We start from the raw sequence: 72,089 nt of genomic DNA on the forward strand, positions 1-72,089 counted from the left end.
CTACAAAAGCAAACATCCCTCTGACACATCTGCTAACCCCAGCCTGCCCTCACCTCCCAATCCCCCACACTCCCACCACCCAGCGGGCTTCTGTACTCCAAGGGTCAGCAGTGACCTCTCCTTGGGAAGAAGGCCCAGCTCACTCCAGCAGTGACAGCAGGTGGGAGAAGGTTCCCTTGGAGTGTCACTGGGGCTGATTAAACATCACCAAAATTCATCAGCCTTGTGCAGGGGCAGATGCAGCAAAGCTCTGGACCATCACAGGGTGAGCTGGGTCACTCTGGTGGAGAGCACCCAGGCACCAGCTGGGGATCACACAACAGGCAGAGACACAGTGGCCTTTCCCACTTCCACACCTGACAGGATGCAGGATCCCAGGAAGGTCTCAAGTTAAAAAAACCCACACCAACTCTCCCCCAAACACAGGCCAAACCTCAAACAAGCTCTCAAAGAAATGTGGAAAGCAATTCACATTGGCAATTGGCATGGAGGTGCAAGTTGTATCTCCAGGATGCTTTCTGAAGTTTATCCAGTGTCCTTCTCACCTGGATGCCAGGGGACCCCCACACACATAGACCAGGCAAAGGCCAAGTGATGTGAGACAAAACCCATAATACAATTTTATTTTTTGGTTCATACAAACAGTACCCTCCCCACATTTTACGGAGTTTAACAGCATTATCTAGTGACAGAGAAGGTGATGCTTGTGGCTGCTCCTGCAAGCCTCACAACAGGAACAGGGTGGCCTGAAGCCTGGAAACCATGTGGCCTGGGATGGGCCTGTGTGAGGCAGCTCCAAGCTCTGCAGGGGGATCAGGTGAACTGATTACTCCTAAGAAAGGGTATCATGAGATGCCATGTGGAAATATTGATCATTAGGGATCATCAGAAGAACAGCTCCATGCCCAGCATTCCCGCTGGTGTGGCAGCTGGGCAAGACCACCAAGGGTGCCCTGGCAGCAGCCTGCTCAGCTGGGTGTTTAAAATGAGGGCAATGAACCAACTTATGAACTTCTTGGTGCTCCCTGTGTCAGGCCCGCAGATCCCTGGCATCCTGCAGGACACCGCCACCATGCAGGTAGAGTCAAACGGGGACAAGAGCCCCAGGGAGTGACAAACAGCACCTCTGGCAGCTCCAGCTGTCTGCCTGGAAAACAGGGAAGAGCATCCTGTGCCATTCGTGTTGGGAGTCTTCCATCATGCAGCTGGGCTGTATTCAGCCCTGGATTTCAGTGAAACCTGGACTCTCAAGCTACAGGGACCAGAGCTCAAACCAGCAATGTATAAAGATAACAGAGGAATTCAGAATAAATGTTTCTGACAAGGGCACCCCAAGGAGCCCCAAGCAGAGCCCTGCAAACCAGGGCAGTAATGCTGCCCCCCTGATTACCATGTGTCCTTCTTTACACTTATCCCAAACATTCCCCCCTTCAGAGGGTCCAACTGACCAAGCAAGGCCATGAAAATGCAAGAAAAATGTGGTTCAGCACTGTGATAAAAATTTCCATGTTTCTTGTACTTTAATAATTAAAAATTCCTGATGGCAGAAGGGAGGGGGAGGTGGATGTCCCCTGCTAGCAGGAATGCACACAGCCAGCATCTCTGGGGTACCCAGCTGGAGGGAGCCCAGGGCTGCTGGGTCCCTGTAAGGCATTGCATGAAGAGGTCTAGATGGAGACCAGTAACACCCTAAAATCCCTTCTGGGGTGCAGAACCTGTAGGAAGAAATTACCTGCTCAGCCCCAACTAGGATCATGCTCCCAACCCTCCTCCAATCCCCAATTTTCCCTCTTATGGAGAGCCAGGAGGGAAAGGGGTCTTTTGCCCATCACTACATTTCTTATTTTCCTTTTCCATGGAAGGAAAGCAAGCACAAGCATTTCTTTTTCTCCCCCACATCCCTCTCTCAAAATGAGGAGGAAGAAGACTGAGGCTGTTGTACCCAGCAGCTGAGCAAGTCAACTCTCTCCTTCCTTTAAGTACTAACATGAAAAAAAACCACATTTCTCTAACAAAGAAACATTTCAAGAGCCACAAAATACTTTCCCTGTCAAATAAAGTGGATGATGGACCTGGCTGAAAGCACAGCCTTGGGAGATGGGTATAAACACAATCCTGCTGCCTTAGGACCTGGGGCTCACCCAAGCTCTGGTTATTCCCTAAATGCCTGGAGGGATTTTATTACCCGCTCCCAGCTGGGAGGCAGACCCAGATAGCAGCAATCCGAGGATCTAGAAATAAAGGACTGCAAAATTATAGCAAAAACTAGGGAATTGTCACAATGGCCACAGCAAAGGCAGCTGTGGGCAGAAATGCAGGAGGTGGGGATAATCAAAGGGTGCTCCAGACTGCTGCAGTGTCCTTTTAAGGTGTGCTTGAGTCATTGGATGACAGAATAATCAAATTAGGAGTAGAAGGAGGAAGAAAAAGGCCTCATCACACACTCAGTGTGGAGATCTCTTGGGAACTCGAATCAGTCCTTGTCAGCCTCAAAATGCAATGCCCTGGTCCAGAGAGTTTCACTGTAATTACTGTTTTAAGAGACCACCCTTCCTTGGCACATCTGCTGGGATGCAGCTGAGTGAGGCACCCACTGGTATTGTCCTGACTCTCAGGGGTTGGTTTTGAAGCACTGGGGCAGCCACAGGACAGGAGATTAAGGTCAGGACAGAAGAGACAGCTTCTTTTGTTAAAGTGCCTTATTTTCTTTGAGCTTTTAAAACATCTTCTAAAACATCTTCAGTAGAAGGAGGGCACAAAAAAAAAAAAAGAAAAAAAAAGGAATACAGGTTTTATATGAAAGAGAGTAGAGAATTAATCAATATTTACACAGATCTTGGATAAGATTACAGCACAGACTACTAACCCAACACAGCAAAAAGCAGAGTGTCAAAAAGAAGGGCAAAACCTGTTTGAATGCTTTCAACACCATTCCCCGGAGATCCCAAGTGTAAACGGTTTTATCTAGGAAAAGGCATTTGAACTTGGGCTTTGGTCATGGGGGTCGATTACAGCCCCAGTGCTTGCAGCTGGCAGGAGGACGTGGGTGGGCCACCCCAGCTCTCCAGAGCACAGGCCAGCCTTAGACGAGTTCAACTTTAGCGTTTGGATAAACAGCCACCACATCATATCCCTCGGGGGGCTTAACCCTCTCCTTGGCGTGCGTCTCGCAGTACAGCTGCTCCTCGATGAAGAAATACCCTCTCTGCTTCAGGTTGAGGCCACAGTCGTCACACATGAAGCACTCGGGGTGGTAGAGCTTGTCCCGAGCCTTGACGATGGTGCCCCTGGGAGAGACAGGGAGAGCTCAAGTGAGGTGGAGAAACAAGGAGCAGGAACAGCTTTTCCTGCTGCCTCAAGTGAAACAGTAAATGGAGGAAAGCAGCGTGCAGGGACATGTAAGGGTGTTATCAGGGGTTCTCAGCCCACCCAAAGCTGCCACCTCACTACAGGTGTGGCTTCACTATGCTTCTGCAGGGAGAGATGTTCCACACCCAGCAGCACTGCTCCACGGCCTGACGCAAAACAGAGCCTTAAATATCTACACTCAGCCTGGATCTGAAAATCAGGAGCCAGCATCCTGCAAGGACTGGGGCTCAGCATCTGCAGGCACTATGACCTGTGGAGCAGAGACGCTCACACAGCACCAGCAAGAATACCATTGCAGGCATTTGCACAGCTCCCACTCAGCCAGCAAATTTGGCTTGAGCAGGATGTAAATTACAGCAGAACATAAATTACAACAGGTCATAAATTAAAACAAACAAAGCCTAAAACCACCTATACTTACTGAAATAAACATCCATCTGTCAGAGAGTAACTCTTCAACAAACAAACAAAACAGCTGTCTTCTTCTCAACACTCAAGGTGTTTCTCCCGCCAGCCCTTGTAAGGCAGTGAAGGAGTGCTTGGTGCCGTGGTGCTATTCATAGTCCCTGGGCAGCTACTATGATAAGCAGGGCACAAACCATCCCATAAATCATCCCTTGCGAGATTCCCTTAAAAGGGGCAATCCAAACTGTATTGCTCAGGTTTAGATATGGTTTGAAAAAAACAGAAAGGGTTTCAAGGTATTCTGCTGTAAATTCTAACCCACATGCTGGGCGGGACCCAACCCAGCCATGTCCCAGTGCCACTGTCCCCAGTGCACCGGGGACTCCGGTGAGGCACGACACTTACACGATGCCATTCCTGCAACGGGTGCACTCGGGGAGCATCTGCAGCCCGGACATGGGGCCACCAAGCTTTGGCACTGGGGACTTGATGTTCCGCGGGTTGCTCAGTTTGTCAAGTTTTTCACCTGCCAAGAATGATAAAGACAGATTAAAAACTCAGCCTCTTGTGGCTGTTTTTTTCCCCCTCTTCTTTCTTCTTCTTCCCTTTTTTTTTTTTTTTTTCTCCTTTTCCCTTATGGAGTCAGATGAGCCTGGCTGTCATAACAGGATCTGCATCTCCCTTGGAAGTTCCAGGACAGCACCAGCTCAACAGGCATGGACCTTGTCAAAATGCAAAGCAGCTGTGATCTAGAAGGAGAGGTTAATTTGACTGTAATACTACTTGGTTAAAAGTCATAAAGTGAAGAGCTCAGAAAAGCCACAAAGCCACCCCTCCCCATCCCCCCCCAACAGAAAAAAAAAGGTTCCATTACAGCAACATTTCAGGTACACTTGGTAGACCCACCATCTGTCAAGGAGATGTAGATGAAAGAATTTCAAAGAATGAGGCAAATTGAACCAAACAATAATAGGATCACATGCACTTTTCTTCCTAGAGCATGCATTTAAGCTCAAATAATCTAAACCAGAATACTGTGATAGAAGGTAAGGTCTTCTGAGGCACCAAGCCTCCTTTCATGAAGGTCCAACAATGGGAAAGGAAGCAATGAAGATTTTGTGCATATGAAAAATATCATAGCAGAATTTGCAGTGTTGCTGCTCCCACTCCCTACAGACCCTCTACCTTCTGCCCTCCAATTCTGGACAACACCAACATGCTTGTTGCCAACTCCTGGGATACTTAAAAGCTTCTAGTATTGACTGCATGGTTTTCCACAGCTGACAACTGACTGGTCTGTTTGGCATATATTGATCTACGGTTCCTCTGTGATTGCCTAAGGTTGTAGAAAGGAAAAGCTCATGAAGAAGGACCCGTTGGCTCAGAGTTTGGAAAAGCAGCAGAGGAGCTCTTGGATGAACAAGTCATTCTCCAGAGTTCTAACCTGCCACACTCCCTGAGCTTCCAAGGTGTTTCAGTCCAGGTTCCATTGTAAACATGTGCTTCAAGCCCTGATGCCCAGAAGGTCTCGGTAGGCCACAAGCACTTTCTGACAGAGGTATCTGCACGTAACTCTGTGCCAGATTTGGCAGCTTCAGAGCAAAATCCAGTATAAGTGCTTCCCACGGCTCCAGGAGCATCTCTGCCTTTCCTAAAGGGAACTTTGGGTACCTGGAGCCTGATCCATCATCACTATGGCTGCTCACAGACCCAGGGCAGGGTCACACCACAGATACATTTTGAAGGGCATTACTCAGAAAAGAGACCACTGCTCCCCCATCTAGTGTGTCTCAGGAGTGCTTATTGTCCTGGGCCCAGATGGGAAGGAGCGTGCACACCTCACTCATCCCCTGGGGTGCACAGGCATCTTCCCACCACAGCCCCCCTCTCCAGCCATAGCTCTGACACAGAGGCCAACGCTGCCAGCAGTTCCAGCCAAGTGGGTAAAACCAAAAGGACCAACTTCCCACCAGACCCCACCTCCCCAAAACACAACACAGTGTTTGGCAGTGCCAAGAGCTTTCATACATGCAAGAGTGCCTGCCCAAGAGCGGAGCAGGGCTACTCCACCCCAGGAGTTTCCCCAGTACTTGGCTGGCTCCAGCCAAGCCCCTTGTTGAATCCTTCCGCTGCCTTGCTGGGAATAAACTGAAGCAACTGCTCAAGCTGTTGGCTTCCCCCAGCATGAGACACAGCGTGCTTGGACTAGACAGGCTCATCTGCCAACATTTAACAGTTAAGTTGTCACTGCCTCTCATGCAGAGTGCTTGGATAAGCTGCTTAAAAAAGGAAAGAAGAAAAAAAAAAAAGGGATTTTACAGCAAAATGAACCCTGCAGGGAAGGCTGCTTCCCATCTTCTTGAACTGTGTATCATTTCCTTCTATTTACCAGCCCAGTCTCATGGTGATTTATGGTCTTCAGCAAGGCAGCATAATGCTTTAACTCCACAGCCTCAACCATGCCATCCCGTTATGGCTGGAGTTTTTTGTCCTTTCTGGGTTATGGGCGCAGATGAGGGTGGGCATTGCTCCCTAAGGGTGTGGGATAGAGCTAAAATGCTTCCAGTAGGAACACATTCCATATAAAACAGGTCGTTGTCCAAGACACTCAGCTCCTTGGGAGAGGAGAGCTTGACTTTAAAAGGACAATGCAGAGCAGGCTCAGGTCAAAATGTGTAATTTTAGGCTTAAGGAAAAAGGAGCAGGGGTGGCAGCTGTAAAACAAACCCAGCAGGAACACTTGGGATTGAAAACGTGCTGGAACATCACAGAGCTTCATGCCAAGCAGGGATGCTTTTCACCTAATTTCTCATCCCTTGTGAAATAAACAGCATTGGAATGACCAAGGCATAAGTGAGGCTGTGCCTGCAGGCAGTCACACATCTGAGAGGGACACTACTGAGAGGGACAATGGTAGAAGCCAGGTGACAGTGACTGCTCCAGCCTGTCCCATACTAGCTGGTACCCGAAAGCAGCCTGTCAGGCTCCAGTCAAACACAGAGTGTTGCACTGGTGATGGGCTAGAGGCAAGAGAATGCTGATGAGCACACATCCAGGACTGGCTGCACAGTCCCAGGATGTGGGGGCTTGTCCTGGCACCTCTTTGTTCCCCAGCCTTTTCTTTCTCCCTTCCTCCTAGCTCTGGGTTTCTGCCAGCCCAAGGTTGCAGGATGCAAGGGGAGCCAGGAGCAAAACAGCAAAGCTTGAATTTTGTTCCCTTTCCCTGGCACAGAGAAGGGAGGAAGTTAGTGTTGCTAACTGGGATTAACACAATCACTTCCCATTTACTTCTTCTAACAAGGAGACTGGAGATTTGTCCTTGCTCTTGGAGGTCTTGAAGCACCTGAAGGTCCAACTGGGGCTTGTATTTTACATCAGTTTTTCTGCCAATCCAGGGGTTGTAATACTAATATAAAATACAATAATATACCCAGTGCTTCTGAGGTTGATCCTATCTCATGCTTTGCAACTATGGCTCAGTCCTACTAAGAAAACCAATGGAATTCCATGGTGTAATTCCATGATGATCAGAAGTTACCTGCAATTGTGCTTCTTGTGAAGCAAGAACCAACATCCTTCTAGTAAAAGAGCAGACTTCTCCAACATTTTAGACAAACAGAAACTGAAATGCAACAGCCCAACTCACTACCTCTCACGGCTCCATAATGAGATTTACAGCAGTTGGTATTTTCTCATAAAAGATATGTTCCTGGATTCATATGATTGCAGTATGGGGCCCTTGGAAGGAAACAGAAAGAGGAGTCTTGCCCTGTAAGACTGTAAAGCAAAGCCTAAAAATTTGAACATAAAAGCCCCAGTAGACTTAACGGTGAAAGGCAAATAAAATAAAAAAGAAGCTGAAATGTATAGATTGGGGATCTTGTTATTTAATGTGTTAACAACACGGGCAGGAAGCTGTGACAGACCTGAGAAGTGAGCCAAGAGCTCCTGATCTCTATCCCTGCCTTGCTGAGGACCATCCCACGTCCTTATGCAAATGCCATTTACTTAACCAGACCAGGTTCTCCAGCAGTGATCTTACACAACCGCTTAAGGCCTTCACATCTCAGAAACCATCTCAGAAAACAGCTGCCACGCTGGCTACAAATCCAGCTTTCACACAGTGCTCAAGTCAGCAACAAAATCTGGCAAGCAGGAGTATGTGAAACACTGATTTGAAACCTGCCATCCTGGTGGTCTCCTCACAGGAGGGTGCTTGGGTGCCAACCTCCTTACCATTCTCACTGGCCTCCAACATGCCCTGTAGGTACCGGAAGGATCCAGACTGCTTTGGCTCTGAAATGGGCTTTTCATAATCCTGAAGCATCTTGTAGACATCGGACTCCACATCAATCCCATTTCTATTCCGTGGAAGAGACTTCACAGGGTCAATGCTGGTTTAAAGCAAAGAAAGAAAGGCTCGAGTCAAAAAGAAACAGCTACTGTCAGCTCATCAGGGAGGTACTAAAATCTCCACATTCCCACAGATTCAATTAAGCACCTCTGTTCTCATGTGTTTCCCTGCCTCGAGGTATGTCTGGCACAGGAACAGTTGCTGAACCAAGGAGGTTAAACTTGTTCCCTGTTGGGCTCCAATTGAGCAACACAGCAAGGGCTGGCCCAGTTACCAGATGCCTTCAGGAAAGAGGGCAGCTGCTTGCAAATGCTGTAAATTGCTTTGCTACCTATGGAATTTATTGATAAAATGGGAAAAAACATGCATTTCATTAACTGTGTAGGGCCAGGGCATGCACCCACCCCATGTAAGGGCATCTGGAGAGTGTGTGCCAGGCAGGACAGCAAAATCCCTCACCACCCACAAGTGCTTCCTGTGAAGCTGGTGTTACTGTAGGTACATCACAAACAAGAGCACAGCTTAACTGAGAAAACCACCTCACCAGGGAGGGGGACTTGGGGGCTGCTCTGTAACCCCCTCCTCCAGCCTTCAGCCTGGAGCTGCTCCTGGTCTCTATGAGGAGCATTTGGGATGCACAGACAACAAATAGCAATTTAAACCATTATTTCAGTTTGATTCATCAAAAAATGAAAAGCATGGTCTGGAATCAAATATATTTCAGGTATATGCTTAAATATCCTGCTGAGAAAAGCTGAATCCAAGTGCTGTTGTGCTCCAGAGGCCCCAAGACACAGCACAGCTCCAGAGGAAGGGGCTCCTCTTCCTTTTTATAGAGCAGGTCATCAAGGTCATTATAAAACCAGTAAAAACAGCAGGAGCCCTGAACTCCATCAGCTTCACATACTTCAGCTACCATCTGGATCATTTTCTCCACCAATGCTATAGTCATGTCTGCTTAAACAAATAAACAAAAGAAATAACATTCACTTTCAAAGAAAGAAAGAAAGAGAAAAACCTCCAGCAAAAGTAACTTTCACAGAATGGCTAGAGCTCTATATTCTGGTAGTGACTGCCCAGCAGCTCTGCTCCCCATTGGGAGGTGAGGGTGAGCCACGCTGGTGCAGAGCCACGGACCCATCCCCGTGACTCCCAGCCAGTCCAAACCCCGCAGGTGTGCTCCAAGTGCTTCTCTACCCTGCTACAGTTCACTCCTACATCAATTCACACATTTTCAATGGTAAAGGGCAGGTTTTGGCCAGCTGTGTTGATTTGGCACAGCCTGGTTTGTTTGTAGCAGCAGGGGCGGGGAGGGGGCCCGCAAGGGTAGCTTCTGTGAGAAGCTGCTAGAAGTTTCCACCATGACAAAACCAATCTCTACTGGCTCTGAAGCTGGACATACTGGTGGCCGAGTTAGAGAGGTTGGTAACACCTCTGTGATGACATATTTAAGTAGAAAATCAAAGCAATGTGGGGCAGATTTTCAAGGGATGGCGAGGCACTGCTGCCGGAGGCCATCCCTGGCACGGCCTGTGGCCATACACGGCTGCGGCTGCCGCCACCTCAGCACGGCCCGTGGCGAGCCTTGCCTTGCCTGCCCAGCCACGCCTGCCCAGCCACGCTGCGGGCAGAGGGGCAGGGGGCAGCAGCTTCTCCTTCCCCGTGCCCTGCAGGGAAGAGAGGCGTTAAACAGCGCCGGCACCGCGGCTACCACTGCTGGAAACAGGGCAGCAGGGCCTGGCCTGTGCTGGAAACATGGCCAGAGACTCCCCAGTGCAGAACCTAGACAAAATTGACCTCTCAGTGCTGTGGGATCCTGCAGGAATCTTTGAATTAGTGGAACTTGTTGGCAATAGTATCTATGAGCAGCAGCATTTCTTCTAGTCAGAGAGGAAGAAGTGAGGACATGTGAGGGAAAACAACATGGTGGCACCAAGGTCAGTGGAAAAACAAAGAGGGGGAGGAGGTGCTCCAGGTGTTGGAGCCAAGATTCCTCTGCAGGCCATGGTGGAGACTGTGGTGAAACAAACTGTCCCCCTGTAATGCAGGAAGTCCACAGAGGATACAAATATAAACTCACAGCCCATGGGAAAAGTGCTCACGGCAGACCAGGTGGATGGCAGAGAAAGCTGTGAACAGTGGGAGACCCCAATGGACAGAGGGCTCCTGCTCCAGAGATGGAGAGAGCGGCCTGGCTTCCAAACTAGAGCAGCCTATCCTTACAGGACTGCACCCCATGGACAAGTGACCCACACCAAAACAGTTTTGGGAACACTTGTTTGCCCGTGGGAGGGACTCACAGCACAGCAGAGATCAGATTCCTCTCCCTGAGCAAACAGAAGATCTTGAGTGACAAACGGACCAAAACCCCCACACCCTGTCTCCCTGCACTGTCACTGGGAAGGAGGAAGGGGCGGGAGGGGGGGGGGGAAAGGTGTTTTAAAGGCTTATTTTACTTCTCATTAGCCTCCTCTTACTCTGTTAATAATAAATTTACTTTATATCTTTAAATTTGAACCTGTTTTGCCCTTAGAGCGTTTTCTCCCAGTCCTCATCTCAACTCATGAGCCCTTTGATATTTCTTTTTCCCTGTCCTCTACCCAGCTGAAAGCAAGAGAGGGTTAGCAAGTGACTTTAGTGGTGCCTGGCATTTGGCCAGTGTCAAACTATGACACCAGCCCAGCCTCATCAGAGAAAATGTACTGCAAAGAAAATGCACTCCTGCCCCAATTCTACTCAAAGACCCAAGTGAATGTCCTTGCTTTAGGTTCATTTGCAGGAAACACCAGACTTTGTTCTCTATTTTTTGTGCAGTTCTCCTCTTTCCAACTTCAATAACTTTCCCGGAGCAGCACAGGCAATGAGCTGGCTTGCTGCATCACTGAAATACAGATTCATGCAGACACAGAGTTCCCAAGCTGAAAAGAAACTCTCTTTGCATGTGATACAGACATTACTTTCTTGCAGGACATTTTGCCAGTTTGGAAGAGCATAAATCAAGATCCTCATAAGCCATGTGAAAGCATCCCAGTCCACAACCTGGCTTGTCTCAAAGTCTGAGTTATTCACCCAAACCATTCTTGGCTACACAAAAGCCTTTTCTTTCCTAGGAGCATTATTTATTTCTCAGCCTCCTGGAGAGCTGCACTGAGCAGATCTTACACTTATAAGCATCCCAGTTGCTGGAGTTCATCCTTTCAGCCAATATCTCCAGCTTCCAGGGCAAGTAACGGCTCCTGGGTCTGTGGGTCTGATCCCCACTCCTAGGAGGGCAGCACCCTCCATCCTGCCTTGGAGATACACTTTGAAAAAACAAAATATTATTGTCTGTGACACTCACAGAGCCATGGAATTGTTTAAGTTAGAAAAGCCCTCTAAGATCATCAAGCCAAACCATTCCCCCAGTACTACCAAGGCCACCACTAAACCATGTCCCCAAGAGAAACATCCACATATCTGTTTAGTCCCTGCAAGCATGGCGACTCCACCATTGCCCCAGGCAGCCTGTGCCAGGGCTTGACAACCTAGTTGGTGAAGAAATTTTTGCTAATATCCAATTTAAACGTCTCCTCCTCTTGTCTTCCTTGGCATTAATCCCAGATGGGGGACCGTGCCTAGGGGCCACTAATCTAGCTACTCACATTAGCAACAGAAGGATCTTAACAGAGACCTGGAGAGTGAGCACCTTCACCAAGATGCATACCTGAGCATTGCTTCAGCATCACAAGCTTCAATTTAATGTTGCAGTTGCTACCTATGTAGATGTGGCCATTTTGTTCAGAAATTGCTGTCTCCAAGCCTTTTTATTTCTACTTTGTTTTGTTTATTTGGTTAGTCTCTTTTCTCCTCCCACCTACACTTGACCAACAGAGCAGGGGTCCAGCCCAGTGTCTTGATGGACTTGGCAGAGTTAGGTCAGTGGTTGGAGAGGATGATCTTGAAGGTCTTTCCAACTGAAGTGAGTCTAAAATTCCATGACCTCAGGAGCTTCAGGAGCACAACAGCCTCTGTGCACTCGCTGAACCCTAGTTTGCAGGAGCAGCAGCAGATGCAGAACCAAGCCCTGCCCTGGTCCTACCTGTGCGCAGGAGTGATGTGGAGTCCACTCAGCTGGCCTGGCAGGGCTGACTCGGAGCTGTTGTTCGCGTAGAGCCGGGTTGGTTGGTGATGCTGCACGTTCAGCTTGCTGTCCACGGGGCTGCCCCCAGCTCCATGGGACATCGACCTCCTGCTCTGGGCAGGGCCACTGTCCTGGAAGAGAAAGCAAGCAGAAAACCTGAGATTTATAGTGTGTGATGTACATGGAAGAGCTGTGTTGGGACATGCAGTTTGCAGTAATAACATTTTATGTGTGCTATGGAAAAACAGGGATGTGCAGCAGGAAAAGGAAAATTCGGGCTTGACCTGCAGTTAAATTGTGCTGCATCTACACAGCTCCCCTTGGTCCCCAACCAAATGAATTTGCTGTTTCTCCATGGTGAGCCACTGCCAAATATTCTGCATTTATTTCTCCTGCATTTATTTATTTATTTAAAAGCATATGTGCTGTTTCTTTAAAAGAAAGGCTGTGAGTCTACTTCTTATTCCACATTCCATCACTCTGAGCACACTTGCTGTGCTCCTGACTTCAGGGCCATCCCTTCCATTTCTATCAGCAAAACAGGATAAACCCATGCTAGGCAGCTCCACGGGCAGGATGGGCAACACCTGAGGCCAAGGGACCAGTCCTGGGATTTTCACTTGCAGCCACCCTTGTCCACACAGATCTACATTCATTTAGGAAGGTTTTCTTCCCAAATAAGATTAGTCATTTACAGTACGAGAAACATCAGTCAAGGGTTTAGCTTGATATTCATATTTCCATTTGCTTTTTAAGTCCCAAGGCAAACTGTGGAAATCTTTTTGTCATATGACCTCAAGTCAGGAACTCACATGCCATTAAATGACAAATTTTCCACATTATTTTACCATTTTACCAATGTCAAACATTACCTATGTGTTATTCCACACACATGGAATTCCACATACATGGGTGTGCTATTAGTCAGTCCCATCCACACCCACAAACCAAGCAATACCTACTGCTAATGTCACCTGAGCCAGGCTTTGCCTGCAAAAACTCAGTATGGGGAGAGGAGCTAACCCCGGCAACTCGGAAAAGCAGCAGGAAGCTGGACACAGCCCATGGACACACATTGGCTGCTATTTCCAGCCATGTGAGTCACAAACATGCCTGGACTGATGAAAGACATAGATGCTGTAAGAGGCTGGAATCTGTTTAACCTGGTTTAATTTGTTCTGGGGCAGCTCCTCAACACAGCTGCTCTCCACCAGCTTTTCAGTAGATTGAAGCTGATAAAAAGCCAAGCTGGGAAATAAAACACCATCCTGTGAACAAATAACAAAGTGTATATTGTGGGGCTCTGATACAAAGCTTTTTTTTGACTAAAATAATCCAATAAATATTAATTAGAAACAAGTGTCTATCCCTGGTGCACAGGAGAATGCACTGGCACTCACAAACATTGTAAAAACAAACAACTAAGAGAAGTAAAAAACAGATCCTGCTAGAAAAAGATCTTGAAAGTCCAATTCTTCAGTTCTTCCTAAGGCAAAATGTCCATTGATAAATTCAAGCTTAAGAACTGAAAGATGGTGTCGTTGAGGTTTTTCCCCTATCATCAGCTGAAAACCTGCAGCCTTCAGCAAGCTCCCAGCAACTTCTCCTGCCTCAGAAGCTGCCTGGAGCCCTCTTGGCACAGTTCCCTCCACACCACACATGCACAAACACGTGGGGAAAACTGCTTCCAACATAATAACTTCAAATTGTCTATTAAAAAAGGAATTTTGCTGCCAGGAATAATATAATTTTAACTGTTCCCCAATTTATAGTCTTAAAAAAAAAACCATATATATATATACACACCAGCAGGCAATGTGTTCCCAGTTCCCAGATTTAGATTATTATTTCAAGGGAAATAAAGAAAACACTCAACCATGACGCAGAGAGGAAAAGGATCACAAAAATTTTTTTGGGATAAAAGCAATGGCCCATATGGGTGACAGCACTGACAGCAATGCTTTTAGAAAGTCATTACCTTTAATTATCTGGGCCAGATTCACACTCAGTCCCAGGGTGATTGGAGGAGAAGGCTGGGTCCTCTCCTCTGACCTCATGCGCTCCTGCACACTGGTGCCATCCAGACCTTTGCTGGGGAGCAGCAGCTGTTTCCAGAATGGAAACCTCCTCCAGCAAAGCACCTCCAGACCATCATCTCCATGGACTTGCTTAAATCCAGGGTAGTTTGTAAAGCGTGGCCCCTTTGTCCCTGTTAAGCTCAGCAATTTGTACATCAGGACCAAATGTTGCTATAAAGCTAAAACTTATTGCTTGGGCACTCTCCAAAAAGGAGGCCCGTGATGGAAGGGAGGAAACAGAGTCCTTCCTGCACTGCCTGGCATCCCCAGTTGCCACCAGCTCCCTGTCTCTGTGGGCGGAGGATGTTCATGGTGGTGGCAGCTCACCTTTCCTCTGCTCAGCCATGTTATGAAGCCACAGCGACCCAGCAGCATCCAGAGGGATCAAGAGGCTCCTCCTGCAGCACAAAATGCTGCTCCCATGCTCCCAGGCCAGAGCTCAGTCTCCTCTTCCTCAAAGGCTGAGAGACCTCTGCAAGGCTTCACGTTGTGCAAAACACTCACATTCACCCTCAGAAACCCAGAACCGGATGGATTTCTTTCCAGTTGTCAAATTCAAGATCAGCTCAAATTTCCCCTGCTTCGAGGCCTAATTTGCTTTTCTTTGCTGGATTTTCTTCCTGCTTTTTATGGCCTTTCTTAAACTGAGTTTGCAAACCCTTCTTAAGAGTTGGCCTGTGAACTCTCACCAAGGAGAACTCTTTCAGCCTACAAACCAGAAACTCCCAATTTGTTTTCTCATGCTTGGCTGTTTTTCTAATGCATATTGCAAAATGTCCTATTTGTCCTCCCACCCTTTTTCAACTGCAAGTCCTTAGCTCTAGAGACCACAGAGATTCAGAGAACATCAGACTTCATATTCTGATCCAAAGCATTTCAAGTTCATTTACTTCAGCATGTTATAAATTAGACTTTTAAAAGACCAGAAGTACAAACAAAATAACTAATCTCCTTTTTCCAGACTACTTGAGATCAAAACTGAAGATTTATAATTTGATAGGTCAACATTGGCTCCTAGAACCTCCAAGCAAGCCCCTTCACCCATGACAGGATTTGAAGGGGCTTTGAGCAATGATAGCTTCGGCGTATCTAAGAAATCTTCCTTGGGAGCAAACTCCAGAGGCAGAGCTGGAAATATCTCCTAAATTGCACCTCCAAGCCCCAAGTCCACCCTCCTTCTGCCCACTTGTGCAATGGTGGTGGCAGATTTGCCCAGACAGGACCAGCAGCAGCTCTGTCCCTGCAATGTGGGTGCCCATCCCCACAGGAATTGCCTGCACCTTGTTTATTTTCCTAATCCTGGGGCTGCCGGTTCTGTTCTCACACACCACACAAGACTCAAACAGAGCTGAAGGCCATGCTTGGCTCAGCCCATTCTGTTTGATGTTCTTCAGATTCAGCCTCTTCTCAAAACCAGACCCTGATGGGCCGGTGCCAGCTGAACGTTTGCTGCCAAAGTGCTGAATTACAGACACGAGCATTGCTCTTGATGCACCAGGAGGTAAAGCATCCCTCAGCCATAGAGCCACCTGGAAGAGGCGCCTCTTGTGACCGTGTTTGGTTATCTGCATTCATCATCCAGCAACAGCAGGACAAGCCTGTCTGCTTCAGCTCCTCCTCTGGCTTCTTTCTCCCTTGCTCCAAGCTTGGGTAATTGAGTGCCAGCTGATTCTGGCCTCTCCTAGCAGAGGGCTTTCTGTGGATGAAGTTCATTACTGCAAGTCCTCTATCATGCAAATGTGCCAAGCAATTAAGCCTGAAGACATATCCCAGTACAACCTCACACCCTCAAGCCAAGACTCAGCCTCTGCACAGAAGACAATGCAATGCTGCAGTTCCCTCTTCTCCTTCCCCCCAGGTTTAAAAAGTAAAGATACTGCTTCATCTCTGATGAACCAGTTCAGATGTCCCAGAAATGGAAATCTTATTATTACCTCCCAGTGGGGGGTGTATGGGACAGACATACAATGCAATTGTATGTCAATGCAAAATTATTTTCAATGCAAATAAGTGATTTACACTGTGCCCAACAGCTGAAGGAACAGGATTGATTCTCCAAAAAAAGCCTCAGAAGAAGTCCCAGGGGAACCCTTGTGACAAAGGCTGCTCCCAAAGCTTGGAGAAAAGGATGAATTTTAAAAGCTACACTCATTTTAACATATATGTCCCTATAAGCACAGTTCAGATGTTCTGTGTATATGCTGCTTTTACAGACTAAGCAGCCTTCAGTCTAACTTTCAAAAGCTCTAGTAAGTATGATTCCATTACTTTGCTCAGCTCAAAAGATTAAGGAAAAACGGTCAGGTCTAATTTGCTGAGGCTGGATAAACTGAGTGTGTGGGTTCTTTTACAAGACAGATTTTAAATACTCTGCCAAGCTCCCCTTTCAACATTGTCAGAGCCTGAAATATTACAGTTTTTGACTTAAACATTTTCATGAAGGACTTTTAGAACTGTATTACAAAAGCTGCACAGAATATCACCACACGCCTTTGGAGTGAGGCCCTGGACTGTTCACTGATGAAGATAAGATGAAACTCAGGAACTGGGGACATTCACAAAGTACAAGCTTAGCACGTTGGGGAGGAGACCACAGCCCCAGGGCTAACAGCTGCCAGGCTCACAAAGACCCTCACACCCGAGGGTGGGGAGGAGAGAGATGTGTTATAGATGGGTTATATGATGATTGGCTCTCACAACTAAGGGATGAATATTGTGTGCATGTTAGGAGAAGTCTTGCTGATGTATGTTATGTTACTGTAGTTTGTTGTTTGCACACCCTCTGTTCTCCCCATAGTCCCCTTTTCCCCCCACTGCATTGATGCCACAGACAGCCTGGGTTGTCAGGGACATGTGGAGGGAGGACGTGCACATGTGTCCCTTGCATGGGCCAGCTGGGCATGGGGAAAGCCTGTTGCTGGGGGGGCTTGGCATGACAACACCTCACCTCCAGTCAAACTGCAAGAAGGTCTCCAGCAAGGGACAGCAAAGAACAGTTGACTGATGGACTTCAGGAGGGGCCAGGTTTGGCTGAGGCAACCCCAAGGGTATAAAAGGCACAGCAGCCACTTTGTGGATGAGCCTCTGTCAATCAGCCCACTCCCACTGCTGTCCCTTCTTCCTTATTCAGTCCTTTGTTGTGTTGAGGTTTAATAAACCTTTGACCCCAAAGGGGTCCCCAGACCCTACACCAGAGATGATGCAACAGACTCTCAGTGTTAAAAGGGACAGTGGCAAACAGGCCCCTCAAGGGAGGCAGGTGGGCATTCCCACCTGGCCCAAAGTGTAAAATCCATGGAATTCTGCACTCTTTGGCATGTGGCAGTGTGATGTGGGACCCACAGCACCAAGAAGACGACACAAAACGAGACCAGACGTTGTTGGGACCCTCAGATGGGTGATACACTTCCACCTAACCCATCACACACCCTCTCTCTCTCCCTCCACCCCCCATGCACACTTCTTTTTCTTTCTTTCTCTTTGTCTCTTTTACTATGAAATAAAAAATACATCCTTTTTTGGCACCAATATCTAGCCTCATTTGGTTTTAATCTAGTTTTTGGGTATATTTTGAACCTTCAAAGTTCTTTGCGGTTTATACACAGAGACTTAGCTTTCCTCACTTTTCTGGGTTTAAACTGGATCATAGCAAATGTGTACCACAGTCTGCTGGAAAGCCTTATCCATCACATCCTTCTCACTACACTCCTTTCACAGCTGTCAGCTAAGTATCAAATTAGTTTTTCAGATCTCTCTAAGTAAGAGACCAAACTCTTAAAAAATCAGATGATCTTTTTGAAAAAGGCTGCAGACAATGTTCACATGAAACATGACTCAAGCTGGAGCCTGGTGGAGCCCCAGCCTGCCCATATTCCCAGGACAGGCTGTACTGCACAAGGGCATGTAGTGACAGGACAAGGGGGAACAGCTTCACACTGACAGAGGGCAGGTTTAGATGGGATATTGGGAAGAAATTCTTTCCTGTGAGGGTGGTGAGGCCCTGGCACAGGCTGCCCAGAGAAGCTGTGGCTGCCCCATCCCTGGAAGTGTTCAAGGCTATATTGGACGGGGTTTGGAGCAACCTGGGATAGGGGAAGGTGACCCTGGCCAGGGAAGGGGTGTGGAACTAGATGAGCTTTAAGGCCCCTTTCAACCCAAACCATTCTGTGATTCTGTATAGCACAAGGTATAGCACAAGGCCAGCACACATTCAACCCAGGGACAAATCTCTCAAAGAGCAGAAACATTTCTCCACCTTGGAGCAGCCATGTGGATGCCATCAGCAAGGCTCCAATGGATGTTTCCTCCCACAGCTCCAGGGAGAAGCTGCACCCTCGTGCAAATTAAAGAGCTCAGGAGAGACTTGAGCTGCAATGCCAGGACTTCATCCCTTAACCTACCTGGCTCACCAGCAGTCTCTTAAAAATCCACAGCAATGGAAAAAAGGTACCTAAGATTGTCAAGATTAAAATGTGTTTGCATTTATCTTGCCTGCACAGCGCAGAGAGCACATTTCTAACATCAAGTGTGCGAGGGGCTTTTACCCAGCAGACAGACGAGAGCTCTGTATGAATATCTTGGTAGAAGAGCCTTGAAATTTCCTCCTTTGCCCAGCAGCAGCAGCAAGCTCCTGCCAGGTGACCACCTCACTAGAGGTAGGCTCAACACCAGTCTAAGCCCTAGAGAGGACTGTCCTAGATCCCAGTGTTCAGGGTCACCTTCCAAGCTCAGAACAGGAGGGCATTGCTCATTGCAGGTTGGACTGATGCCCCCACCATGCACAGGCTGCTGTTGGATTAACTTTCCCACTGACAGAAAATAATATCCACTACAGATGGGAAAAAAACCTGAAACCATCATAGCAAGTGTCCACTGCCCTCCTGACTGCCCCCTTTCTCCCAGGGAAGATGCTGCTGCTCCCATTTCAGTCCATGCTTCCACTGAATCACTTGATTCACCATCTGCTGTTTGGTTTATAGGACAAACCTGGTGAGCTTAACACTAACAGACTATGCCCTGATATAATGTTTTCCAGCTTACTGTCACTCTCTCAGTTGGGAAATTGTTGCATTTTCAGGTGTTACCATATCACACTTTCTGATTTTCTTTCCATAATCATTATCAGCAGCTAATTAAAACTAAAAGTTTCACCGGCAAGCTAAGATTCAGGCTACAAAAATATGCTTCAAACCAAAGGTGCCTACTTCACCAGCATGGCTTATCTGAACCTCCTGTAAAAGCCACGGTAAGGTGCACCAGGAAAACACAGCAAAAGCAACAGGATGATACATTGATTCATTTTAGACTGTCCCAACTTTTTGTTTTTCCTCATTAATAAAAAAGATAAATTCAGGTAGATTCGAAAACACGTCTCAGCCTTTCCCAGCCCTCTGTGGCACGAGCTGCTTTAGGGGATGGAAGCAGCTGCTTCAGCCTGATCATCCTGAGGGACCACAGTGAGCATGCCTCTTTGCAGCACTGGGGATGGCTACCTCCACTCAAGTGACCTCCAAGAGCAGTTAATTCCTCTTAAGTGAGACAGAAGGAAAAGTGAAAGGGGATAAGCTGTTTTTCCTGATGGACAAGAACAGAAACACTGAGCTACACCTGTGCTTCCTAACACTTGGCACTTCTGAGTACACAAGCAGCAGTTTCCTTACCTGTGTTAATGGAGTCATCACTGAAACTGATGTTATCAAGTAAAATAACACAGTATATGTCTGTGTTAGCACTTAATCCAACAGCATTTTGTTTTGTCCCAAACCAACCCCCTCTGTTATCATTTCAGTATAATTCCTATGTACCTTCAATGAGAACAAATTGTTCAAGTTACCTGGACAGGAGAAAACACTATTTTGAAGTTTCCATTCCCATTTTTTCCCTCCTTTATCCTAATATTGTTTTTGCCTCTTTCATATACCAGGACTATCAAAACTCAAAGATGCTTTACCTAAGACATACACATAGACATACCAAAGATTTACCTAAGACATACACAGAGAATTTCACATAAAAGGTTACAGCTTCAAGATGTTACAGCGGTACTCAGAAAACTCCTTTGTTTTCAAATGATGCAGTATTATATCACAGGCAAAAGTAAACACAAGTGCACATGCTATGTGTGTGTAACCTCTTCACCCAGTAAATTAGATTAGTGTTTTTTGTAGTGTAAAACCCCAATATCTGGGTGTGAAATGCTGCCTGAGCACCCGGAGCTCACGGCTGATGCACCCACAGTGGCTGTCAGCATTCAGCATGCTTCTGCTATTAAATCAGTCCTCAAACAACGAGCTGTGAGTTCCCATGGAAGGGAGCCCGGGTTTGTGCCAGGGCATGAGCTCATCCTTTGTTTTCCCCAAGGCAGACATTTTCCCTCCTTCCTCAGGAGAGTGCTGGTTGGTGTCCTGCTGGCTGGGACTGGGGGTCACAGCAGGAGCTTTCCCAGAAGCAGGCATGGCCCGTCCTGACCCAAGAGCAGGGGAGGAAGGATGGTCAGGCTCCCTGAGAAAGGAAATTCCATCTCTCGAGCGAGGAGGCTTTAACCCCCAGCTCACAGAACTCAGCATGGCCGATGCCAGGCTTTTGCAAAGAAGCACATAGAAGTTTCCTGCTTGGCAGCAACCCACAGAGAACTTAAAACAAATACTCCATCTAATTAAAGTTAACTTAAATCCATTACTCAGTTAATTACATAAGGAGACATTCACCCTTAGTAAAAAAATAAATAAATTATATATATATTTATATAATCTAGCAAAAGGTAAATATGAGCATATTTAACACATTTTTAAAGGTATTAAAATCAGTTCTAAGGGACAGGTTAGCAGCCAACTATCCTCCCTGCTCGGCTGTGGGACCCCACTGCTGTCCCTGGGTGCCCAGAGCTGGGGCACCAGAGGCTCACGCTGCCCTGAAGCCCACATATGATTTCATTTATGTAATTAGGAGCAAGCACAATCAGCAGTGATACTATTTGTGAAGTCAGGGCAAGTATGAAAAGCTCCCAGGAATGATGCTGCAGAGCCCATGCTGGGTGGTTGCCATGTGCAAAGAGAGGCGGCAGATCCTCAGTCCTGCAACCAGACACACCTGAGCCCCTCTGCCAAGAGCAAACGAAGGTGTGTTCACATTTCCACTGGGCTGGCTCACACCCTGCACTGCCTGGATTAGGCTGCTCAAACAGTTACAGCAGATCCAAGTTTGTCCCAGTCCCTCCTCTTCACCCCATTCTGGCTGGCATTTTCACATAGCAAGCCACACTCTTGGCACCTGAGCAAACTAACAACAAATCTCTGTGGACTGAGACCTGGGTGTCAAAAACAGAGTAACACACAGGAAAAATAATTAATAAGTGATGAGCAGAAACAGCCTTCCCATTGTTCCTGTGCAACTCCCCTGGTGCTGTGGCTCCTCCACTGCCCAGAGCTCACCCTCCCAATGAGGGTCAGGCTGGGAAAGCCACTGCTCAGGACACAGCACAAGAGAGGAGCACGAGTGCTGATGCACCTCCCTCATCCATCCCCTGAGAATGACATGGGGCTGCTCTGCTAGCTCAGTAGCACCAGGACATCATTCCCCATGGACAACTGTGGGAAGTGCCTCTGCTGTCTGCACTGCCAGAGGAAACCCAGCCTTTCACCCCACGTAGCTATTTCAGCCAAGCATCCAGGTTTGGGAGGACTTGCATCCTACTCCAGCTCTGGCTACGTGATGACAATTTTAATTTCTGCTGCAATTATTCTCCCACCCACACACTCAATCTGTTATCAGTCAGCACTGACAGGGTCCCCAAAGCCCACGTTTCCAGCCCCCCTGGGCCAGAGAGCTGCCAATTCTGGCAGTTTGGGAATGAACAATAAAACAAACATCCTCTCTTTTTATTAGCCCTGCATGGCAGTGTTTTGACTAGCAAGCTCATGCTACAGGAAGCCAATAACAGTGGGATCCCCAGAAAGTGATGGATGGGTGCTCCCACTCCCCCTGTCTGCTGGGGAGGAGTGGCTGGGACCAGTGCCCACAAGGACACCAGCACCATGCCAAGTGAGACTGGGGATCCCAACAGGTCAGCAAGGATGTCATGTCTGCATGATGGAAATCTTGGCTGCTGGCTGGAAAGCTTTGAGCTGTCCCCAGTATCCCGGTAGGTCCCACCTCCACCCATCTCTGGGCCATCAGACAGGCAGCCCTTCTTTAGGTTGCAAGTCTGAACATCACTGCATTTGTGGCCTCCTCTGTAGGTCCTTCCTGTTAAGGACAGACTCATCTAGCAAAACCAACTGATAACCAAAGTCTGCTTTAAAAAAATAAAGTTATTTTTCTTAGAAGTTACTCACTCATCCTGTTCAGTGCTGCTCCTGCTAATTGTGAAAAAGCAGCTCTCCAGTTCCAGCTTCTTCAGTTTGAGGGCAGCTATTCCCCACAGTCATGGCAATAATCAAAGTTTTAATGAGGAGGATTGATCACATTTTTGGACTCTGAGTAGGGGTTTACCAGAAAGCTCAACTGAGAAACCACAACAGATTTAGAAAAAGGGGAGAGGAAAACTCAGCAGCTACTCCACACCTTCCAAGTTCCCCTGCACAGAAGGTAACTACAAATTTCACAGCCTTCAAGGCAAAGATTACATCTAAAAACCTAAATTGTAATAACAGAAATACAGACTTTCCTACAAATCACTCAGACTGAGGTATTCTGCTTACACTCACACGTTTCAGGCAAGAGTTACTGTAGTCATAAGTCAAGATTTTCAACAGATCTTTGTCCAGTATGATGAAAAAGCATATAGAAGAAAACCTGGAGGAAGAAAGAATATGTGCTCCACATTACTGCAAAGGCCACTTGGGGTAAAACTCTCAAAATCTTTTTCAGGGACAAACCCCCAGCCTCTTTTTGTGATTTGAGGGCAGAATTCCAGCAGAAATTTTTCCCTGTGTTTCGAAGCAGATTGCTTTTTTCCAGATGCAAGGAAGTGCACCTAAAGGTTGCACATATTGAGCCAAGTTATTACTTTACAATGAGATTTTTCCTTCTCACAATCTAGTACGTGCCTTTGCCAGGGGGGCTGAATGAACACAGCACAGGACAGCCCTGGGTCACCTGGCATCGCTCCACAGGGACCCCAGCCATGCCTGGGGGCTCTGCTCCCAGGGGATTGGTACCTGCAGCAAAGATTGGCTCTCTCTGGGTGCTGATGGTCACCCTCAGCCTCACGCAGGTCAGAGGACATCAGTGATAACACTTGGGTTAACACAGCTGCTGGCCTGTGCTCCAGGCTGTCAGCATGAACCACACTGGAGGCACAGGTGGTCTGGGGAGAAGAATCAACCAACACACCTTGGGTGCAAGCACAGCAACCTGGAGGTGTGCGTGGAACCACCTTCACCTCCTCTCTGGGAAACCCAAAAAGCCACTAAGGAAGACAACACATGGATAGAGGCACAAAAAAAAAAAAAAAAAAAAAAGCAAGAGCATGAATCTGCTGCCTGTACTTGTGTACCCTTGTTCACACACCTCTCTCAGTGCCCTACCACAAACACATCTGCTTTACATACCTACTCCCCAGATTTACATATTTGCAGTGTAGGTCTGGATTCAGAATAGTACATCCCTACCCCCTTCATTATATTCTATAAAACTGTCTAATTTTTAAAAAGATCCATATGTAACATATATTAATAGTCAGATTCAAATCCAATCTGCATTAAACCTCAGGAAGTTATATCTGGCAGTGGAACTGCTGCACATTTGTTCCTCATTTAATATTATTCATAGGTAAAGTCTAGTAAGAAAAAATATCTGTCAGAAAAGATGGCTGTAATTGATAAATTTAGCAAACATGGCCAGAATGCAAAGGCCCAAGCTCACACCTCAGCCTGTGCTGTGAGTCAGGGCAGGAAAGACAAACAGCCCCACGTGTTGCTGGTGTGTGGTACCGAGGCAGCTCTGCCATTGCTGCTGTTGTGCTGTGCCTCTGCCCGCTTCCTGGGCAGGAATGCAGAATATCTGCAAATTCCACACTGCTGGAACGGCCAACAGACCCAATGGCCTCACACTCTGGTCCATTTCTCATGGGGTTTGGGGGATCTCACCCTCGTCCTGAGCACTCAGTACAGTACATGGGGAGTACTTTCTCCCCATTCCCCACTGAAGGAGACTCCATTCCTTACAGCATCATCCCCTCTCTTCCACCCTTGAAGCTCTTGTAATCCTTCTGAACTGAGCCAAGGGAGGGCTGAGGGGCACCCTGGAGCCCTCATCACGACACTCTAAAAGCCTCTCTGGAAAGGAGCAGCTGAGCTAAGCCAGCAGACCCTGCACACAAGCATTTTGTAAGGGTTGGAGAAAAAGCACGGAAAAGCATATGACAAAAACCACCTCTGTGGAGGAGACAACCATCTGTGCAATATTTGAACACTCAGCATCAGCCAAAGGGAGCTCACGTGCATTGGGGGCAAGCACAGGGGATTCTGTCAGCCTGAACTGACATACTCTGATGTTGTGAAGGCTGTAGGCAGCCCCAGGGCCTCCACCTCTGCCCTGGGAGGGGTGACCAACCTACAGCAGTGAGAAGCCTCAGCAGGCTCGAGCCCTGCCATCCATGACCTCGGGTGCCCTGGGAAAGCTGGCAGCATGTGCACCAGCTCAGCACACATTCCAGGAGGAGCCAGACAGCATGAGCAGCCCTCTGCCCATCTATCCTCCTGGTCTCCTCCTTGTCCCCAGAGAGCTACACAACACGGACCAGAACATGCAAACATCGACAATCCAGTACCTTCTAAGCAGAGAGGGAGAAGAGAAACCCGATTCCACTTTCCATCAAGAAGCCAAAGGAGAATTAGAGTCACCTCTAACAAGCCATCAGAGATGGGCAGGAAAGATGGGGAGACCTGCTCAGCTCCATCCATCACCTGGCTGCTGCAGGAGACAGGGTAGTAAGGCAGGGCAGGATACAGCAGAAGGCTCCAGAGAACAGAGCTGAGGACAGAGGGAAGAGAGAAGCTGCAAAACAGAGAGAAGGAGTGAGAGAGAAAAAACCAACCAACCAAAAAACAAAACAAAACACGCAAAGGAAAAAGATGAGAACATTACAAAAAAAAAAAAAGAAAAGAAAAAGAAATCCACCATCATGGGAGGTGAATCACTGTCACGGGACTGGGAGGGTGCAGCAGATTTTGGAAGCAGCCAAGGCAGAGGCACACCAGCTGAAGCAGATGCAGACAGACCCTGGACATGCTGTACCTTGGGAAGGGCAGGTCCTGGACAGTCAGAGGAGTCTGCAGAGCTCCATCCAAAATAACACTAACTCTGAGCTTGGTCACAGCCTCACAGGGGTCAGGGCTGGATGTCACCCTCCATGTGCTGCCCAGCCATCCTGTGTCCCCCCAGCAGGCTGATCCAGCAAAGCCTGGCATGGCTGGAAGGCAATGACACAGATGGGATTGTGCCAGATCTGCTCAAGATGTGGCTCACCATGGGAACCAGCCCAAGAAAAGCACAGATAGACCTGCAGAGAACTTTACAACCACACATGGAAACTCCTTCACTTCTGGAAGGGGCACAGGCAGAGCACAGGGCTTTACAGCCTCCAGACATGGATGTCCTCTCCTCAAAACAAGCTGGGAGAGCAGCAGATGTGGGGCAGGGCTGCAGCTGCCATACCTGTGGGTCCGGCTCGATGTTGATCCGGTATGCTTGAGCCTTGCCATCTTCCAGGACAGGGGGGGACCAGGTCTTCCCTTCAGATCTGCAGTGGGAAATAAGGTAAACTCTACTTAAATTGCTTTTAAGAAAGCGCAAATGAAAGCACTCCCACCCAAACAAACAAAACCCACAAAAATCCCAAAGAAAGAAACAAGCTCCTTCAACAAAACAAAAAAGCAATTGAACAAATTTTAAAAAAAGCTAAAACAAACAAGCAAAAAAAAAGAAAAAAACAAATAGATATATAGCATCTATTAATTCTCTGGCAGGTTTATATTGTATTTCCAATTGTCCAAAATTATCCTCAGAAACATTACAATGACAAATACAGAAGACAGTTTCAGCCTATTAAAACCATGAAGCTCAAAACCATCCTTGAACTACAAGTTTCTGTCTCAGTTTGGGGTTAAAGAGACAAACTTATTTTGGTTCAAGAAATCAGAATAGAGGCTCTTAGTGGCTCCTGCTTTGCATATTCCTGTCTTTGTCCCTTTATTCTGGCTGTGAATCCAGAAAGTATTCTGATTGTACATGTGTACAGATATATGTATACATATACACATGCAACCCCTGGCAGGCCTGTGTACTAGACCACATCAGGAATTCTATAAACACCTTTCAGGGAGAAGGCTTTCACCACCCTGTATGAATCATCCTGACCCTTTCAACAGTTGCCAGATAGAAAAAGCCCTAAAAATACAGTTTCCATTCCCAAATGCATCTTCAGTCCTGCCAAGGCAGAGCAGAATACTGTCACTGTCCAAAGATTTTCCATGTGCCTGATCATTTTTTCCCCACAAAGGCATGTGGGGACATGGGAGGAATGTGATCTCTAGCACTTAGGGTATGAGGGAGTCACAGGGGCCTGGGCAAGGTCCAGCAGGTACATCCACAGGCTTCTCAGGATGCAAGAAGGTTAAGTTGGAAGATGGAAACTCCAGTAAGTTCAAGATAAAGCTTTCAACATGCAAACTATTCTGTTTATCATCACACTCTGCATATGCAACACTTCACAAAAATAGGTGCTGTTCCATGGGCACAGATGCATCCAAGCATCCTTTGTGGACTCTCACCCCTGCCACATACCACGTTCACTGTCAGTTAAATTATCTGCAGAGTCCAAGTTTGAAAAATAAGGAGCACAATTTTAACCCAGGAATTCTCTTGGAGATTTTTACCTTTGGTATTTTGCAGCTACACAAGTCAACATATAAAGCTGCCTTTACAAATCTAGGGTCTGACCCAAAACCTACCAAATGCAGGGACTCCCACTGACTTGAACACACTTTGGATCCAGCCCCTGAGGATTTCAGCTTTTTTTTCTCATTATTGCCATTACAGCTTTTCCAACAGGGAGTGATTACTCTCATAGCTAGGTACCTTGTTCTGGTAATTTATCTTTACTGTTATTATTTGATTTTAGGCTGGAGCAATTCACTTATAAATTGGTCTTTCCAACTGGGACAAAGTCCCTCCCTGGAACATCAGCATTCCCAGCAACCCCCACTTGCTGCTTGCCATGATCTGGTGCTGTGTACATTGCTTCCACACTGAAAATCAAATCTGGAGGCGCAGAACAATGGAATGCCTAATTAATTACATTGGCAGGGATCACCATTATTATTTCTGTGCTTTCCCCTGCACTGAGCTAGCCTGAGGAGAGCTCGCAGTGCCCCAAGAAGGGTCCATGATGACTTCCCCCACTCAGCTCTGGAGTCCACATGCCAAACACAGCTTAAAGCATCCCCAAAGACTTCAAGCTGCCAGTAAATAAGAACAGAGCTTCAGCAAGGGATTCTGATTGCAGAAGATAAGAGCAATAGCAGTAAATTCATTCTGTGTGAAGGTATGGCATTCAGTCACCAGCACTGCCAGCACTCCCAGTTCTCCATACCCCTGGCAGAGATCACTGTCTGACCAGAAAGCAGATAAACCTGAGCTTTCCAAAATTCATCATGGGTATGTTTACACTTAATGACAGACATGGACAGACTTCAGTTTACATGGGGAACCCCATTCATGGTTAATGCTTTAATGATTAAACACAAGGCTTCACTATCAGTTCTGCAGAATGACAAGAAGTTCTTGGTATGACTGAAACCAACTCTGACAGCTTCCAGGAACAGTCTGAACAAAGCCAGGCTCACATCAGCCCCAGCTTCCACCTGAACTACACTGAAACAAGCTGATCCAGCACAATCTGGGCTCCACCGGGCACTTTGAAAGGCAAAGCTAAGGTGAATGGGAGAACCACCAGCCTCACCAAAAAGAAAGTCAAGTTGTAAGTTGCTTACACAGGGAGACCACCTCTTTTCCCTGGAAACAGCAAAATACCATGTAATCTGAAATAATCCAAAATAATTAAGAGATTACTCTGCCTGAGAGAGCAATGCTACAGGCAGCTACTGCAGGAGGGGCTGATGCTTGGAGCTCACACCCCAACCCCAGCTGCCAGGAACATCCCATGCCCACATCGCCAGCAGGACCAGCACCGAGGGGTCCTCTGTACCCCTAGAACAAGCTCCAGAGCAGTGGGGACCCAGGGCCAGCAGAGATTCCCCACCCCAGGAGCAGGTTCACCCTACCAACAGTCAGAGGTTTGTGTTTAGGCAACAGCAAAAACTCAACACATTTCTCATACGTCACAGGCAACAGATCAGGCATCACTCAAATGTTCCGAGTTGTTTAATTTACAGCTCAAGGACAGGAAAAGTGTTCTCAGATGTGCTATAGGGGATTAAAGGCAGCTATGTGGAAATCATTACCCTGCACTTACACCACTCTGCTCTCTTAATGGCATCCAGGACAATCCCAAGAAAAATAACTTGACCCATGTTAGTGCAAGGCCTTCCACACAGGGCTTCGTAGGAAATGGACCTATAAACAGGACATCACTAAGGAAACCCAAAGTTGCAGACACCTTTTATCCCACCATTTGCTTTCTAAAAGTCTCAGTCATTCCCAAAAGATTACTTGCATATGCTCACATATTTTACCAGAATGTTTTTTCACCTGGTAGTGATCTGCATCTCTCAAGTTTGTCGAGCTGCTTTTAAGTTGCAAGAATTCCTGTGTCTTCCCAAATTTCTTATTTCTCCATCCCCTAAAAACTAACATTTATCACTTGGGTAAGTGCCAACCTGGATCCAGGTCACTGCTGTCACCGTGCAGCCGCAAACCACCAGAATAATTATGTTGCTATATTTCACCCCCCTCCTTTTTGGGGTGACTCCTGGGTCCTGCCCATCTCCTGACTGCTCTTCACCTCCCACCATGGCGCATCACTGTGCTCACAGCTGATTGTTATCACTGATATGGCCATCAGCCTTCTAGAAGCTGAGCTCGGTCTAGAAGTAGCTACAGCCAATGCTTCAAACTTCCCAGGCTTGTGAATCTCACCCCAGTGAGGTGTTGGATCCATCCTCTGCAGGGCAGCTGAGCAGCACGGGAGCTGAGCTCTCAGCACCCCAAAGGACACAGCTCGTTCAGTCAATGGGAAGAAGCTGCAGGATTTCTCCTCCTTCATTCCTCTCAGCTGAAACCATTGTGTATTGCTCTGGAAAGCTGCCGGGTTTCCTCTCTATTCCTCTTCAAGGAGCTCCAGAGGGGAAGCTGTGATTCACTTTTTCAGTTGTACTTTTACTGGAAACTTGAGAACATATATTGTCATCCTTCCCATCTTCCAGCAGCTTGCCTGTGCTGCTTACAGCTAACAGACCCCAATAAAATCCCCAGGAACTGGGGCAGATGGGAGGAACATCAACTACGTGAGGTTCCAGGTACTTTTGGAGCTACATGTCCAGCATATTCCTCACTGGGCTTTCTTACAGAAACTTCCAGAGAAACTCCTTCTTTTTACATAGGGCAGGAATAGACAGAGAATCTTCTTAGTCAATTCTCCAAGCAGACTCAGCAGTGGCACACACACCAAACCAAGGGGGAAGAAACTGCTTCCAGGACATAGTTTAGATAGAAGGAATCAAAGCTGAACCTTTGAGGATTTATTCTTTGACACCACAGTCAGGAAATAAATTCAACTCAAGCACCCTGGGGTTCTTGGCTGCACCTGGGGCCAGGCAGATGCTCCCAGTTGTCCAGCACCCACCTGGCCCTGTGCACAATAGCCCCAGGGCTGTCACCAACAGACAGGGCTGGAATCAGATTGGACTGGAAATCATAAAAGTGTGAAAGTTGAAAAAAGCCTCTTAGACCATCAAGCCCCAGTGCTACCCCAGCATTGCCAAGCCCACCACCAAACCATGTCCCCAAGTGCCACATCCACATGTCTTTTAAATCCCTCCAGGGATATGAGGTCCCTGGGCTTGAAAACCCTTTCAGCAAAGAAATTTTCCCTGACAGCCAATTGGAACCTCCCCTGGCACAACACACTAACACACTTCTTGCCTCTTAAGGAATTTGTTGTGTAACTTGGAAGTAACTTCACAGTGAGCAAAAAGAACAAGTTTTATACCAGGTGTTTGTGAGTAATGGTTCATGGGCTGCTCAACACCCCGGATCTTTCTCCAACCAGCTGCCACGTAACTGGCCTGACCCTTCCTGCACTAAGGCAGGCAAAGTACATGTCGTGCTACCTTGGCTTGAGATTCAACAGCTGGGAAGATGATGATGGAACAGCTGCCTAATTTATCACCAGAGCAGCCTGAACCATCCTGCTGAATCTTAATCAGCACCATCACTGCCTTCCCCACAGCCCCACTAAGCCTATGTGAACTCCTGGCCTCCCATTCTGGAGCCATTAACCACAGCCTGAATATCCAGCCCTTGTTCCAGGAGTGCCCACACCAAGTAATTCCTCACATCTTACATCAGTGCCCACATAGGCATCAGTTACATAAATCAACTCCTTTCGTAAACCAATGAGGATTTTCAATCACTCTGTTTCAGAACAGTAAGGCCACTGTGCTGCTTTGCCTTTCACTGCCCAAAGACAGACTTGCACATGGTGGGGAAAAGCAGGACTCAAAAAATCCAGGGACAAAGCACCCACTAACTTCAGGGAGGTCAGGGGTCTGGCCAAGAAAGGAGGTAGAAAATGGAGAGTATGAAGAAGGAAGAAAAATCCCCTCAGGAGATTTGTCCTCCATAAAGAACAAAGAGATCCGAAAAAAAGGAAATATCTGCTAGTTTAGCCTGAGAGCAGGGGCAGCTTCGCAGATGCCAACACTGACTGTGGGCTCCAGGGGCACAGGAGAGCCATGGAGCCCAACACGCTCAAAAACATGTGACATCCCCTTGCCAGCAGTTTTCCCAATGTGGGCACAGGGCCAGTTTCTTCAGGAAAGCTGCAGTGCAAGCCTTCATCCTCCCTGGCAGACAACAAAAGGTTTAGAAAAAGCTGTATGGCTCGCCCTGGCCCTCTGGCACAGATGGGCAGGTCTGGACAGCGCTGCCAAGGGTTTCCTGGCAGTCTGTGTCAGCAGGAACAGGGATGCCATGAGGTCTCCCATCCCACACCCAAGGTCCTTTCAAGCAGTGATTTCAGCAAAACACAGCTCCAACCCCATTTTATGGCTGCCTTTATTTGATGCATGATACTTGGTCTTGGTCAGGCCATTCAGTAACTCCCCCTTCTTGTTTTCCCCACATTCTGACTTTCCTACTAGGAACTGAAGTTCCTAGTCCAAGGGCATTTACTGACCAGTCTGAAAACAAAACCCATCTTGTTCTCTAGCTCAGTAACACATAATGTCAAGGGTTGATGGAGAAAGGGCACGGAATGCAGCAGTCCAGAGGGCACCAGGGGGATGGAAGCACTGCACAGCTCCCTGCCCTCCCCTTCCCACTCACGCCTAGATGGAGGAAGCCTGCTGTGACAAAAGAGTTCTTCACCAAAGACACGCAACAAACAGGCTTCTTAATTCAAATGTATTTCAGACAAACACATTTAAAAATAAATCTGTTGTGTTGGCTTGCAAACTGTATTTTGTTGAAGGCAGTGTACAGAAAAGATGCTGCTTGAAGAGCAACTCTGCCCAAAGGAAAAGATACTAACTCACACCATCACAGGCTGGGCTTTCTTGAAGCTCAGCCTCAGAGCAGGGTCCAGGGTGTTGATCCAGAGCTGGGACAAACAGCAGTGGCTGGACATGCACACAAACCAACAAAACCCCTCATTATTGCCCCAGGACGTGGCTCTTGAGCAGGATCAAGTCACCCCATGTTCTAGGAGGCAGATCCTGGAGCAGGGATCCACTCACACCTAGGAAGGAATGGCAGATGTGCTTCCAGCAATGACTAACAACTGGGCAACAGGATCCAGCAGGTCACTTGGGAGACAGGAGAGAAATCCAAGAACCAAGTCACTGTGCACTCACTTTGGGCCAAACTAAAAATAGATCTAATAGCTCATCACTGGAGCTGCTGTCCCTTCTGCAGAAAAAAACAAACTACTCAGTTTTTCCTGTCAAGGGAAACACCACTCCCATGGACATCTCTGGGCACAGCCAAGGTGAGTTCTGCCCTTGGAGAAGCCACCAAACCAATCCAACAGTGTGATCTCCAAGAGGAGCCACCCCAAGATGAACAGCTCCTCACCTCACCATCTGTTCCTGCCTTGCAGAGCCCTAAGCATTTCTTTTTGCCTATGAGATACAAAAGTCATTAAAACCTGTGTTTATGAAGACTTTAAGGCCTAAGAAAACCGTTGCAATCCTACTGCTTAGCAAAGACCAACCATGTCACCCACAAGCCCTGCACCACTGAAAGGCTGTGGGCCACCACCAGCAACATCTCTTAGAAAATTCACCTCTTCTGGACACACCACAAGGTCTCACTGTTAAAAATATTCACACACTGTTAAAAATATTCACACCTAGGTACAGTTGGGAAAAAACAACCTGAAGCCACAGACCGTCCACACAGCATCTTCCATATCACTCTAAAGTCATGAATGATCATGGAAATGGAAACCAAGCAGGCAGATCATCCCTAACCCTAGCAAGGCACATACCAATGCTGCTGTGAGACCTCCGTGACCACAACCTCTGCCCTGTGCAGGAATCACCTCTTAGGAGAGGAGATGTACCTGCACAGAGATATTCAAGGGTCCAATCTGAGTCAAGAAACAAACATCAGTTGATATCGGGGCTACAATGAAGTGTAAAGGTGGGAATTCAGTCCATCAATTCACACAGCAGAAACCCTCATCCACGAGAATAAACACTGCCATGCTGCAGGTGAAAGCTGCTTTCAGCAGAACGTGGCTCTAACTCCCAGTGAAGCTGCTCTGCTGCCAGACCACCCCAGCAGCTGGTGGCTCACCAAAACCTCCTGTCACTACACAAGGATTTTCACCTCTTCCAAGGAGAGGTCCAGCAGCCTGCAGACAGTCAGGAAGGGAAGGACAGACAGTCAGGAGGTCCTGCCCTGCTCACAGGTCCTCTTGGGCATAGAAAATCACCTAGTCTCCCTAAAACTGCTCCAGATGGAAAGCAAAGCAACTGCCCTCCCTGGCTATGGGAAACCCCACCTGTGTAAAGGGGTTTTCTTTGCTGTCCTTATTTTCTTTCTTTTGTAATACTGAAGCCACACATCATCTGTACACCATGGGCTGAGCTCAGGGGACTTTGCTTCAGCCCAGCAGCTCAGAGATGCCTGTCTGAGGAACCATGAGGAATCACTGAGGGTTTGCTCCATTTATGGCAGCACTCCTTCCCCACTGCCCAGAACTACATGGCTTTCCAAGAAAAGTATAAACAGTAAATGATAGCTCTTTATATCAGGAAATGCCTCTTTAATCTGAAGTGGAAAACTATATTCACTTATTTAAACTTATGCCAAATAGTATTAGCCATTTGTGAACCTTATAAGGAGTGCTAATTTTGCTGGGGTAATTTGTGATTTTGCTATAAAGTGAATTCCAACAGAAATCAAAAAAAAAGACTAAGAAAACGAAACTAACCAAACAAACCCCCCCACAAATAAACAAAAAATCCACAACACACACACAAAAAACACCCCAACTAAAAAAAAAAAAAAGAAAAAAACAACCCAATACCAAACTCATGCTCTCATGCCTTCATTTTGCTTTGAAATACCCTAAAAAGTGAATTTGGCAGGACCTTCAAATGGTTTTTTTATTGAACAGATGCTTAAAATGATGGGTGAATGTCAATGAAGTGGAAGGGTTTGTCCAAAAGACATTTTGATTCCCATGCTACTCTTGCTTGAGTTGACACAACCACAAAGACTCAACTCAGGCCACAGCCTGGACAAGCCTTACAAAGTACAAATAATAATCCACATGTAAAAATGAACTGAACCCACTTTTTCTACCAGTGAACCATTAAAACTCATTTTGTTTTACTGTTTTTGAAAACAAAGGACAATTACCCAGACCACGGGGACGCTCCAAGAACCCAGCCTGAGAGCACATCTGCTCCAGGGCCAGCCAAAAGGGCTCTGAGCAAAACTGACACAGGAGCACACCAGAGAGAACCAACCTGTTCACAGAGAGCAGCAGCTGGTCCACACATGCTTTGATCTTGTTTTGAGCTTCTAGATGTGTCATGTTGTCCGTGTTCTCTCCGTTAATTGCCAGAATAATGTCTCCTGGGCACAGGTCTGCCATGGCTGCTTTACTGCCAGGGTTAATCTGGGGAAAAAAAAACAAACAAACAAACAAAAAAAACTTAAAAGAATGCTGGGTTTTTTTAAAAGAAGTCCACTTTCTTGGAGTAAGATGCAGGTAAAGGGAACAGTTATTTCTGGAGAATAAGTGTTTTCTCTACACCAACGTCATCCATCTGAGGCTGGATGTCAGAGCTCTCAGGTAAGCCCCAGGTCTCCAAGGGCCATCCCCTACAACAATATTCTTTTAAATAAGGAATTTCAGTCAACTGCAGACACTGTGTGACCAGGTCTCACCTTCACATTTGTCTCGTGCTTGAAATAAATGTAATATGTTCTTTCCAGAGAGATGCTTCACACTCCTTTGGCTTGCAGACCTTTCATGGTGCTGCAAGAGTCAGTCCCTAAGCAGCACATGAAACCCTCCTCTGGTTAACCACCCTCCCCCTGACTGGGGGAGAGGTCACCTTTGACATCACTTCTTCTGGACTGACACCCAAATGACTTGTCTCTTTCTAGCCCTGCATGGTCACCAACCCCAGAGGGGTTTAGCAAATATGGCACTTGGGAACATGGTTTAGTGGTAGCCTTGGCAGTGGTAACAGCTGGAATTGAGGATCTTTAAGGTCATTTCCATCCTAAACGATTCCATGGTTTTATTCTATAAATATCACACAGCTCTTTAAGCCTCCACAATTCTTTCCTTCTGGTTTTGTCAGAGTGCCAGAACCTTATAAAAGTTTTAACTTCTTTCCTGAGGAACAAATGACAGGTCCAGGTACAGTTTGTGGTCAGCAACAAGACCAATCCTATAGCCCATAAAAGAGGTTCTTGAGAAATTACCATTTCATTTACATCATCCTAAATGTGGTTTTAATTTTTACAGTAATATAGAATGACGCAAGGCATATTCAGAACAGGTAAACATGTCTGGTTAAACTCTATGCTGTGTTTTCCCTCTAATTTCCTCTTCAGTTTATTCACAGCATCTGCTAACCAAACACATTTTATCAACCGAGAAGTTACGGCAAGCCTGACTTTTGGTTATTCATGTGTCACTGCACTAAAGCAAGCTGGTGCTTTGGTTCTGTTTACTCTTGATTTACACAGATGGAATTCCCTGTCTTAGGTGGGAGTCTCTGCCCCACCCTCCTTGAGAAATCCAGACAACAGGAGCACTGCTGTACCTACCACCTCCCCTTGGCTTACAGCAGTGCCTGACAGCAACCAGGCAGACCAGGCATGGTTTTTCAGACAGTAAGACCAAGGGGGGCACTTCCCCAGTGCCCAGAAGCCCCCCAACCACAGGCCATCATGAAACAGGTGGTTTTTTTCAGAAAGGGGGCATGCACATGCCAGCTTTCATCTTGATTTCATACAATGCTACAATGGCTTGTAGGATTAAAGATCACCTTAAAGATCATCTTGTTCCAACACAGTAGCACATTCCACCCAGGTTGCTCCAAGCCCCATCCAGCCTGGCCTTCAACACTTCCAGGGACAATTAGTTCGGTTTTTGTAGGGAATTAGAAGAGGATTTAGTCTTACCACAACAGCCCCTGTGGATTGCACTAGAGCTATCCCTGGTGAGAAGCAGACAGCCCCAGTGCAACAGGGCCTGCTGCACTGCTCCCGGCAGGTCCACAGCCACTGGCACTGCTGAAACACAAACCTGGAGGTGTTTGACAAGCTCCAAACCACTTCTGACAGTTAAGTAGAACTGGCAGCCCAAGTTACAGCTTTTGTTGCATTGTCAGAGTAAATCAGTATTTGCCATTTGCCCTTCAATAGTTTCAGCTGGGCTGTTTAGCTCCAACAAACCTGCCCAGACCAAGTGCTCAGGGGCTGCCCCATGACTCAGCTCAGAGCAAACAACAGGAGACGGCTTTCAGTTCCACACACATTAGCTCTGACACAGGACATTTCAAGCCAGGACAGGATTATTTTTCCCCTGGCATTGTTAGGGGTTTTTTGACCCCTGTATCCATTCACAGGGCATTAGGGTCCTTTTACAGCCACAGAGGCTGCCAGACTCATCAGAAAGTCAACCTAAAGCTCAACCAGCAACTCCAAGGAAGCACCTCTATGCTCTTGCCTGCTGTTATCTGCTTCCCTCAGTGTTCATCCCACAGCCCTGGCTGCCAGCACGCTTTTAGACTAACAGACCTTCAGCTTGACCCAGGACAGCTGTATTTTGTTCTTGTCTATTCACTGCTGTCTAGATGTCTGATGGATTTTTTTCCCCGTACTGATCTTAACCGTGTTGTAGCTTCCTTGAAGAATAAGCTGTTCACAAATGGGACTTTAAGCTGTTTCCTATTTTAAGCTTCTGCTTTATTTCAAATTATTTTGGCAGTATTTTCATATTAGCATTTTATGCTAGCTGTGGAGATGACTGAGGGCTTGAAATGGAGCTTCACTCCAAGAATTCATCTGAGATACAGCATCAGTGTCTCAACAGCTTGGGAATCATTACTGTAATGTCTGTCAGGCCCAAAGTTTGTATTTTACTGAATAATATTTAAAATACGGTAGACTAAATTCTCCTAACCCACAGCTGTGCAAAGCCATTGACACCAAACACTCCACAGAAAGCCTGACAAGTCTGGTTATGGGTCAGTGCTGTGCCTGAATCCTAGTGCAGAGGTTCTACCTGCTTTGGACATGGCTTAGTGGTGACCTCAGCAGTGCTGGGTTAACAGCTGGACTCAATGGTCCTAAAAATCTTGTCCTACAAAGCATTCTGTGATTGTATGACATGGGGGAGTGGCAGTGCACAGAGGTCTTGGGATGGAGCTTGTATCAGAGGCACTCACTTGTGCCTCTCTCCAGAGAGCTCTCAGGTCTGCCCTGAGCCAGAACCACAGCCTGTGTGTGACTTCAAGGAATCAGAGTAATCAGACAGGTTGTGAAGTTAAAAACACTGCAAAGAAAACCTGCACCAAGTCACTGCAGCCTGAAAGGGGCCTCCAAAGGAGTTGATGTTTGAGAACAGGAGAAGATTAAGAAAAACAGTGGTAAGATTTTATTTGGTCTTGAAGTTCTCCATCTGTGCCAAAACCAAACCATTTCAAAACTCAATGCTAAATGAGCACAGACCAAGCCCAGACCGATGGATACGTAACTCGGGGTGGTGTGAGCTGTCTACCCACCACAGGCAGCAGAGAGTGCCCTGAAGCCAAGTCCCAGCTCATGCACCAGGGCCTAATGTGGCTTATGTGCCAGGGCACCTGCTGCACCCTGCGTGTGCCACACCTCATCTTGCCTGGGCTAGGTGCCTGCCAGAATTTGGGCTGTTTGTGTCCTTTTCTGCAGTGAAGAGCTCGGGCAGGGCAGTTACACACCAGCAAGGAGCCAGCCCAGTCCCTCACACCCTGCTAAGCCCCAGGGCAGCAGGGCCCCACCAAGTGTTGGTGTCTCAGGTGGGGAATGCTAAGTGTCCATGGGGTGGTCTAAGCCCTCATGCCATCAGCAGCTCAGCTGGGTCTTGCTCCCTGTGAGGCCACGTAGCTCCCAAAGACCCCTGCTTGTGCCATGGGGTGACAGCAACCTCAATATACCTTCAGAGCAGTCAAGTGTACAGCACCAAGAGCCAAAACCACAGCAAACACCACGGGCTTAAAGAAACATTAGTATTTGTATTACTATTTCCTTAAAGGTTATTATTTTTCAATCAGACAAGACTCCTGCCACCTGTGGAAGCTCTGAGCTCCCAAAGTCATCATGAAGCACTGAGAGGAACCCACAGCCATCAGCTAACTCACACCTGATTACTGCTGTCTTGCATGCAAAAGTATTTTCCCAACAACATAAATCCAAAGCCAACTAATGGAGACTTGGGGTGAAGTTGCCCAACACAGACATGCCAGTCCTGCAGAAAGGGAAGAGGACCATCTCTCCGGATCTTCCTGCTCCAGGAGTACCATCCAGCCTCTTCCTGTGTGCCATCCCTGGTGCTCAGCAGGTTCTGAGGCACAGCCTGGGATGCAGTCCAGAAGAGCTGAATGTTTTATAGAATCATAGAATGGTTTGGGCTGAAAGGGACCCTAAAGGGATCACCTCAATCCAACATCCTGCCATGGGTAGGGACACCTTCCACTAGACCAGGCTGCTCCAAGCCCCATCCCACCTGGTCTTGAACACTTCCAGGGATGGAGCAGCCACAGCTTCTCTGGGCAACCTTTGCCAATGCCTCATCATGCTCACAGAAATAATTTCTTCCTCATATCTAATCTAAACCTTTCTTACTTCAACTTAAGGCCAATTCCCCCAAGTTTTCTGCGAGTGAATCACAGCAACTCAGAGGAGCAGGTGCAGTGCAGTGGACCTGTCACCAGGGACCATGGCAGGGCTGGGTGAGCTCTTCATGAGATGGTTAAGCAGATCCCACTGCTACCCCCCACCTAATCACTGCTACATTTTCAGCAGGAAGGAACCAAGCATGAAATATGTGCAGAACCAGTTCATGTGCTGGGGAGGTCACTGGCACTTGTGCTTTCACAGCTCCTTTTATGCCCATAGAAGCTCTGGTGTGTTCTCTGCCCAAGGCAGCCGTGCACGCACAGCACGGCCGCCGCGCTGAGAATGCGGCGTGCACGCCTGCCAGCTTTACTGCTCTCCCAAAATTAAATAAAGAACAACCCTCTGAGTTTAACCCCTCCACAAAAACAAGCAGCTGCTTCCTTGCTTCTCTCTCTCAAAAAATGAAGATGCTTCAGAAAGCTTATAAACAGAAAAGACTAAAAGAAACAAACCACTTGCCCAGCAATGATATGGTAGAGCAGAGCACGGGGGTGTTTGCAGAGCACTTGCCCCAGGTAAGCAGCTCCAGGCTCTCCAGATCCCAGAGAACAGCCCCATCCCACACAGCATGCCTGTGGAGGGTGCATCCTGCAGGGATTTGTTCCCCTAGGGAGCCAGAATGTACTTTTCCCCTATTTTCTAACAAGAATATTATTCTTCCTAATCCCCTCAGGATATGTCTCATTTGTGACATCTTTCCATGTCCTCCACGTACAATTGTGCTTCAAAAAATAGCAGAGGTCCAATATTGGTGTCTGTCTCAACCCCCTCTATTGTTTCCAAGAAAAACACAAATTTATTTAACAAAAAGTTTTTTTCAATCATATTCTCCACTGCTTTTCCAGGATTATCATCCACCTCTCCACTCTCCTCTAAGGCAATTACCCTCCAGCAGCCCCCTTCCCCAGCCAAGTGCATAGTCTGATACTATGAGACTGGGATAGTCCCAAAGCCAGCAGCAGCTCTCTTATCTGGCCACTGGAGCATCACTAGGATTTACTGAGTGCTGTCATCTGACAATGACAGGCCATTAAAATAAAGTACATTGGGGCAACTGTCTTGTGCTTAACCTAAATTGGTTGGTGTTGGAGCCGTGCAGTCTAATTTAGTAAGCAAGATTATTTGCACCAAGAGAAGTTTGCTCTTGAAACACAGTGTTCTACCATCTGCCCTGGAGCTTGGCCCAGAAGGGAGCCAGGGCTGGGAGAGCATTCAAACCAGGGCAAAGTCCCCATGCCTGCATCCCCTGCCCTCACAGGGATGGGAGCCCTGCCCACCACAAGGATGGCTCTACTCGGAAACAGCTTTGCTTAAGCCAACTTTAGAATTGGGCAAACACCACAAGCTGAAACAATCAATAGCTCAGTAAAAGGTTAATTTGTCATATTCACTTAATCCCTTTTCAGTTCTACTCATTCCCCCAGAAACCTGCATCTAAGGTCACTTGTGTCAGGACTGAAGGATGAGGGATGCAGCTCCTCACTTCCTGCAAGGCCTCAGCACAGCCAAGGGAAAGATTAGGTTAGTCTTTATTCTCACAGAATTTTTTTTATCCAAATCAACAAAAGGTGTTTATTCAGGCCATTCCCAGCTACATAATGATCTCTGCCACACCTTCACTTTTTATTAAAAGTGCTACTCTAATGCATGCCATCGGTGAACAAAGCCAGGATTCAATGGGTTAAAAGGTGCAATCCCAAACAAGCCTACACAGACCACACCACTCTTCTCTTAAACCAGGGGTAGTTTGTTGTAGGCAAGGCTGGGGGAATTTTCTGTTCTGCAACTGTGATCAAAAGGACCTGATTAAAGTCTTTGAGAGACTTTCAAGATAGTGTGACAAAATTCTCAGCTTTTAAACAAAGCCTGTCTGTTCCATGCTGTGGGGTGGGGAATTATCTTACATAGCTACATCTTTTTTTTTCTAACAAGAAGAACCAAGAGTCAAATAATTTACTAATGAAAATAAATTCCCTAAACCCTTTAAACATTCTTTCCAGGGATTCTCTTCAGCTTTTCAAATCATCCTGCCTTGAATTCCTTGCCAATTCATTTGCATTCTTCTAGTTGCTTATATAAAGTCTGATGTATCAAGACATTATTTAGATAAGCTCACAGCCCAGTACGTGTAGAACACTGTTCATGCAATCTAAATTCATTTAACTACTGAAGAAAACGAGCTTAAAACAATAGAAGGGAAAGAATCAGAGTACAAGTATTATAAAAGGCAAGACAGTAAAAAATCCTTTTGAATGCAAGTACTAATGGATCCAAATCCAAATTTAGAAACAGTTTCATAGAGCAGATCCTAACCCAGCCCAAAGTATGAGGTCTCTGTACAAAGAAGAGGCTGAGAATCAGTGAAACTGGTCATGTGTTTTACAGCAACCAGCCACTAACCCATGTGCAGACCTCAAAACATGGATTGAGAAAAAAAAAGGAAGGGATCCACAAGGATCACCTGGTGTATCTTGTCAACAGCTCTCTCGCTCAGCCCAAGGGCACACAGCTCTGGCAGCGCTCCCCATGGTCACAGCCACCAGGAGCCCCTTACTCCCTCCTCCAAAGAGAAGTCAAAGATTCTGTGCTGCCTTACTGCACAGAACAGCCCCATTCAGCAATACAGCTGCTACTACACTTAAATCTGCTCTGTGTTTACTTTCCCTGGTTAGGGAACAAGGCCGGGGAGGGACAGCTGCCCCGGGGACACCAGTGAGCCCTTGGTGCGGGTGTGCTTGGAGCACCACGGCAGTCCCTCAGGTACCACACCACTGCACAGACAGACTGAGCAGCATCACAGAAAGTGCTTACAGCCAGAATCACATCATCTCCTCCAGGAGTTTAGGACCCAGCTCTCCAGTGAAGTTTTCCCCCCTTGGACACCCCTCAACAAGCAGCAGGGCTTCTCAAGCCCTTCTCAGGAGCAAGCCTAAAGCGCTGTGCAGAAGACACAGAGGAACTGCTTAGAGTTTGCCTTCCAAGCCATCTGCCTCTTGGTCAGGAAGGCAGGCTGACATTTTCCTTCCTATCAAAAGGAAAATGTACACAGAGTGATCTCCAAAGAGAAAAAATTTTTCAGCATAAAAAGTTTAATCCAGTTGGTGAGCATACCTGAAGTTTCAGTCCTGCAGCACACTCAGGTGGTAATCACAGAGTGCAGGGATTTGTGCCTTTGCTACACAGCTGCTTTAATGGTGAATGTCAAGTATTTTGCAGGGTTTGGTCTTTTGGGCCAGAACCTTTACATATGCTAAAGATTTCTGAAGTGTTTTGTTGCTCATGGTAAACAACAGCATTCAGAGCAGTGTCAGCATCCTGCAAACCTCCCCTCTCACAATCTCCTCTGTTGCTGTTGACCAGTCCTAGAGTCAACTGCTCAAGACAACTTCTCTTTTAGCCGTGCACTGCCCATATCTAATAATTAAGAATAATGACTTCAAATAATCTTCTTTTTTCTGGTATATTTTGTTTTCTGAAGCTTGGCCTGTAAAATGTCCTTGCCACATAATCTGCTATCAGTGCACACAATATGTAAAACTACTTAAGGCTTAACGGGTGTGAATGCAAGTTGCTCTGGTTGTCAAGAAGGATTGAGTGTGGCTGTGAGGCATCTTTATGGTGTTTGGAAAACTCATTGGCTGAAATCCTCTTGAGCAGCACTTTTTATTTTTTTAAAATACAGCTGTGTTCTCTGTGGAGAGAAAGCAAGGTTTGTTTTGGGCTTCTCCTGGCTGTAAATGTTCCTCAAAAGCCACACCGTGGCTTGACATCTTAGCTGTTGCTCAAGTAACATAGTGAAACCTGTGTTTGCTTGAAGTTTTTGTGTAAATTCTGAAGTAGAAACCAAACACAACCTTATCTACCAGGGCCTGGGGCAAGTGGGGTGTTAGGGGCTGTGTACAAACCCACTACACGAACAAGCTCGGTGAGATACAGCGTTTGCTCTGGCACACATCTGGCACTGATAACAAATCAAGCAGAGTATTTTTCTGTGAACTTGTTTGTTTTAACCTTTTCTATCAACACTGCTAGATCTTGAGAGAGCTACTGTTTTCTTTCACACTTTAAAACCTGTGGTTACAGATGACTTAAAAAATAAAAATGTTTCTACTAAGTGTTTGGGCATCTGAGAACCACAAGACAAGGCATTTTGAGAGCTCAGAAACTGGAAAACAAATTCAGTTGGAAATACTATATTGTTCCTTGTAGGATTTCCTGTGACATGTATTTCATCCCCAAGCTATCAAAAATGAAATTAAATTGCATTGGTCTGCATTAATGCCACACAATTCATAATGACATATTTGCATTAAAATTAAATGACTTACCCATTTTAAGGAGGACCAGGATTATAACCATCTGTTGTCTAACACAGCAAAAAAAGTTTAGGAAAAAAAGAACAATTGCACATAATTCTCCCTGTATGTTTCTTACACCAACAGGGCTGTTCTAGTAAGCCTGTTATCTAACTAGTCTCTTTAACCTACTTTATCAAGTGGGATTTAAGTGCACACTTCTACAAAATAATTTTGAATACGTGTCCCAACAGGTAATCTTTCAATCTTCAAGGAAAACTGACATCACCACCATTCAAAACAAAAAGAAGGGGGAAGTAAGAAAAACCCCAAACCCACAAATCTCTAATCCCAAATATCCAGGGACACTGAACCTATGGTGCTTTGTCCAGCCTGGCAGAGGCCTGGTGTTTTCATGGGTGTGCTGAGTTTATTTTGTTAACTTGCCCCAAGGTCAGCCCTTGCCTAAATGGATCTACATGAATCATTCTTTCCACCTGCTTTCCCACTCGGGATTATCAGGGTGCTTAATTACGGTAATTAGTATTAGGTTTTCATTCCGGTATGTTCCACCATTACTGTCTCCTGAACCAGCATAAGCATTTATTCTTCTCTTTCAGTCATTAAACAAAGCCTCAGCGATAGAAACACTTCAGCAGCAAATATATTTGTGACATACTTCTGTTAGTTCTTATCTGTAGCTCAGATTAACTGTTCTGTCCCAGCACAGCTTCACACTTAAACACCCAGACCTCTCGGCGCTGAGTTTATAGGAATGATGAGAAAAACAAAAACTGACGAGCAAAAGTATTTCCTTCCACTTGAAATAATCATCCCACTTGAAATACTGTAACAACTTTACTATGCAACCAAGTGAGGGGACAGCTTTCATCACTCAGCTCTACACAGGCAGCAAACCCAACAAAGTCAGCAGAAATCAGGCAGGGCTGTAGTTTTGAGATTCAGCAACACAGGCTTCTTCTGTGCATTTGGGAGCTCTGAACAGAGAGCGCATCATTTCCATCTAATAAACTATCAAATGCATAAGAACAATGTGAAACAAAAAAACCCACCTTATGGGAATTGAAATCCTCCTAACTTGTCTCAAACAGAGACAAAATTCCTGTTCCTTTTGCTGCTGTCTCTGATCCTTGCCTTCTACACCAACATATGTGGAGTTCCTGGGGTAACCAAACCAGTTACTGCCAGCCCTAGCTCTGGGGAGCCCCTTCTGCTCAGCCATCCCCACCCACACAAGAACAAGCCTCCCAGGCCTCCCCAGGTATTACACCAGGAGTGGGTTCTCTCTGCATTCACACAGGATCACAGCACAGACTTGGGTATTTGCTGGATGCCCTGACAGAGTCAACAAATTCACTTTTACTGGAATTCCTTCCTCAGCAGAATTCTTTCTTGAGTATCCTAACCTTTAACAGGACACGTCTCTGCTCAAATGTGAAAGCTGCTTGAGTTTAAAAGTCAACTTTAACTCAAACAATACCTGGATAATGGATTGCAGACCAATTATTTCTCATCTTTCTTGTGTTACAGTTCCAAGCCAAAGCTGAAACTTGCATTTTTGCTGCTCCACTAGAGACCAGTGGGTAAACTAATGTTGAAGCCAGCAGATAAAGGAAAAATTGCATTAAAATCTCATTCAAAAAATACTGGAATTGGTCCATTTGTCAACTATCTGTTTAGCCAAGTAATTTATCTATGATTTCAAAAACAGCAAGTGCATGGATTAACAGTGGCAGGAATGGGCAGATGATGACATCAGCTGCTCCAGGAGCAGGACAAGCAAGTTCAAATGATTAAATGCGTTCAGCTCCTCTAGTTACGCTAATGACTGATTATCTTTTAATCCCAGGCAAGGGGTAGATCAACTGTGATCCCACACAGAACCACAGCTCTCACTGATGTGGTTACAAGTACAACACTGAGAACAGCCAAGTGAGTTATTCCATTCCTGTTCCTGAGCCATGGCTGCTGGTCAAAATGAATGCTGTCACTGGAGTAAGAGCCACAGGGAACCCCCTTTCCCACAGAGGGCAAACACAGCACCCAGTATGAGCCTGCTCAACCAAGGAAAAGCAGCTACCAGAAACTTAATTAAATCTTAAAACAACTTTCTATCAAGTCATTAAGGTCAACTCCAAGCAGAGCTTTTGGATAATTTCCTACCCCCATAAATATCATGAGGAGGAGTAACCATTAATGATGTGATGTCCTACAGCTAGTGTTAGCCCACTGTAACAGTGGGTATAAAACAAACTGAGCCCTGTGCTGACAACACACCAGTAGCACCCTCCAAGGCTGCATGCCCCCAAACCAGCCCAGTGACTCCAGCCCTGCTAGTATGGGTCCTCCCGAATATACAAGAAGAAACAGGATAAAAGGGTAGCGATAGCACACCTAACCTTTCATGTGACTGCATCAGAGAGATGCCCTAAGCATGCCCTTCTGGATCTGCATTTATCTTTAACAGCAAGGAGCTCAACAGCCCACCTGGAGCCCTGGCCTCTCCAGGGCAGAGTTCAGCATCAGCTGCTCAGCAGAGCAATCAGATCCTTACCCCTTGTCACTTAAGACTTAACAAATCACAGAGAGAAGTGACCTGTTTTCAAGAAAAAAGGACCATTGCCTAATGTCATGAGCCTGTTTGAGACTGCTGCAAGGGACAGACCGAATACCATCAGCACCTGCACAGACACAGCCACCTCACAGGGGCTAAAGGCCAAAGTAAACCCTTGTGAACGAGGCAAGTTCCATCCCAAAGCAGGACAGGGTCATTGTCATGTTCCATGCTAGCAAATCCACATATTGCCATTTATCTCTTGACAATAGTATCACAAGACACTTTTGTGAACCACCTTCAGCTTTGTCCCCTGCCCTGCACCACCGTGGCTCTTCCCCAGCTCACCCTGGCAGCTCCTTTCATTATTTCCAGCCTCCAGCATCCAGAGCTGAATGTGGGTGGCCTCAAATCCCAAAGTGCAACCTGATTTCCCAACACAACCAGTCCAGGTAGGATACCTGCAGAGCTGTACAGCCCGAACACCTTGTGACACGCTGATCCTCAGCTCCCTTTGGGCCAAGCAGTGGGACACAGCACTCCCACATCCCTCAGGCAGCCCAGCACACCCAGAACATGTTGGCATCTTGGGCCCACAGCTGGATGTGGGAATCCGAGAGTGTGGTCCTGCCTCCCGGCAGGATTTCTGCTTTCCCAAAGATGTTTGTGATTTAATGGCATTTTAGTATAAAACAAATAAAACTGAAATTAAAGAAGAAAGGCACTTTGAAGGGAAGCAGAAGTCAGCCAAAAGCCTCCACAATTAGCAAGAGTCTCCTGCCGTGAGCCAGGCTGGGCAAAGGGGATGGAGGCTTCTCATTCCTGCAGACGGGAAGCCCCTAGACCCCTTGCCAAGATTTAAAGCCAGAAAGAACAGATTTCCTGGACAATTACAGAATAAAAGGGAATATGGCACCACACCAGCCATGATCAGTCCTCAGCACAGTAGCAGGGTTGCACAGACCCACCCCCAGGCAAAGCCCAGGCTCCCCAGGGAGCCCTCCAGCAGCCCCTTCCTGCATCCCCATGGTCAGGAGCTGCAGCAGAAGATAATTCTTCCCCAGTTTTAACATTTTCAGATATTTGCAAAGCAAGTGAGTTCTTTTCTTGTGTTTAGAGACTAGAGCCCAAGCAGAGCACTCTACATCTCTATTTACATCTTAGTGATTTGTTTCCCACCCTCCGGGAGCAGCAGTTAGAGTACAGCACATCAGAGCATCAGCTCACTCCTCAGTGGGAACAGAATTTTAAAAGGATCCAATTTAAAAGGCTGCCAAATGGAATAACACCCTACATCTGCTTCTTGCATTACAACTCCTGGTGATCCACAGCAAGACTGGCCTGAGGAGAATCATCCTCCTCACACCTCCCAGGTTTGCTGAATCAAACACGAAATTTGGCAAGCCACCTATCTAGGCAGAAGCAGACTTAGGTTTTTCTTGTTTAATATTAAACCAGTTTGGTTTTTTTTTAAAGTAACCGGAAAACTGGCTCCCTCCACTGAGTTCAGATGTTCACTTCTACAACAAGAACATTTCTACAATTGCTGAGAAGTGATTTTGGATACGAGGAGAAACAGAACTCTCCATGTCCAGGAGGTTCAGGCTGAACCCCAAAAGCCGAGATCCCTCCTCACAGCACTGCCGCCCTGTGTGGACACCTGCCCCCCCGTGCTGCACAGGCAGCCCCACCCGCACCACCCCACCTTCCCTCTCCTCCACCCAGCTCCTCCTGCTACTCCTCCGAAACAGCCCTCACTGGAACATTTGGAAAGGGACAGGCCAAAGCAAAAACAGAAACAAAGCCATGCAATAGACATGTTTGAACTCAAATACAAACTAAACCTCTTTAAAACACGCTCTCTTCCATAATTACTTCTCTGAAACTCAGGATACGTGTTTTCTCCTTTCTGTCACAGCTTTGGCAGATGAATGAAAAGACAGCAAACAGCTTGTGTGCATTACAACAGTATTTTTAAGTTACAGCTCCTTTCAAATGCACTGAGCGTTTGTTCCAGAAATTCAGCAGCAGCTGCCCAGGGGAGCTGCTCGGCAGCGCTGCAGAGCCCGACACGCCGGGCAGGCAAAGCAGCTCAGGGCACCCAGCCCTTTCCTGGGGCACACCACGGACACATCAGTGCCCCAAGGAGTGCCCCGCTCACACACAGCACGCATCCATCACACAGCCCATCACACCACCTCGCCGCATGGGGGACGGCTTGTTTTCACATGCATCTACACACAAAGCCTATTTCAATCTATCTGGGGCGTCTTAGCAAAGAATTTTCCAGAATACATATTTGTGAGGTCAAACATAAGTGTGAGTACACTTACACAGTAATTATTACCAGCCCACATAGACCCCAGAACACTGCAGCCTGCATGGAGAAACTTCTTGCTGACTTAACTCATGCCTTCTTTAAAAACCCCAACAGCCTGTGAACTCAGTCCAGGGCACGAATCCAAACCCTGCGAACACTAAAAACTTTGAAAGCAGATCCTTATGAATTAACATCTAAAAAACTAAAGCATGGTGAATGCTGTAACACTGGGGAAAGCCGCTGAAACAGTGCAAAGCTCAGAGGGGAGCACTTATTTGAGTGCATATAGAATAAATTGGAGTTGAAAAGAGCCCAAGCGCTGCTGCCCGCCGGGCCCGGGCACAGCCCGCCCGGGTACCACCCGCCCCGCCGCCCATCACCTGCGGCCGCTCCCGCTCCCCCTCCGAGCTCACCCTGGAGATGGTCAGCGGCGCGCTGAAATCTTTACCGCCCACCAAACGAAAGCCCCACGGCGAAGGGCCACGCAGGACCACCGAGTGGGCCATAGCGGCGGCGGCGCTCCCTGCCCGCGGACTGCTGCAACTCCGGCTGCCGAGCGCCGGCCGCGGCTCCCGAGCGCCGGCACCGAGCGACCCCGCCTGCCGGCACCGAGCGACCCGCCTACCCACACGGACCGACCCCGCCTCCCCACACGGACCCGACCCCGCCTGCCGGCACCCGGCGACACCGCCTCCCCACACGGAGCGACCCCGCCTGCCGGCACCGAGCGACCCGCCTCCCCACACGGACCGGTCCCGCCTCCCCACACGGACCGACCCCGCCTGCCGGCACCGAGCGCCCTCAAGGCGTGCCGAGGAGGAGGGATGGACCCGGCCCGGCTGGCGTTGGGGGAGCTTTAGCGCGGATTTCCCCCTGGATCCTTTTGTTAGTGGGGTGCGGAGCGACTACTCGCAGTATTTGCAGTATTTTACTGGTAGTTAAGTAGTTTGGTGTGCTCAAAGCGTCCCTCACTGCAGTTCCATCCTCTGCAGTGGGAGGAAAATGATGCAATAAGTCAGTAAACGTTTGGTTGTGACTGTTTTATTCATTACCATAAGTCTCCCGAATGAGAAAAAAGTTAAAGGAAATAATCAGATTTGGTTTAAAGCAGTTTGTGAATCTTTCACGGTCGTCACTTGGGCAAAAGATAAACTTCCAGGAAAATAATCACAGAATCACAGAGTGGTTTCATTTGGGAAGGACCTGAAATGTCATCTCAATCCAACCTCCTGCTGTGGGCAAGGACACCTTCCACTATCCCAGATTGCTCCAAGCACCATCCAACCTGGCCTTGAACACTTCAGGGATGGGGCAGCCACAGCTTCTCTGGGCAGCCTGTGCCAGGGCTTTATCACCCTCAAGGAAGAATTTCTTCCTAATATCCAATCTATGCCTGCCCTCTGTCAGTTTGAAGCCATTCCCCCTTGTTCTGTCTCTCCAGGGCACATGCTCCAAGTCCCTCTCCAGCTCTCCTGGAGCCCCTTTAGGAACTGGAAGAGGCTCTCAGTTGTCCCCAGAGCCTTCTCTTCTCCAGCCTGAACACTCCCAGGTGTCTCAGTCTGTCCCCACAGCAGAGGTGCCAGAGCCCTCAGAGTATCTTCATGGCCACTGTACCCCAACATTACTGTGTCTTTGCAGGGGTGTCTGGAGCAGCACCTGGCACTGCAGAGGATCTCGGTTTCCTGTTGGTACACCTGGATCAGTGACTGTTGGAGTACCACAGAGATGTCCATGCTGCCACTGAGTGTTTAATGGGATGGTTTGCAGCACAGAGTGGTGGGTTGCAGATGGGGTCAGCAGAGCTGCAAAGCATGTCCCCCAGAAGCTGAGAAAAAAATCTCCAAATATCTGTAAAATTTCATTTTCTTCCTGGAAAGGGCTGGACCAGAATTTCCCACTTGAAAAAAAAAAGGACCTAACAAAGGATTCATTGTTTTAAAAGTCCAGTTTCATTGAGCACCTTCTCGCTGCCTGGTTTCTGCAAGTTTGATTTATGTGCCATTTGCTGTGAATGCTCTTTGCTCGTGACACAGGAAGGTTTGTGTGACTGGCTCATTGCTGTGCCCATTTTCTGGGCTTTGGTCTGGGACAGGGGTCACAGCTGTGACTTTTAAATAGGCTCCTGAGCTGTCCTGCAGCTTTGGGATATGGCAGCATGAGTACAGTCTACATGCTGTGTCACAAACCTGAAACACAATAAGCTTTTTTTGCTTTGCTAGAAAGGTGCCTGCAGAGGAGAGGTCCAGCTGCTGCCAATACCAGCAGAGCTTTCCCCTACTCTTTGTTCCTCACAAGCGCCTGCCTTCACCAACAGAGGCTACACAGGCTGACTTTTGTCTGGGTGATGAATCATGCCTCCTTATTCCTGCATGATATCACCAGGCTTGCAGAAGCCTGGGAGTAGGCTGGTCTGAGGTTTCTTGCTTGTATTAGAAAATCCACCCAGCCAAACAGCAAAATTCTTCTCGCAGAGAGCTGGAGGACTGGTTGATGTCCCACCTCTCCTGCTCTCGCTGTTCAGTGATGAAGATGATTCTCTGAAGGACAGAGTTAAAAATGTGCACAAATGCAGTGTTTCAGCAATGGCATCTCCTTCCTCTTAGGAGGGAAAATAAAAGATTCTTTCTGTGAAGGGCACTAAGTTTACTGGAAAGCAGCAACAATAAACCAGAGTTATGGAAAAAAAGAGGAAAAAACAAAACCTGCAGTTCTGTAGTCAAACATTTCCCACTGCCATTTGCTGGAGCTCCATTCCCTGGGTGGGTTCTGAACTGCGCCCTGCTGTGAAGGGCAGCTCCTCTGTGCAGCAAAGCTTCTGGGGTTCCAAGTAATTTGCTGGCAGAGGCAAAAGATGATCAAAACACAGAAATCCCCTCCATTAGAGTATTCATTTCAAAAGCAGACAGGAAACTGCTGGCTCCGAGGCACTTTCTCTTTCAAGGCTTTTTGAATGCTCAGCCCAGATCACCCCTTATGGAACTGATGCCTCATCTAAAACTTAACCCAAGTAAACCAAAATTAGCCAAACTGGTATAAATTTGTGGGTGTGTTTATTCCAAATGAGACTATATTCCAGAATACACTACACTGTGTGAAGTAGAGGCAGTTTTACTGTGAAGAAAATGAAATGCATTTGAACTGCTCCTGATGGAAAGTGTTCACATGCAGAGCAGCTCTCAGGATTCAGAACTGTATGAGAAACTAATTTTGCACCCCTCTGTCATAGATGTTTTTCCCCAGGATGCAGGGAATGAGAACATTAGCTAAAGAGGTCCATGGTTCACAGGTGCCCTGTGTTCTCTCAGCTGCTCACACACCTTTTCATGCATGCTTTCTTTGAGCAAAGCAAACATGACTGCAGTCTACAAAGGACCCAGTCAGCTCTCACTTCAACCACCTAAAGTGGGCTCATAAATTTCTGGTTTTGTCTTTGATAGAACAATAGAATCACAGAATGGCTTCAGTTGGGTGGGACCTTAAAGATCAACTTATTCCAGCCCCTACTGACAGGGACACATTCCTCTAGAACAGGTTGCTCAGGGTCAATTTTTCAGTTCTATTTCAGGTAATTTCTAAAACCTAATGGGAACTAATTAAGAGAAATTAACAGGACTAACAGCAGCCAAACCCTGCTGTGGCGGCCAGCCTCAGCATCCAGCTGAAATACAGTATTGCCAATGTGCTCATTCTTCAGCTGAGTGCTGAAACCCGACAGCGAGCTCTAACAAAGACCACACATTATTCAAAGGGAGGTCAAACATGTTCATGAATTCAATCTCATCACTCTGTTCACTTTATCTTTCCCCTCCCCGATATTTTCCTTGATCTTTGTTTCCAGTATTTTTCCACCCCAGAGACTTATCACCTCTTTGTTTCTGTTTTTGACTATTCCATTCAGGCTCTACTTCACCACCAGTGACACTGTCAGTTTCCTTCCTTTGTTTTCACAGACCGACTGGGTAAACTACGGATCTTTGTGTCCCATTTTCAATGAACATTCACGTTTTCCATCTGCCACCCTCCCAATATTTAGCAGAGTCTGTGTTTATCTGAGAGTCCTGATAATGACCCTTCAATGCTTTGTTTTTGAACATCTGTCCATATGAGAGTGATTTAAAGCATCATTATGGCTTGATAGCTCTTCTCCAGGTCAGGAGATTTTCTTGCTTGCCATCAGGGGTCTGGCTGTTTCTGCTTAGGGCCATTTCAGTGGCTGAAGTTAGTCATGAGTTATCCATCCCTGGAAGTATTCAGGGCCACGTGGAAAAGATCTTGGAGCAACCTGGTCTGATGGAAGGTGTCCCTGCCCATGGCAGGGGACTGGAATGAGTTTTAAGATCCCTTCCAACCCAAACCATTCTGTGGTTCCATGATTTAAAAGTAGCTTTAAGCACCAAACTAGCCATTAGCCTGTGGTTTGCCCTTACCAACAGCCACACTCCTGTTAAAGTTGTGTGTCAGAGGCTCATGGTTTGTGTTTGAAAATCATTTGTTGTGAATGGTTATTTGTATTTTTTGATGCTAGTAACTCCTCTTCATATTTTGATTGGAAAAGGTCCCTAAAAGTGATGCTGATCATATTCAAAATCCTTGTGGGAATAAAAAACTCCAAACACTGTTTCATGGCATTTGTGCAATTTGCCCTCCCAGTAGTCAGGGTTTCTCAGTGTACAGTCTCTTTTCCTTTCTTACATTAATCACTAATCCTTGATTTTTTTCATCTTAATTTCCATTTCCATTGCCTGAATGAGTCCTTTTTGGTGCCTTCCTATCCCAAGAGGATTCACATACAAGAGATTCTCAAGGGTTCCAGTTTATGCCTTTACTTTATAGTTAAAAAAAACCAAAACCAAAACCAAAGCCTCAACATCCTGTGAACAATTAAATTTGAAACTCCTTACTTGGATTAAGTACAGGCAAATCTCAACCCTATGGCAGCTTTAGCTGCAGGTTTCCAAAGGATTACTTAATTTATAGGCTTTGCAGGATCTCTCAGATCTGAGTTATTATTTTGGCTTTTGAAAGTTCCTTGGCAGATGCCCAAGTGTTGGGAACTGTCATTCTGAATTCTGTTTAATTCATTTGTTTGTCTAAATCATTTTTAAGAAGTCTGTCTCATGGATCTAAGCATCCCACAGAGAAAAACCCAGCTGAGATAGAAACCATTAGGGTAATGAAAGAAATCTCATTCCTTCAGTAGAATTTCTTCTCTGTAATCATGTTCAGGTGAAGAAGCCAGCTGCCTCCCAAGGCTTTGGAGATTAAAGGGATTGAAGCAGCCTGACATAGTGGAAGGTGTCCCCACCCATGGTAGGGTGTTGGATCAAGATGATCTTTAAGGTCTCTTCCAACCCAAAACATTCTGTGAGTCTATACAAACTAAGAAACTTCGCTGTACAGGGTCAGAGTCATCTTTGATTTGCAACACCGTGCAGCAGGAGCAGAGTCACAAAAGGGACAAAGGCAAATCCTTTGTAAGATGCGTTCAGAGAGTGAAATGCAGCAGGGAGGGCCTGACACAAGATGCAGTTTATTCTTCTATTCTGACAAATATTCATGAGTCAATATTCTAAGTTATTCTAACTCTTGCTCATCAGGCTACCAGTCATCTACCAGAACTTCATGTGCTGGGGTTTGACCCGCTAAGCAGCAAGGACAAGTCCCTACCTCCCAAACCCTGCAGACTAAACACAAGATAAGAGCCTGTGATGGATTTCCCAAGGGGAACACCATGAAGCAATGACACAGCGTGGCCAGCTCACATCAGAGCTCAACAGCAGCCTGTCCTTGATAATGGCAGCTCTGCAGAAGGCTGTGGACAAGGACAAGGCTGACATCAGGGCTCAAAGAAAGGTCACAACACATTCAAAATGGTACCAACAAACCACTTAAAAATATATATTCCTTTCTTACCAGTTTTACTGGAAAATGTATTGGTTTCATGTTCACCCTGTTCTCAGTCTCACTTTCCATCTCAGAAGTCAGAGCAAACAGATAAGCAAGTGCCTGTTAGGTCACATCTGACCTTTCTCACCTTAATCCTCAGACTGAGACTAATGCTGTGATGAGCTGGGCAGCACAGAGCAGGCAGGTGGGGACTGTCCTACTGCCCTGCCACACTCACTGCTGCCACACCAAAGCAGATCATTGGGTCCTTTTCACCTCACCTGCATAGCTGCAAGCCCAGAATATAGGGAGCAGATGGAAGGAGCTGGTTTGTTTGCCTGGAAGGGGCATGACCTCCTCCTGGCGGGTTCAGCTGCTGCTGACAACAAGGGCAGGATTAACCCTGGCTCTCGCCCTGCAAGAGCTGTAACCTTTTCACAGCCATGCCACTGTGACCAGTGAATGGCAGTGAGAAAATAAAAAGAAATATTGGTGTAATATTGCATGCAGAAGATGAGATTACAAGTGATTTGCTTTTTCTGCAAGGATAATTGTTCCCATTATGGGATTAAACTGATTGATTTCCCATCAGAAACGGTGCCTGGAAGAACAAAGTCAAAACCTCTGGTCTAATGTGAGTCACTTCACTGAGCAGCTAAACACTGAGATTTTGTTGGTTTTTCTCTTGTGAAATCATGACAGATGTCAGCTGTTGCTATATTCTGCAAACAAATTTGGCACATTTTTCTTTCACACAGTAGAATCCAAGTGATTGTACCTATCCAGCAGAAGAGCTCCCCAGCCTTTCCTGGGGATCTCAGCATTTATCACCCTCTCTCTTGACTCTGTTTACAGTGATGCATCCTTTTTTGGGTGTTGTACGGCTCCAGAATGCAGACAACTGGAGAGAATTAAGCTGGATGTTCCCAATTTATGCAGGTCAAGGAAAGTTTGCCTTTTATCGTTCAGAGATAAGTACAGCAAACGAACTCTTTTTGAAAGGCTGAGTTCCACAGATGCCAGCATTAAGATTCAGTGATCACAAAGCTTCCTGTAGATGGATTTCACAGGAGTTTTCCCATTCACTTCAGCCTTAAACTGATAGGGACAGAGGGACAAACAGTAGGCTACGAAAGAGGGAACCAGTTTTGTGATATCTTATCCCAGTATGTTTTGCTGGAATTCATTTAGCCCAGTCCATCAGCTGCTGTCTCACCCCATATAAAGCATTCCTGCTGTGCTGAGGGTGTTCCATACGCTCCCTGGGGAGGATCCAGAGGGATCAGTCCTCATCTAGTATAAGAGGCTGTGCTCTGCAAAGTGTAAACTGCACAGTAAGGGCAAAGCAATGCAGGTAGAATAGCTCAGGGTGTGAGAACAGGGTGTGAGGAACCCAGCTCAGCTCAGCTCCTGGAGCAGATGCTTTCTCCCCCCGCTCAGGCTGTTCTTCATCACTTCCAGGACTTTTGCAGAAGTGTCTACAGAGGCCCAAGGCATCTCCTCACACCAAGATTTTACTCACTAATGCATGTTTATGTCACATCTTAGGGAAGGGAACATCCCCTAGAAGGACATGGAAAATGCAGTGCATAACTAGGGGTGTTTATCATGGAAGAGAGAGGTATATTTAACAGTTTGAACTCTCCTAATTTCCTGAATTCACCAGTTCATCGGAGGAGGATTTCCAAGAATCTTTTGAAAAATATTGTGCTTGGACTTTGAGGTGAAATGCCATGAGGTGCTCACACTGGACAGAAGATTAAGCATTTATCATCCACGAGCAAGAAATTAAGAAACTCAATAATACAAAATGAAGAAACCCCTTCCTGATGTCATAGGCTTTAGCTTACTCCTTATTTTTTCGTTACTGGAAAGAAACAAATAGACCAAGCCTTCATCTCACTACAAGGGCTTGCAGGCCAGAATTAAGATGCTTTGGTGTCCAAATCCTGCCATTTCTGGGAGAGAATCGCCTGGGCACCAACTGAGACCAAAAGCAGGCAAATAACATGCCAATAGAACTTTAAATATTTCTATAGCAATTCAAGATTGGTTTTTGAATTACTATGTCTTGTCTTAGTTCTCTCTTAGTATTCCCCAAGTTTGCACCCAGATTTCACAAATAGAACAGCACAAATTCCAAACCCTGAGCATAGGCAGTGACTTTATTGAATAGGCAAAAAAAATTCAAAGTAATTGCCAATATTTATGTTCTAGCACATAAGTAGGAATTCATAAATGCTTGCAGGAATGTAACATATCAGCCTCCTTAAACAGCCATATCCTGTTTCTTTTGTTTCCTTTTCTGCCTTTGCAGTGACTGTTGCTACAACACCATCCATCACTGCTCCTTTCATCTGTCAGGCCCTCCAGCCACCCGCCCACAGCTCCATACCTGTTTCCCCAGGTCTGAGCTGTCTGGATTTCCCCCATGTTTGCTGTTTCAGGGTGTAGATGCTCATCCTTTGCAGCTGGAACTGTGTAGGCAATGAAGGGACTCCCCAGGTTCCTCAGCACCCCTCCTGTACCTGCTCGGCCCATTGCATGAATTGGGTTCAGTCAGGCAAGATTACATCTGGCAGGTTTTGTCACAGGGCATTCACACTGGGGACTCAAATTATGATTAAATGGACACAGTCTAGGCTGAGACTGAGAGCGTGGTGGCTGCAGTCAGAGGACAACATGCATCAACATCCCTATTCAGAGAAGTTCAAGCACACCTTTCCTCTGCTGTTATTAGGTTCTTAGCACATTAGTTTTGTGGCTGATCATTTGCAGGATTCTGCTGCTGAAGATGCTCCTCTGCTCTCTCCAGAACATTGCCCCAGGGTGTCTTCTGGAGCATATTCCTTGAAGAAACTGATGCTGCACAAAAGCTAATTTAATTTTCTTTTAGCCCTCATTCTAAGTATCCAATTACTGGGTTGTGGAAAAGCTGAGGCTGAAATAAACCTTTAAAGTGTTTTGAAGGATTTGTCATTACTCAGAGAAATAGGTCTGACATTCACTTGAGTGCAAGGAAGTGGAGGGAACAAAATGGGTTCCTCAGAAGCTGCCTCAGCCTGGCCAAAGCTCTGCCTTCAGCTCCATCTGGGCGACTCATTTAGGCTGAGAGAGCTGTGTCCCATGATTTAGAGGAGGATTTGCCCTCGGAGCTTAAAGAACCTGAATGATATTTAAGAACCTGCAAGGCTGTTTGGTGATACTGCACAAAACCTTATCTAGCAGCACTGCAAACTTTGATCCAAGATTCAGTGATGTCAATAGCAAAGATCCCACCAGTGGTGGGGGGAAGGTTGATTCAATGAGCACTTTGGCCATTGTTTCTTTCTTACCACATGCAGCCCCTTATCATCTTCAGCCTATTTCTGCTTTTCTTAGGAAAGGGTATGACCTGACTATGGAATAAAATGCCTTATGTCTGACAAAATAATAAAAATAACTTAAAATCCAAGGAGCATGAAAAGCCAATGTTATGAACATTGAACTGTTTGTCTACTTCAAGCACAGTATTACGCTATGGTAATGAATATATATCTGTACTTTAATTTATTTTTAAGAGAATAGCGCCCATCTGCTTCTCTAACCAAGGCACTTAAGAGCCTTCTGCAAACATTAGCCCCAAATTTGTGCTCACACATACAATAAATTATGTTTAAAAAAATAAATGAGACTGTCATATTAAATGGTTAAATAACCAGTTCCAAGACAAACAGTCAGGCTAGAAATTGTACCAAATCTCCTAGTTCACTCTACTGTGGTTTAAGCAAATGATACATGTGTCTGAAAACCCACTAGGGACTGAGAGTCCTCTTCTGTCCCATCAATTGTCCTGAGGTCCAGCTGGATATACAACCAGTTAGCAGAAAGAGCTAATGATGTTCCACCAAAGGCATTTCATCTGTTAAAGATACCACAGAAAATAACACTTGGTTGCCAAAGAATAGGATATTTTATGAATGTTTAGGCATGCAAGGTGAGGTGTCACAAGATCAAACAGAACCTAGCAATTGTGATGCTCATAAAATTAGCAGGAAGGGTGAATCACTCAGCTTTTTAAATTCTTCCATGACTCTAATTTAAAGATTTAATATGGGTTTGTTTTGGTTTTTTTTAGCTGGCTTTAAATCTTCACAGTGCTCTAAAACTTTTTATTCTCCGCAAGCCCAACATCAATCTGTGGATGGTTCTGCTGAGCTTAGCCAGAGGGTGCCCTACTGTGCAGCCCTGTGCCATGGCCCCAGCTTGCCTGTTCCCAGGAAAACCTCACCTGGCCCAAATCCATTGTTTTGTTTAGTTCACCCCAAAACATTTCACTGTTTCTTTCAGTATCTTAATTTCAGCACTACTTTTAAAACCATCAGTGTCACTGCCTAGGGAGAGAGAATACAAATACTTGGCACAGGTGGACATTTACTTTTCTGTTTTCATGGATGTGGAGTCAGTTGTGCCTGTTCAGAATGTCTCAGGAGAAGCATGAATAGTTTAAACATGTGTTCAAGGAAGATTTTCAGTTTATGGGTCCCCAGGTATTATTCCAAGTTGTGCTTTGCTAAAATTTTTCAGATAGGTGTACTATTGTTCTTCTAAAGGAGACTGAAAAAATAATTGAGGGCAGAAGGAATATCCTTCAGAGCACACTTTGCAGAGGAAGCAAAATTGCTGAGTTAGTGCTGGAGGCAGCCCAACATGGCTCCAGCCCCTCACCCATCCTGCTCCCCCGGAAGCCACGGGCCAGCCATACTGCAGCCACACGAATCATCCCAAGACAAGGTCAGTTTAGATTAGATATTAGGCAGAAATTCTTCCCCAGGAGGGTGCTGAGGCCCTGTCACAGGTTGCCCTAGGAAGCTGTGGATGCCTGATCCCTGAAAGTGTTCCAGGCCAGGTGGGATGGGGCTTGGAGTAAGCTGGTCTGGTAGAAGTTGTCCCTGCACATGGCAGGGGGTTGGACTAGATAAGCTTTAAAGGTGCCTTCCAACCCAAAACATTCCATAATTCTATGAGGGAGAGATTTATAGTGCTCCTGAAATGCAACAGAAAGCTCAAGCATCTTGGTGGTTTGTAAACTGAAGCTGGGATGGAGCAAGCACATAGCTGAGTTAACAGCAGAAGGGTTTGTTTGCATCTGCAGCCACTGAGCTCAACTGCTGATGACTCACTTGGAAATGCTTTGCTGGCAGCTTGTCCCCAGCCAGCACAAAGCCTCCATCCCACCGCTCCCCCTGACCCCCTGGCTGCACACAGCGTCTCCGTGATGTCGGGCAGGGATGAAGTCCAGCTGACAACAATAGATACCACAGGAAAAAATCCCCAAGAGTTTCTGCTCCTGTGAGGGATTTGACAATGGAAATAGGGGAAGTCCCTTCACTGGACTTGGCAAAAAAATTTGGACAGTGCTGTCAGGAAAATATTCTTCACTGAATGAGTGGTGCAGCTTTTTAGGTCTTTTCTGTATTTTTGTAACTATGAAGACAGAATTAATGAGTAAGAGGCCCTTACAGCTGGTGTCCAACTCAACAGTTACAACATGCTGAGGGAAGCACACTTTTTCTGTCCTTTTGGACAACCAAATGTGGTATTTTTAGCCTAGCCCCATAGAGAGTTTTCTCCTCTGTAATGATGTAACGTTCCTGTTAGCTCATCAGATTTGGTTGCCCACTGTAAAAAGCCAAAAAGAGATAAAATTGAACACCCCTTCATGTCTGAGCCTCGCCTTGATGTCAAGAAGAGACTTTTGGCTGCTGAATCAATCACACCCAAGTGGAGGAGAAGGCAGGACAGAGAACCCAAACAAACCGCAAAGCCTGATTCTGGTTTGAACTGAACTCCTGCTAATGTATCTCTATTTATGGAGTTGTTTGATGTTAGACAAAATATTAAGCTACTTTATGGCTGCTTCATTTGAGAGGAAATATGTGATGACCTAAACAAATACCAAAATCCACAAATTATAGCCAGGTGGCAAATTTATTGTTCATGTTTTCAGAGGCCTATTTTCTGTAATCCTCCTCATGGGCAGCTGATTGTCAAGGCTGGATCCCTGGCTGGTGGCAGCCTGTGTAGTTGTGTCCAGTGTATTCATCTCTGCTGATTTGTGCTAGCTAACAATTTGCCCCATGTATTTTCATGTTCTAGTGCTGGATGGGGCTTGGAGCAACCTGGCTTAGTGAAAGATGTCCCTGCTTATGGCAGGGTGTTGGATTGAGATGAGCATTTATGTTCCTTCCCACTCAAACCATTCCATGACTCTGTGATTCTTTGTAGCTAGAAATCTAGAAATCTCCCCTTTTCCCAGCTCCCACTTCCCACTCCCACTGTGTAACTCCACTATAAAGTGTTATTAGGAAGGTTTTTTCTGTCTTATGTTTTTTCCTCTCATAGGCAACCAAATCACATTCACCTAAAGCATTCTACACAAGAAATTAAAGTAATTTCCTTTGCACATTCATTTGAGGCGTGTTAGTTTATAAAAAAATCTAGTTCTCTTCCATCGCCCTTCCCAGGCACTTCCTTTGCATTCCTGGGTGTGTGTCAGTAGGAAATGCAGGTGCCTCAACCTTTGGCTGCTGGCAACCATCACCACAGGAGAATGAAAGTGTGAAGTTGTGTGCCTACAATAGTCAGCCCCATGGTTTTTTAAAACTCCCCAGCATGAAAAGCTTGCAGCTTCTAATTACAGATGCTAAGCGCCCTTTTAAAAATAATAATAATAAAAAAAGGTTTCCTATTGATGTATAAAACATAGAGGGTTAGTTCCTGATGTGCTGTGAGCCAGCATCAACCTTGGCACTTTTAACAAATGGCTGCTGTGCCCTGTTATGCATGGGGACACTTCTGTGATGCTTTGTATAAAACTTGGGTTTTCCTTGTTGGACACATGGTCCCTTCTCTGCTGACCCACTCACTAAAAGCAACAGGACATTTTAGGTGGATGTCCACAGACAGACATGAGTTCCAGGTGATACGTCCTGCAAAGATGCCCCCATAACTTTGGGGTGTAGAAAAAACCTTTCTGGCCCATTGGAAGTGCCTGAGAATGAAGTTTCTGAGTGAGGCTGGAGCCTAAATGGGGTTTACTTTGCTGAATGCTCTGAGGGGCCCCTAAAGACTTTGTATTGGCTCCAGTCCAACCCATGTGAGCATTCCTGTCAGTGTGGCTTTTGGAGCAGCCAGGAGCAGTAATGGATTGCTTGCGATATTTCCCAGGCATTTGCTTTATAGTCACTGAAGACAAAGTGTATTTGGTTTCTAATGAAACAGGGATGTTTCTCAGCATAATGAAGTTCCTGCCCTTGTTTTGCTTTTTGTAGCCCAGCATTACGTGACATACAAAACCACCCCATTTGTTTTGCATTGACTGGAAATAAATTCCCCCGTAAGACCACCACTGAGCAGATATTATCACAGAGGCCAGCCCCACTCCCACATTCCTGTCTCCCTGGACCCCCAGCCCTGGCTTATCTCGCTGCAGGGCATTAGTAGCTTGGTGATGATGGTGTGTTCATGCAGTGTCCACCCCGTGCAGGCACAGCACACACTGCCTGGCATGGTGTAATGGTGTATCCCACACAGGCAGCAGACCCCAGCTCTGTCAGGAATGTGTCACATTAAACAATGCCACAGCACATGTTTAGTCCTAGTTTCCGTGGGCCTTTTTCAGCCAGATATGCCCCATGCTCCATCCCACAGTATAGCTGGATGTGTAAATGCCTGTAACATTTCTGGGTGAGTGCAAATGCATGTGCTTTGTTGAGAATAGTGCTTTATCTCATCCAGAAGCAAAACACAACTATATCATAAACCGTGATCATAATAAATAATAAATCACATGGTGAATAAAATCATATGGTGGGTGTGAGTGGGATATTCTGGAATGGGGCTTTTAGTGTAAGGAGATTTTTTGTGGCAATAGTTCCTCTTTCTATGGCTGAGAGGCAGGGTTGTTCAGCTTGGAGAAAAAGAGGCTCTAGGGAAACTCATTCCAGCCTTACAGTACTTAAAGAGTGTACATTAAAAAGAAGAAGAATGACATTTTACAGAGGTAGATAGTGATAGCACAAGAGGAAGTTGCTTAAAATTAAAAGAGGAGCGTTATAGATTCAACATTAGGAAGAAATTCTTCTCTGTGATAGTGGTGAAGCACTGGCACAGGTTGCCCAGAGAAGCTGTGGCTTCCCCATTGCTGGAACTGTTCAAGGCCAGTTGGGTGGTGTTTAGAGCAACCTGCCATGGCAGGGAACTGGAACTATATGATCTTTGATGTCTCTTCCATCCCAAACCATTCTATCATTCAATGATTGTCCATCTGCGGGGCTGATGGTGGAGTGTTTTGTCACTGGGGCAGCTCTGTTGACCCTGGTGTTGACAGCTGCAGTCCTGGCTTTTCTTCCTGCCCTCCTGGAAGTAATTCAAGCCAGGACAGATGACAGATCTGATATGGAACTGGTATGTCCCCCTCCTTGGTGACTCCAGGGCCAACAGATGGAGACTAGAAAACTTGTGAGGTGGAGAGAAGGAAGAACTGTTTTCCAGGTTGCAAAGCTGAGACATGTAGAAATGAAGTGAACTAACAGAGACCTCTGAGGACAAAAGCATGGTCCACGTCTTTCCAGTTGCAGTCCTGTGAACTCATAGAAACCCATCCTTCCTGCTCCCTGTGTCCCGCGCTAGCGGAGCCTTTGGGAGGAGCAGCAGGAGTCAGCCCGGAGGGAATGTGCCTGGGGAGGTTGGCAGCTCCTCTCAGTGCTCCCTGCCCTTCCAGTTGGGTATTTCCAAAGCACACAGAGAGTCAAGCACGCTGTGGTGAATGTTTTCCACACAAAGCCTGCTTGCAGAACTTACAGGCTGTGCAGGGTCTCCATTTCCTTCAGTGTCTGGAAGTCACGTTAGGAGCACCTGCTTCTCTTCACGGACAATAACTAACACACAATCCTACATTTCTGCTGCATTAAATGAAGGGATTACTCCCTAAAGGACCCAGTACAGAATTCCTGTGTTGTTAAAGATGTGCCAACATTTTATTCACAAATCCTTGGTTCCCACCGAAGTTAGTGGAAAGATGGCTTTTAACTTGCTGAGGCTGTGCTGGGGCCCTAAATGGAGTTCACTTCAGGATAACCCTGAGGAAACCCTTTATTTTAATGTGGAAAGAATCATATATTCCACTTGCTGTGGTTGCCAAGGAAAAAATATTAGGGTTTTTTTTTATTCTTTAGCTTGAGGCTTTTTGCTTTCTTGCTCTTGGACCAGGTGCTCACAAATGTATGTAGGCTGGTCTACACTGTTGGTATAGTGCTACTATTAATAACAACCTGGCCAGAAAAAATAATCTGATCCTGTTAAGAAACGTGTTACATAATTCTCAGTGTATTGTGTGTATCTTGAGTTGAACCCAACCAATCTTGATTAATTTGTGTTTGACTACGAAATTTGCAGCTGGAATTAAATTCAGGATAACAGCAATGTCCTACAGAATTTGAGTTTCTAATAAATTCATATAAATGTTTCATTTAAATGAATGCATCTTCATCTTGGATGTATTTTTTTTTTTACTTTTGAAATAGAATCAGAGGATCATAAGGGTTTGCTCTTTACTTATTCATTCGTCGTGCCTAAACAGCAAATTTTTTGTGTTTTTTTGTGTGTGACAGTAGGCAAAAGGACATTATAAGTCTCAGACTGCAACATTTTGGGTATCAGAGGCTGTTTTTACAGCAGAAGAGAAGTTCAGGTTGCCATCAGAGTTGTTTATGAGGATTCCTGCCAATTAAATGCTGAAGATATGCTTCGTGTTTACATCACTTGGTTGTACTGGGCTGTGCTCACCCTGGCTAAACACTGTTTATTTTCAGCTGCTGCCCTCTCCTCCCTTCCAGCTGTTTGAATTGCTGTGCCCCAGCATGAAATGCATGGAGGCATTTTAGCCAGAACCCCCAAATTCCTGTCACCACCTTCACGGTGGAGGCAGCTGTGAGTCCTGGCTTGGAAGAACAACACTGAGAGGCTGGAGCCAGCAGTGCTGACCTCGGCTGCTGAATCCTGGGGAGCAGTGCAGGGAGCAGCTCCTTCGCTGCCCTTCCCTGTGGCTGGAAAGTGCCCGTGGAGTCAGTCACTCCCACGGCTCCTGTGAGCAGCTCACTCAGCCTCTTTGCTTGCTTTAGTCTGGAGAGTACCTCAGCTAATGAAGCTTTGCCAATGTGTCTCAGCTCGCTGCTGGCCCCACGCAGTGACTCGCTGCTAATTATTGCTATGAGGAAATCAGAGGTGGTTCTGACATGTGGATTTTTACTGGCACAGACATCACAGGAGTCTGGATTCCGTTTCACCCAGGAACCCAGACATGAGAGAGGGGACAGGCCCAGACAGGGACCCCAATCAAGGAGGATGTCCATCTGCATGGGAAACAAGCAGGTTCCTAAAAGGAGCCCAGTGGGTGCACCAGTAGGGACTGGACAGACTGAGGAGGGCAGAGGTGCAGGGGGCCCATCTGCTTGCCATGAAAGAGCAGGGAACACATCCTCACTTGTGTGTAACTCCTCTCTAGAGTTAGCACCCTTGTCAAAGGGAGTTTGCTGGCTCTGCTGCAAACATCCCCTTGTGCAAACAGCTCCACACAGTCCGGATGCTCTGTGTTATGCCCAGTGCAGGATGGTTGTGCAGGGGCTGAAGAAGGTGACAGCCCTTTGCCCTGCCTCCCCCCTCTCTCTCTGTGGGACACGTGGCTTCTTCCTGATAGAGTCAAGGAATGATTTGATTGGAAGAGACCTTAGAGATCATCTCATACCTTAATAAAGTCAGGAAGACTTAGAGAGACAGAAATGCACTTGACTCCACCTCCAGACAATATCTTAGGAGCACTGGAACCTTATTTCAGCTCTCTGAAGTGGACAGCAGATGTGAGCAAGGACTTCAAGCTCTCCTGATAATTTAGTGTAATAATAGTGTTAGCAAGAACCAAATTGCTAACTTGGTTGTGAATAAAAATAATCACCCTGCCAGACCATTGCCATGAAAACTCTAAGAGCAATGAAAACAGGCTGGTCTGGAATGAAACCCACTCATTGTATCAGGAGCATCTTGTGCATATTCATTGCCAAGTATGTTGGCTTTTGGGTTGTTTGACAAAATATGGCCTCAGCTGCTCTCTGCTGTTTGGCACCATGTCAGGAGAACATGGAACACAGGGAATCCTATTCCACAGACTTTCATAAAGAAGGTGGAAAAAAAAAAAAAAAGGAAAGGAAAGACAAAGAGTATTTTATATAAATTTTTAATAATATTTTATAGTAGCAATGATGCAAGCAAGCAATTGGATGGATTTTGTGTGACTTTTATTTCCTCGCTACAAATGGGATTTTTTTGTGGGGGAGAAAATTCATAAAGCCTCTCTGCTATTTATCCCTTTGACCTCTGCATTACCCCAGCTGTGGCTGGGATGACAGATATACATCCATGCAGTTGGAGTTGTGAGGTTAAAAGGAAAAGTGACTCATTCAGTATGAAACCCCCAGGAAAAAATCCCTTCAGAACAAGAGAGATGTTAGACCAGCAGCTGAATTTTGGCCAGTTGCTGGATTGACTTATGGGTTAGTGCTGTGCATCCATGGCTGCTTTGGGGTGGGCTTTCTGGACTAACTCTTTAGGGGCATAGGTGCTCATTTCTGTTGAGAATGAGTGGGGGGAAGCAAATCCTATCTGCACAGGTCCTGCCAGGACACACAGCATGCTGCTGGAACAGAAGCACAGCTGGATGTGAGAGGACTGAAGGAACCCTTGTTCTGTGCCTGCTGTGGGAGAGGCCCCAGCTGGTGAGGATGTGTGTCATGCGAGCTGGTCCTTTTTAGGGCAGAGGCACAAAGTGAATGGACTTTGAAAGTTTTTCATTGACAATTACACTTTTTGAAACACACCAGGCATGGTCTCTCAATTTCTGTGGTTTGTAACTAGTGCTTGAAATCAGGCTTTTTCTCTCTGTGTTTTGGGTTTGTTTTATTTTTAATCTGTTCTTTAGGGAGCAAAAGTGGCATTTACAGCTCTCTCTGTGTAAATCAGTTTTATTACAACCACTCTGAGGACGGCTTAATCCTCTTGGTCACAGTTCTGTGCTGGGGATGTGTCATGTAATAACACATTCCCAGCTTAGTGGAGGAGGGAGCATCTTGAACTAGAGAACTATCCCAAGACAGGCATTTGTCACTTTTCTGTCACTTTGCTGTAAATGAATGGATAGGAAACAGAACTGCAAGGGCAGAACTGACCACCATCACTTCCATCTGGTTTACACCTTTTAATCCATTTATTTCAGTGCTCTGTCCTGAGGTAAGGCAATTCTCAGCTGCCTGAGCAGCCTGGCTTTAGGTACCAACAAGAGAAGCCTCATGGGCTCTGCCTGTCTGCCCAGCACGGTGTTAGGGATGTTACCATCATATCCTGGATCTCTGTAATGCTGATCCTTTAATTTGTTGCTCTGTTTGATCCAACACTTACAGTATTCTTGCCTGCCCACATGCTTGGATCCCCTCGTCAGTCACAGACAGAGCCCTCTGTCCTGGGCAGAGGGAAAATTGCATGTTAAGATGGAAAATACTGATAATGTTGTTGAATTTTGTTGCTGTGGGAACAGGAGCTGCCCGTTGTGAAGGATGCCCAGAATTCTGTCTTTAAACAATGACATGGAAAAAGAATGAGACACAGAAGGCCAAGAACTGCTCTGTGGGTTAGTTTTCTGTTTCTTTTGACCTTTAACTATAAATTGTCCCTCTTATGACTGTCTCATAATATAATCTTATATTGTACATTATTTTTCATGCTCTTGCATTAATAAATGGGATGATGTATTCCCCTTCTTCTCTCTCTCTGTGACCTTCTGTGACTAAAATACTTCATTGAGAGATGAAAGATACTATTTGCCTTCAGCCCAGATAAATATCTTGTGTTAATGCCCTAATGCACGAGCATCTGCAGTCTGCACCCAGATGTCTGCCGTGATGGCTTTTCATCTTTCAGTCTGATGACTGGGTTGCTTTTATTTAGGAATGAGTAGGACTCAAAGAGGAGGTGAATAATTCTGTGGTTAATGAGCACATCTGGAGCTATAAAAAGCCAAGCTATGAAGGAGTAGGAAGGTCAAACGGCTCCACACGTGTCCTGCAGACAGCAGGCCTCTGCTGAGCTCCCTGGTGCTCGTGGAGGTACTTTAAATAGCCAGGGCTGATTCCCATCAATGCTGACAGAATGGAGCTCAGTGTCATACCCAACTCCAGACCCAACGTTCTCTGTCTCCAAAGTCCTTTTCCACCACTGGGAACCCCCCTCTGTTAATGTATAGCTGGTTTGATGTGTTTAGAACAAACGTAAGTTCCACAACTTTGCAGCCAGGCCACGGCGAGGAGCCAGTTCCCATAATGAAGGAACACCATAATTTCTTCATTGGGGCATTTCCACCTGCACAAATGAGAGACAGGTCAGTGCAAAGCCTTGATGCTCCAGTTCAGCTGCCATCTCAGCTGTGTCAAGGCACAGAAAACACCCAGCAAGCAGTGGGTCCCAACAAGGCCCATGACGAACCCTCAAAAGGACTGTTTCTTCAGAGCTGCTGGGAGTTTGGTCTTCTGCTGGCTTACAGCATGCACATCTGTGCTGCATCCCCAAAACACACGGCCAAACACCGTATCAGTGGAGGAGGAGGAGCACAGAGCTTGTGTTAGCGCACAGGAGAGGTTTCCAAGGCAGGGTGGGGCGATCCATGAGTCCCTCAGCCTGGAGCCCGAGGCTGTGACAGCGGCGCTGAGCGAGGCCTGGGCCGCCTGAGTCAGCCTTATCGGGGGGCTGTGCCGCAGGGAGCAGCTCAGGGATGTTATGGATGGGCTTGTCAGGGCCTCCCGGCACGGCCTGCCAGCACCAGGCAGCGTCACAGCTGCGGGCCACTTTCCACAGGAGTTTGGAGAATGCTTTTGAAAAATTGTGCAGGGAGGTTGTATTAAACACACTGCCCAGCTGACAGGAGTGTCTGCTCAGCACCAGCTAAATTCCTGATGTATTTTTAACCTGTTCATTGCCCATTGCACTGTACCTGTGTTAGCTGTCAAGAGCTGCGCAAAATTTCTTTTTTACTTTGTCTCTCAAGAAGGATTTCAGCCCTGGATGCTTTGTTCTCTCCCAAGGGCTGGGAGTTACATGCAGAGTGTGTGTTTTGGGCTCTGCTCGAGCTGAGCAAGTGCCTGATGGTGACCAAGAGAGAAAGGAAGGTCTGACCCAGAGCGGGGGGCAGTGGATCCTCCCAGCTCAGCAATGCTCCAGGATGCACACAGCGGGTGTGCAGGAGACTCCATTCCTTCTCCCTCTGCATGATTCCTCTCTGCTTCCTTCACACCTTCCTTCCACAGCCAATCCAAAATCAAGGCCAGGAGGAGGAGGAGGAGGGAGAGGGTTCTGGTCAACTCACAGTCAAAAGAGGCTTGGGATGCAGGGAAATGTCCAGGCAGTTACAGGATAAACTTTGGTCTCTACTCACTTCTACTTTCTTGAGAAAGTGTCTCTAAGACTATGAAAATAAATAGTCTTGCTGTGTCTCAATTGTCTTTTCATCCAACAGAGTCTGTGATGCAACTTCAGGCTCACTGGTGTGAGGTCAGACACAGAGCAGCTAACGCTGACATCCTGCTCACCTGAATTCCCACCCAGAAAGTGACTGTGCAGTTTAAGTAAATTAATTCAGAAAGAGGTTCTCTCAGGCTACATAGTTTCTGTATGTCCCTAGGGAGTGATGCCAAAGGGGAACTCATTCTTTCCTGCTTATTGTTTCATGGCTGGCCTGTCAAAGTAGAAACAAAGGCTACATTTAGCAGGAGCTATGACAGCAACTGATGCCATCTGGACCTCATTCTGCTTGTCCCAGTGATTCACAGGGGCTGTCACAAACCACCCTCCCTTCATGGCCAGCAGATTTCCCTTTCAACTGAATCAAAATGATTCTGTCAAGATAAGGGGAGTAACAATGGCATTACCTATCTGGATGGCTGAAAGCCTATTTTTAATCTCACTAATTATGTGTTTCACTGTCAAGCTGCTGAGTCAGTCACTGGTCTGTATTTGTGTATATTTAATGCTTTTAGGGATAAAGACAAGATCCTCGGGTTTTGCGGAACACAGTTCCATTATTTTACTTTAAAATAATCATGGCACACATCCTAAATACAGAAATACCCATTGTTTTCCAGTTGGGTTATAACAGCACTTTTGGAACTGTTGAATCTAATTTCTGATTTTTCTGCTAGTTACTTTGTTACTACCCAATTATGTGTGCCAGATGCTGGTATCGTGTTAGATTTGTGTAATGAATACTGAAATATATCGTTTACATGTGTAGCCACAATATGTTAGCAAAATGTGAGTTTTTATTTCAGTTTGATGTGAGGTAACAAGTACTTCAGTATTATCCTGAGCTGTTTCCTTGGCTAGCCAAGACTTCGCTTCGAGGGTAATGACCATTTTACCACAGCCATGTGGAGTTAGTACAGCTACCCGCAGGGGGGAATGGATTTATTCTGAGTACCTACAGCAAGAGGAGTGTTCATCATTTCGATGTTGAGTCTCAGCTGTGGAGGCTTTCAGGCTGGAAATGGATGCACGGGAATGCAGGGCTAGAGAAGGCACGCAGCCCCTCAGCCTGCTCCAGACGAGAAGCACCAGGCTGACCCTGAACCTGGCTGATCCTGGACCCGGCTGATCCTGAACCCAGCCGATCCAGGACCCGGCTGATCCTGGACCTGGCCGATCCTGGACCCGGTGATCCTGGAGCCGGCCGAGCCTGAACACGGCTGATCCTGGATCCGGATGATCCTGAACCCCCCTAGTCCTGAACCCGGCCGATCCTGGACCTGGCCGATCCTGGACACGGCTGATCCTGAACCCGGCCGATCCTGGACCTGGCCGATCCTGGACACGGCTGATCCTGGACCCGGCTGATCCTGGACACCGCTGATCCTGGAGCCGGCCGATCCTGGACCCGGCTGATCCTGAACCCGGCCGATCCAGGACCCGGCCGATCCTGGACTCGGGCTCGGCGTGCTCCCTCCCGGCCGCTCCGGGAATCGCAGCCGGGCCGGGCCGAGCCGGAGGCAGCGCCGGTGCCACCCGGGGGCGGCTGTCGGTCCCCGGTGCGGGCAGAGCCGGTGGCTGGGCTCGGGGGGACGGCGAGGCACGGCCGGCCGGGCTCACACAGGTGATGCTCAAAGCGCAGAGCGGGGCTCTGTCCCGTGGGAAGGGTGGGTGAGCGGTCTGGGCAGCAGCCAGGCCTGCGGCAGAGCAGCTCTAGCCTTCCTTCGGGAAGGGATCGCAGCTGAAGGCTTGGTGAGGACAGAAGCGGGGTGGCGGGGAGCTGGGAGCAGCACGAGGTGAGCACGGCTCCCTGCATGCAGCTGGGGCCAGGGCTTCCCCGGGCACCAGGGCAAACCAACCGTATGGCCTTGGAAACTGCTCCGGGAAAGAAACAGTGCCACGCCGAGGCACCAAAAGTCACCTCGCACAGCCACATGGCTCTGGATTTAACGAGAGACTGCACAACACTCACAGACATGGCGGGATTCTTGGGGTTGTCCTGTGGAGGGTCAGGAGCTGGACTCCAGCATCCTTGTGGGTCCCTTCCAGGTCAGGATATTCTGTGATTCCAAGGGAACTTTTCAGCAGCCCAAAAATGTCCTTGAATTTCTCGCAGCAAAATGATGCTGAAAGGGCAGCTCCAGGCGGGAGACCCTGCTGGGAGCTGGGAGGCCGTGGCCGCGTTCCCGGCTGCCCTTGGCAGCCCATGGGCAGCAGGGTGTAAATGTAAATATGTAAACGTGTAAATATGTAAATGTGTGCAGCAGGGTGTAAATGTAAATGTGTAAATGTAAACATGTAAATGTGTGCAGCAGGGTGTAAATGTAAATGTGTAAATGTAAACGTGTAAATGTGTGCAGTAGGGTGTAAATGTAAACGTGTAAATGTGTGCAGCAGGGTGTAAATGTAAACGTGTAAATGTGTGCAGTAGGGTGTAAATGTAAACGTGTAAATGTGTGCAGCAGGGTGTAAAACCACAGCAGCAGAGCTGTGCCACAGGCTACACCCTCCAGAAAAACTCTGCACAAATACTAGCTCTGCCCAGGGTGAGTCATTTCATTTTTGACTTCCCAAAATCATTACAGGGACAGAAAGTTAGGACACAATGTCAGGGTTGGATCCACAATTATTTAAAAATAGCTTCATCTCTTTGGGCCTGAAACTTTGCTAATTAGGGTCTCTCAATCTGTGTAAGCTGAGGATTTGTCTGTAGGGCCAAAATTATTTACCTTGTGATAAATTTCCTTTGTCACACCCATACAATTGAGTACAAGCCAGACTGAGCAGAGTGGAAATGAATATTTATTTTATGATATTTTAATGTGTTTCTTGAATTACAAATGAAAAAATACAATTTATTTTTTTTTCTGAATTTCCATCCAGTTCTACAGCAAGTAAAAGAGTCAAGGGACATTTTTATGTTAAAGCAAATATTGCTGTTAGCCTCTTGGTTGCATTGCATATTTTCCAAACATTTTATTTTTCTGTATAAACCATTTAATCCATTAATTATGGAGCTTTAAATCTTCATTAACCAGAATAGCTCAGTTCAGTAATTGCTCAACAGAGCTGAAGTGAAGACATACATAAGAAAGAGCAGACTGGAACACAAAACCACACAATTACATCATTGCAATTATATCAGGAGTTATGAAAATGCCTATAAAGAACACTGGAATCTGTTCAAATGTCAGAAATTGTTAAATGTCTGTACTCTTTACAGATATGCAATTTCATTTCTTGCAATGGCAGTTTAAATCCATTGCCTTTCTGCTTGTTTTTTTTCTCTTCTTCTTGATGGTTTTCTAATGTAAAGGAAGAACACAGCCCATACTGATTTAAGGTCTTTGAGTTATTTAAATGTGCTTAGAAAATGTGGAGCTGAAGATGCTTCCCCACACACTATTTACTGTAGAACCAGTTATTGTGGGAGAAATCTCTGCCTCTGCACTTCCCCTCCTTTCTGGCGTGAGCTGTCTTGTGTATCCTATCACA

At 46.6% G+C, this 72,089-nt stretch overlaps 1 protein-coding gene across 1 annotated transcript; it reads right to left on the bottom strand.

Annotated features, from left to right (window-relative positions):
• Window positions 1–597: 597 nt before the first annotated feature.
• Window positions 598–48,739, bottom strand: PDLIM4 (PDZ and LIM domain 4). The gene is made up of 7 exons (XM_038150317.1): window positions 48,521–48,739; window positions 34,489–34,640; window positions 25,985–26,069; window positions 12,207–12,379; window positions 8,011–8,168; window positions 4,180–4,300; window positions 598–3,287 (listed from the first exon to the last, which is right to left on the bottom strand). The coding sequence occupies exons 1-7, from the start codon at window positions 48,611–48,613 to the stop codon at window positions 3,083–3,085; spliced, it is 987 nt and encodes a 328-aa protein (XP_038006245.1). The 5' UTR covers window positions 48,614–48,739; the 3' UTR covers window positions 598–3,082.
• Window positions 48,740–72,089: the final 23,350 nt, after the last annotated feature.

This window comes from Motacilla alba, chromosome 13 (genome assembly GCF_015832195.1).
Source record: "Motacilla alba alba isolate MOTALB_02 chromosome 13, Motacilla_alba_V1.0_pri, whole genome shotgun sequence".
Lineage (NCBI taxonomy): Eukaryota > Metazoa > Chordata > Aves > Passeriformes > Motacillidae > Motacilla > Motacilla alba.

Bases quoted from the DNA above. Each gene is read 5' to 3' on its own strand.
- PDLIM4 (XM_038150317.1), bottom strand. From the start codon at position 48,613: ATGGCCCACTCGGTGGTCCTGCGTGGCCCTTCGCCGTGGGGCTTTCGT. The intron at 34,641-48,520 runs GTGAGCTCGGAG...TTTTTTCCCCAG, and splicing joins CGCCGCTGACCATCTCCAGG to ATTAACCCTGGCAGTAAAGC. The intron at 8,169-12,206 runs GTAGGACCAGGG...GCTTTAAACCAG, and splicing joins CACATCACTCCTGCGCACAG to CATTGACCCTGTGAAGTCTC.